This window comes from Nicotiana sylvestris, chromosome 1 (assembly GCF_000393655.2).
Source record: "Nicotiana sylvestris chromosome 1, ASM39365v2, whole genome shotgun sequence".
Classification (NCBI taxonomy): domain Eukaryota; kingdom Viridiplantae; phylum Streptophyta; class Magnoliopsida; order Solanales; family Solanaceae; genus Nicotiana; species Nicotiana sylvestris.
Window position 1 is genome coordinate 136,078,453 of NC_091057.1, and position 72,089 is coordinate 136,150,541.

The 72,089-nt window shown below is 38.1% G+C and overlaps 4 protein-coding genes across 4 annotated transcripts; 2 read left to right on the plus strand and 2 right to left on the minus strand.

Moving 5' to 3' along the window:
* Window positions 1–15,022: 15,022 nt before the first annotated feature.
* Window positions 15,023–18,982, minus strand: LOC104242233 (uncharacterized). The gene is made up of 6 exons (XM_070153636.1): window positions 18,118–18,982; window positions 17,654–17,745; window positions 16,813–17,199; window positions 16,115–16,728; window positions 15,814–16,006; window positions 15,023–15,445 (listed from the first exon to the last, which is right to left on the minus strand). The coding sequence occupies exons 1-6, from the start codon at window positions 18,980–18,982 to the stop codon at window positions 15,023–15,025; spliced, it is 2,574 nt and encodes an 857-aa protein (XP_070009737.1).
* A 23,560-nt stretch (window positions 18,983–42,542) lies between these two features.
* LOC104214359 (pectinesterase-like) lies at window positions 42,543–46,632 on the plus strand. Its single transcript, XM_009764014.2, has 3 exons — window positions 42,543–43,046; window positions 43,601–43,960; window positions 45,834–46,632. Exons 1-3 carry the CDS (start codon window positions 42,551–42,553, stop codon window positions 46,535–46,537), a joined length of 1,560 nt encoding a protein of 519 aa, XP_009762316.1. The 5' UTR covers window positions 42,543–42,550; the 3' UTR covers window positions 46,538–46,632.
* Window positions 46,633–47,086: 454 nt separating this feature from the next.
* On the plus strand, window positions 47,087–50,602 carry LOC104214360 (pectinesterase-like). The gene is made up of 3 exons (XM_009764015.2): window positions 47,087–48,319; window positions 48,652–49,416; window positions 49,862–50,602. Exons 1-3 carry the CDS (start codon window positions 47,314–47,316, stop codon window positions 50,131–50,133), a joined length of 2,043 nt encoding a protein of 680 aa, XP_009762317.1. The 5' UTR covers window positions 47,087–47,313; the 3' UTR covers window positions 50,134–50,602.
* A 9,537-nt stretch (window positions 50,603–60,139) lies between these two features.
* Window positions 60,140–61,206, minus strand: LOC138874853 (uncharacterized). Its single transcript, XM_070153641.1, has 2 exons — window positions 60,756–61,206; window positions 60,140–60,294 (listed from the first exon to the last, which is right to left on the minus strand). Exons 1-2 carry the CDS (start codon window positions 61,204–61,206, stop codon window positions 60,140–60,142), a joined length of 606 nt encoding a protein of 201 aa, XP_070009742.1.
* Window positions 61,207–72,089: the final 10,883 nt, after the last annotated feature.

A 72,089-nucleotide genomic window follows, 5' to 3' on the forward strand; every position in this document is an offset into this window, starting at 1 on the left:
TCACTCCATACAATCTTCATAACCTCCTCTTTACATATCTCCAAACCAAATCCTTCAAAAACCCCTCAAACTCATTGAATCTTAGATCTAGGAAATTTTAACCGTCACTTTTTTGCCCAAATTCTTGGAGTTTCGGCCACTACCACCGCACAATACCTACATCAATGGATAGATCTCCTCAATACCTACCTATTGATGTCAATTCTACCCCAAAATACGGCCAAATTCCGACGACCTCCTCAAACACCCTCTTTTGGCATACCACTATTTTTTCGGCCACTTGAATTGTAAAATGGTAAAAATCCTATTCTTTTTCATGGCTGATTTTTTATTTTATTTTTATTTTTCAGATTTTATTTTGTCTATTATTAATTATTTTATCATTAGTTTTTGAAGTTTGAAATGTTAAATTTTCTGTTTTTGCACTTGTTGAAGTAGTAAAATAGTTTTGTATTGATAAAAGTGAGGTAGTGAAGAATACTTGAGAGTATAGGGTACCTGTTTATTTGTTTATTTACTACTTCAAGACCTTTTGAGTACAACACTCAAAAGTTAAATTGTCTGGTAAGAAAATATAGACTTTTGGATAGTTTTTGAACAAAAGTCTATCTTTGAATAGTGAAGAGCAGATTTTGGTTGAAATACTCTCTCTTGGACAAGATTGAACCAAAAAAGTCTTGCTTTTGAATTTAAAAGCAGATTTTGTGGAATAATTGGTCCAAACAAGAGTGACTTTATTTTCCTATTTGAGAGGTTGCACTTTCCACACTTAAGGGTCCATCTGACATACAGAAGCTCTACACACAAAAAAGAGGAAAAAATGGTAGCTATAGCATCCCTTAGCGGCTGAAAATTGTGAACTTTTGTGATTTAATTCTTAAGTGCAAAACTTGTTCAAGGAAAATAGAGTAGTTTTGAAAGATTCTTTTGGAGTTACATAATTACCGGTTTCAACTCTTTTGCCGGGTATTTCTGGTTTATTTTCTTTGGTTTGAAATCTGCCGGTTGTCGATGTCTTTTGCTATTGTTGTTGTCCGTTTAATTGTTTTGTTGTCCACTTATTGATTTTGGAAAGAGCCGACTCTGTTGTATTTGTTCTTTTTTCTGCTGTCCAGGTAATTTTCGGACCATGTAAACTCATAAAATCGAGTTTTGAATGAAATTTAATGATGCTGGAAAATATTAGTAGCTTCATCCTTCTATTGTAATTCATTTTTATATGCTTTTGAATGTTTGATAATGTTATAACGATATGTTAGTTAATTATATTGTGTTAAGCATCTTTAATTATTTTTATTTTTATTTTTGCTAAAGCTTTAGATATAATTCCACTGGGCATTTGATTGTGTGAAAGGAGCATATATATTAAAATTTGAACACTTGTAGTTATGTTTGTCCATTCGTTGTCACCAATGTAAGTTTATTATTATTATTATTATTATTATTAATAGTAGTAGTAGTAGTATTAGCATTATTATGTTTTAGAGTCCCAATAGTCTTTCTTATTTCTTAAAAAATATTTATTTTAGTAAGGTAGTAAAGTTGTAGATTAGAAAGACAATCTCTGTAAACTTATTTTTCTAAATAGTTAGCTATGGATTGAAAATAGAAAGATAGAGCCAGATCTTTAACATAGCTTTAAAAGGATACATCTGTAGATTTAAAGTCCAAAAGCATATGGGCCTCTTGGATTTTGTCTTGGACATGAGCCCATTTGACTCCATCAACCCAACAGTGGGCTGTCTCATTCAATATCATGACAAGCCCACATCTTACTAGTTTTAAGCAATGTCAGTTAATAATTTTCTCGCATTAGTCTCATCTTTTAAATTAGTAATCATAACAATGATTCTTGTCATGACTGCGAATTCGCTTATGTAGTGTTGTTATGACAAAATTAATAAAATTCATCTCAGTTGGGCATTCGCTTGTGTGGTGCGGTTAGGACAATTTAATATTATTCAAATTTTTTCTTTAATTTTTTTAATAAGTAAAAGCAGATATAGAAAGAGCATGAAAATCAAATAAATTACAGTTTATCCAAAATTAATTTAAGCCAAAGTCAATAAAGCAACCGTGCTAGAACCATGGGACTCGGGGAATGCCTTACACCTTCTCCCCGGTCAACAGAATTCTTTACCCGGACCTGTTTTCACAGACCAATAATAATAGAGTCAAACCTTCCTTTGAGTAGGGATTCAAATAAAAGGTGACTTGGAACACCGACAAAAATCAATTCCAAGTGGCGACTCTCTAAATGAAATAATCCCTATTTCAAATTTGTCACTTCAAATGGAAAAACTCTTTAACCCACAATCCATAACACATTACATTTTGTACATATCTTTTGGAGGGGTAAAAAGGAGTGTGACAGTTAGGAACTCACACCCTTTCTGCCGATCAGAGACATGTTAACTGATATGATGGCACCCACATTGATTGGGTACCCAACCAATATGGAGGCAACTAAGTCTGCCCGAGGGATTAGAAGAATATTTTCATTCCGTCTTGGGTCTATCCAACTACTTACAAAGATCTGCCAACCTTTAGCTTCAAAATAGAGGGTTTTCCACTGAATGGGAACCCCTGTTGTGATCCATGATGGTAGCGATCCTGGAGCTGCTAATATCTCGGCTAGCTAAGGGCGAGCCGCATCACCCATTCGAAACTTCTCCAGATATTGTACCGGATCCACATCCTCGAGCCCAAGTATGTGTTCATGGAGGTTTGATCAAAGCAAACTTTCAAGTTCCTCACCTTCGTCACCTTAGTCCCCTTTTTGATATGCGCCACATTGGCGTAGAATTCCCGGACTAAGTGCTCCTTGGCATCAACCACACTTTGAGTGAACCATGTCCACCCTTTTCTCTCTCGAAACCATCTTGCCACATTGGGGTAGTATCTATCCAAATCTTTCAAATCAAATTTATGCTCAAGAGTGAGCGATCTTTGAATCCACCATTCTCGTAACCTGTTGAAAGTAGTCAGGCTCACAAATTATTCTTTCCAGACTTCTTTCTTCTTCGACCTCTCAAGGCTGGCAACTCGGGTATCACCCCCTCGACCGTCATCAGGTATATCATCATCATATTCAACTAGAATTGGTGTGGCGAGGGGCTTGTGATGAAGAGGGCTCTGAACCCTGGTTGTCATCTTCTGAACCCTTTGAGGAGATAGCTGAGGAGGAGGGATCATCTTCGAGGTGGAGTCTCCCCGAGAACTACCTTGGTTGTGACTGTGCATTGGGCTATTCTTGCATTGAATTACCTTCTGATGCGTCCCTAGAAGGGACATATGAGCTCGACTCAGTAGGCTCCAGGGCTCTCCCAGCAGTAGCTTTCTTTTCTATTGCTCTTTGCACTGATAGAGTGGCATGTTACCCCTGCCTCGTCCTCGGGAGGGTTCACCCCTCTCTTTGGATGTATCACCTCGTCCCCTTGATCTAACTATTGTCTGCAATACGTAGCAAAAGGAATCAGTTATAACTTAAACTTAGATAGTTGCAGATGAACCAGATACAAAGTACAAAAGTGCGGTCCACACATTTTTGGGTGCGGCCGTAGATGGGAATTTGCGGTCTGCACAATTTTGGAGTGCGGACACATGGTGTTTCTGCAGTCTGTACAATTTTAAGTGCGACCTCACAATAGAAGTGCGGATCGCATAATTTCTAGTGTGACCGCACATTTGGACCTCAAACTTGACAACTCTCCGAAGATAGAGAATTGCTCGATCTGCGGTGCACACACTTTTCTGTGGCTGCAGTTCAATTTCTATGGACCGCACAAAAGTGAGTACGGTCCAAACAATCAATTCACATCATATAGCCCTAAACTAAGGATCTGCGGACCGCACAATTTCTTGTGCGGCCACATAATTCAAAATTAAACGACAGTAAACTTAGGGTTCTAACTTCTAAGCAAAAGTTTGACAAGGTAATACCAATTAAATTTCATAACTAGTTTACCTATCCCCTATTTAGCAAGTAAGAAGTGAACTACACAAAATTAAGCTCAAGTGATGTTGAAATTTACATTAGGTCTAAGAAATACTTGATAGGTTTCTCAATGTCTTTGACTTATGTTTTAATAATCTAACAAATTTTGTCAAGAACCAGATAGGGAACCTGACATACTTGGGTTGCACTGCAAGTTAATAGATTCTAGCTCAATGTGAACTGATATGGCTTCAAGGGATAGAGAACCAAATAAGGACTTGATACCCTTGCTATTCTCTCATAGCAGCACGAGGTCAATGGGACATAGCTGGAAGACGTGATTGCCTACACTATTTTTGCCTGCACTACACTGCCAGTGCCCACTTATTCCTTGACCAACTAAAGTGCTTACATCATTTCAAGTGATGTCATCAAGGTGTATCAACAATGAGTTTATATCAAAACATCACTTGAACACTTCTGTTTCTTATTCAAGCCTTTTGCAAAAACAGAGAAATCAATTCTCACGAGCTTGAAGAACAAAGTTGAACACTACTACAGACCAGTTCCTAAAGTTAGTATCTTGTTGTCCTTAGTTGAGTTGTAACTTTGTGATTATTCTTATTGTATCTCCTAAACTGCTTAGCCAGAAGCGTTGATTAGGAAACCTCCAGTAAAATCTGTAAACTCTCTGAGTTTATGTTGTGACTAGGTTTAATCATAAGTTAAAGTCTTTGTCACTAGAGAGTGACAAAGTGGCTTGTGGTGAGAGTATCACAAGTTAGTCAAAGTCTTTGTAACTAGAGAGTCACAAAGTGGCTTGTGGTGAGAGTGCCACGAGTTAGTTGAGTTGAATCCTTTGTAATAGAGTTATTACAAAGTGGCTTGTAATAGGTCTTTACAAGTTAGTGAAGTTGAAAGCCTACAGGTGTAGGTCATGGTTTTTTGTCCCCTTGAGTTGGGATTTTTCCACGTAAAAATCTTGTGTCTCTCTCTCACTTACAGTTTTACTAGCATTCTCAGCATAACCTCATAGAGGACCAGGTACTCTACTGTTTGGTGGACTCATACAAACTAATAATTGGTATCAAAGCGGGTTCATCCTATCAGGCTAACACCTAGGAAGGATCCTTATGGCTGCTCCACCAAATTTTGAAGAAGGTCAATCTACATACCGACCACCTAGATTCAATGGACAATACTATGGGTGGTAGAAAACAAGAATGCATGATTTTATCATGACTGAGGATTTTGAGTTATGGGATATCATATGTGATGGTCTTTATGTTCCAAAAAAAGTACTGGAAGAACTTCCATTTTCAATATAAAAAACTAGTAAAGAATATACCGACGCAGACAGGAAAGATATGGAGAAGAATTTTCGTGCCAAGAAGATTCTGGTATGTGGAATAGAACCTGAAGAATATAATAAAATCTCTGCATGCGACACTGCTAAGGAGATATTAGATGCTTTGCAAACAGCTAATGAGGGAACTACCCAAGTAAAACAGTCTAAGATCAATATGCTCACTATCGAGTATGAACTCTTCAGGATGAAGGACAATGAATCTATTCAAGATTCACTTCTGTCATAAATGAGTTACACTCACTTGGTGAAACCATTCCTAGAAACAAGCTAGTGAGGAAAATCCTCAGCATTCTGCCTAGCCCTTGGGAAAGCAAGGTGAATGCTATTACTGAATCAAAGGACTTGCAGGAGCTGACCATAGAAGAGCTGGTTGGAAATCTGAAAACCTACGAGATGAAGAAGAAGATAGACAGTGAAAGAAGATAACCAAAGAAAGAAAAGAACCTGGTACTCAAAGCTGATAGCAATGACTCAAGTGAGGAAGACAGTGACATGGCTTACTTAACCAAAATATTTCAGAAGATGGTCAGAAGAAATGGAGAAATGTTAAAAAGGGGCAGCTCTAGCAAACCAAAAAAGTATGATCTCTGTCACAAGTGTGGAAAGTATGGACATTTCATCAAAGACTATCCTCTCTTGAAGTAAGAATTCTCAAAGAACAACCCTGAAAAAGCAGCTAAGAGGAACCCGGTTCCTTTCAAGGACTTCAAAAGAAATAGATCTACTGACAATGTGATGAAACAGGCTCTTGCAGCATGGGGAGATTCCTATGGTGATTCTGAATATGAAACTGATACTGGTGATAGTTCCACGATGGCAGTTGAAGGCAAGGAAAATGAATATGACTCAACCCTTGATTTGATGGCCAAATCAGATGATGATGAAGACGATGACAACAAGGAGGTAAATTTCAGGGATGTTCAGAGAAATCTGAAATCCTACTCTCCTAAGAAACTCATGTCTTTAGCAAGTGTATTAATTGATGCCTATCATAGTCTTGTGGAGGATAGGGATTCCTTGACCTTAAAACTAGGAGAAGCTGAACAAACTAGAGATGACTTAGTGCATGTAATTATTGACCATAAGGAAACCATTGAAAGCTTCAAAGAAGAAAGAAATGATCTCTTGGCAGTAATTCCAGACCTAAGGGAAACAATACAGAGACTAGAGACTATTTCAAAAGTTGGAAATTCTGGAAAAGGAAAAGAGATAGCCAATGAGGAACACATTAGGCTTGAAAATGAGTTGAAAGCTGTGAGAACTAGGATGTTTGTTGAAACTGAGAAAAAAAAACACCTCCAAACTGATCTGGAAAGAGTAAAAAAATGATATTGAAAAGTTCCTAAAGTGGACCTGGTCCCCAGAAGTTATCACTACTATGTACACTAATAATGGTAAAAACAGGCATGGAAAAGGGTTCCAAAGGGAGAAAACTCCTTACAACCCTCATAGAAAATGCATCACTATTCCTGATAACTAGCTTTGTGCCCACTGTGGGAACAATGGGCACTTCAAAGAAAATTGCCAGGCTAGGGTTCAATGTGTTCAGAAAAACAAAGAATTTGCTGAAAAAGTGACTACAAAAAAGGGACCGGGTTCCACTCACAAAAAGCGCACATTACTTGCATGGACTAAGAGAGCTCTTATTCATCCTCTTGCCTGCATGGACAAAGAGAGCTCTTATTCATCCTCTTGCCTACTACAAGGGATCAAAAATTGCTTGGGTTTCTAAAACTAACTCTTGATCTTCTTATGCAGGGAAAAGTGAAAGGAAGCGGTCAACAATGGTTCATGGATAGTGTGTGTTCAAAGCACATGACTGCGAACACCATGGACTTTCTTTTACTAAAATTCCTGCAAGGAGGGAGTGTATCCTTTGGAAATGGGAAAAAAGGGTACATTCTTGGAGTTGGAAAAGTCGGAAAGTCACTCACTCATTCTATTGAAAATCTGTACTATGTCAAAGGCCTTAAGTACAGTCTCTTGAGTGTCTCTTAGATTTGTGATAAAGGAAACAAGGTGAAATTCTTGTCCAAGATATGTACAGTTACTGATCTGGTAGTTGGTGAAGTGTTACTTGTAGCCAAAAGATACCAAAACATCTATGTTGCTGATTTCGAGTCCTTACAAAGTGGTTATCTGAGTTGTTTGAAAGTTATCGATGATGATGCTGAACTGTGGCATAGAAGACTGAGGCACGTAAACTTTTTTCTTCTGAATAAACTAATTTAGAAGGACCTGGTCCATAGTCTACCCATGTCAAAGTTCAAGGTGGAAAAAATCTGTGATGCCTGTGCTAGAGGAAAACATGTGAAGTCCTCTTTTATGCCAAAAGGGGATGTGAGCACCTCAAAGCCACTAGAGCTCTTGCATATGGACCTATGTGGTCCTATGAGAGTGCAAAGTAGAGGAGGAAAAAGATACATCTTTGTGATAGTGGATGACTATTTCAGATTCACATGGACTCTATTTCTTAGAACTAAAGATGAAACCTTTGAGGTGTTTGTGGCCTTTGTGAAGAAAATCCAGGTGAAGATGGAGTCTAGAGTCGCATGCATTAGGTCAGATCATGGAACAGAATTTGATAATGCCAAATTTGATGAGTTTTGCAATGAAAATGGCATCACCCACAACTTCTCAGCTCCTAGAACTCCTCAGCAAAATGGAGTAGTGGAAAGGAAGAACAAAACTCTAGAAGAGATGTCAAGAACAATGCTAATCGACAGTGGAATTGCAAAGAACTTCTGGGCTGTAGCCATCAACACTGTTTGCTACTTGGTGAACAGGTGCATGATCAGATCCCTCCTGAACAAAACCCCATATGAGATGCTGAATGGAAGGAAACCCAAGCTGACTCACCTAAGAACCTTTGGGTGCAAATGCTATGTTCTCAATAATGGAAAGGATCAGCTTGTAAAATTCGATGCCAAGAATGATGAAGGAATATTTCTGGGCTACTCTTCTCAAAGCAAAGCATAAAAGATATATAATAAGCGGACTCAATATGTTGAGGAAAGTGTTCATGTTATCTTTGATGAGTCTTATCCATCTTGTGAGAAGAATGCTGAAGAAGATCAAGATGGAGAACCCTTACTAGTCCCTGGTGAAGTCACTGACATGGCAAATGGAAAGGCAGATATGATGAGTCAAGTAAAAGAGTTGAGTGAAGACAATACTATATCATCTTCAATGGAACTAGGTACTTCAATTACAACCACTGAAGCTGAAGAAACAGTGGTTGATTCAGTTTAGGGTACTCCACTAGCACCTGAGAGAAGAATTCAGGAAAACTAGTCAAATGTACCCACACTCTCTCTAAATGAACCTCAGACGTCTAACTGGAGACATAAAATCTCTCATCCTCTTGAAAACATAATTACCCCTCTAGATTCCAGAGTACAAACCAGGTCAAAAGCCAGAAATTTACTTCTTCTCTGCCTTTATCTCCCAAATAGAACCCAAGAATATCAAGGAAGCCTTGAAAGATGCAGATTGGATTACAGCCATGCAAGACGAGTTACATCAGTTTGAAAAGAACAATGTCTAGCACCTGGTGCCCAGACCCTCAGATCGAACCATTATAGGAACCAGGTGGGTATTCAGGAACAAGCTTGATGAACATGGGAATACCACAAGGAACAAGCCCAGGCTAGTGGTTCAAGGCTACAATTAGGAGGAAGGGATTGACTATGATGAAATGTTTTCTCCGAACGCTCGCATGGAAGATATTAGAATTCTAATTGCTTTTGCATCTTATATGGAATTCACCTTGTTCCAAATGGATGTCAAAAGTGCATTTCTGAATGGACTTCTTAAGGTTGAAGTCTATGTGAAGCAACCTCCAGGGTTTGAATGTCATGAACACCCTGAATATGTGTTTAAACTGGATAAAGCATTGTATGGGCTGAAGCAAGCTCCTCGAGCTTGGTATGAAAGGCTATCAAATTTTCTCTTGGAAAATGTCTTTAAAAGAGGGAAAATTGACAACACCTTGTTCCTAAAGAAATGGGGAAGGAACCTGCTCATTGTTCATTTCTATGTTGATGACATCATTTTTGGGGCAACAGCTGATTCTCTGTGTGAAGAATTTGCAAAACTCATGGGAAGTGAGTTTGAAATGAGTATGATGGGGGAACTAAACTTCTTCTTGGGTCTTCAAGTAAAACAGTCCCCGAAGGGTACATTTATTTGTCAGCAAAAATACATCAGGGAGCTCTTGAAGAGGTTTGACATGGAAGCATCAAAGGTGATAGACACTCCCATTACTACGGCCACTCGACTAGACATGAATGAAGTTGGGTCTCCTATGAATCAAACCATGTATAGAGGCATTATTGGGTCTCTTCTCTATCTTACTACAAGTAGACCTGATATTATCTTCAGTGTGGGGCTATGTGCAAGATTTCAATCAAATCCCAAGGAATATCATTTGAAGGCAGCCAAAAGATTCTGAGATATCTTAAAGGAACACAGGACCTGGTCCTTTATTATCCCTCAGGTGACAGTTTTAATCTCATTGGATATGCTGATGCAGACTATGCAGGTTATCTTATGGACAGTAAAAGTACTTCTGGAATGGCTCACTTCCTAGGTTCATGTCTTATCTCTTGGGGCACAAGAAGCAAAACTCAATGGCTCTTTCAACAGCTGAAGCAGAATATGTAGCCGCAGCATCCTGTTGTGCACAACTTTTGTGGATCAAGTAGCAACTGGAGGACTTTGGGGTACTCACTGAGGGTGTGCCCCTTCTATGTGATAACACAAGTGCACTCAGCATGGCCAAGAATCCAGTTCAACACAAAAGGACGAAGCATATTGATGTGAGGCATCACTTTCTGAGGGACAATATGGAGAAATGGTTGATATGTATGAAGTTCTGTAGCACAGAAGATCAAATTGCAGACATCTTTACCAAGACATTAAGTAGGGAACACTTTGAAAGAAACAGAGTGAATTTGGGGCTTTCAAAGCCCAATTGAGAACCTGATTCCTCATTATTTGGCTATGGAAATTATCTTCAAGAAAAGTTGGCTAAAAGTGTTTTCTGGCCCCGTCTAACTCACTTCAATACCATTGTAGGTAAACACACATGATGATTATAGAAGCTAGATGCAGTGCATGGATGATAAACAAGGATTAATATTTTCAAATAATAGGTCAAGAACATTCTGCGCATTCTTTAATACACGTCTTTAAAAAGGTAATAAACACAACTACCATGTCATCCAACTTTTTAGATCCTGCTGTCACGTCTCTTCACTTCAAATCATTCCATCTTCCTCTGAAACGTTGCACTTCTCCACGCTCAACCGTCATTTCAGAATTGGTGCATATCTCTCTCTCTCTTCATAATTATCCATTCTTAATAAAACCCCTATTTTTGTTCTCCACAAACCATAAGTCTTCTATTCGAACTTCCCAAAGCACATTCGCTCCATCTTTCCAATGGTTGATACAAACTCCGATCTCACTGCCTCGGTCATACCTATTACTGAAATACCTGTGGAGTCCTCTACCTCTATTGAGCCCTCTTTAATCACTCTTACCCTTCCTGCTAAAATCACACCTCACCCAGATTCCCTGTATATCTCTATTTCAGAAACCTCTAAAATTGTTGATCCTTCCTCTCCACCTTCTAAGGTTCCCACTAATCAAAGACCAAGTGGTGAACAAGGTAAAAAACCCTAATGTAACAGAGGGTTCAGCCATTGTTGCTACCGATTCCATGGTGGCAGTAGTGCCGATTGAGGAAGAAAATGTTGTAACTGTCTTTGTGGTATTTGCTGATGGTGTACTGCATGAGATCATCTCCCAGAAAAATAAGGTTTAAGGTATGGGGGACGAAGGGGCAATTGTCACTATTGAAGGCGCTGCACTAGCAGATACTACTGGGCCCTCACATGGGGAACCTAACCCCTCTCCGGAGGACCCAGGTTAGGGTTCTCATTCCCAGGACAGTTCTGCCTGCTTTCGATGTTGTGCCCTTGGAAATATAGGCACCTGAGATGAGGTCAATTGATGAGGAGGATTTAGACAACCTAGCTCTGGATGCGTTCATAGTAAAGTGAAGGGTGGTGTCCACCCTTGAGTCTTCCACCAAGCGACCCACTACCAGGTTGCAAGCTAAGGTGGCATACGACTCTGCCCTTCAAAAAAGCAAAAAGGGTAGTAAGAAGCAAATGAGGAAGCTGGTGAATGATGGTATGCCCGTAAGTGATAAGGTGATCCCTGTGGTAGAGGTGGAAGAGGAAACACCAGATGAACCTGGTTCACTGGTTAGACAGTCTCAAAAAAAGAAGCACTTTCTTCAATCGAGAAAGCTTCACCCTCTAGTTCCAAGTTGAAGGATGTTGTGAGTGATCTCTCGATGTCTGACGAAGATGTATTAGTCAAATCCAAAGGAAAGGAGAAATCCAGTGGTGGGAAATCCGGCAAACGAAAGTCTAAAATTTTTCAAGAACCTAGTTCTGTGAGAGGATAAGAAGTGAAGTCAGCCTTGGGTCAGAATGCCTGAGGCACCAAAAGGTTCTACTGGGTCGTACCTTTGACCCAGCAATCTCTGAGATGGCTGTTATGCGACAAATTCTTGAAATGGTTGAGTTTCAACGATGGGCGCATCTATTCCAAATAGATGCACCTAAGGCATATAAGGATGAGGTAAAAAAATTCTTTGCTAGCCTCTTTCCCGTTGAGACAGACCACATTTGTGCTTTGGTGAATGGAGTAGTTATCGTGTTTGATGTAAAGTTGCTTGGAGAAATTCTTAAAGTTCCTACATCTGGTGTGTCCAGTGTAAAGAATGTGTGTCAGTTTAACATCAGAAATACTGTGGTCAAAGACAATGCAAACCAGAATGGGGACCAGATCCATAAGAAAGCGTTACTCCCTGTCTAGCAGTTGTTGTTCGAATTGGTAAATAAAGTTCTATTACCTCGAGCTGAAAGGAGGTTAGTGACTTCTAAGTCTGACTTTTTCTTGATGGAGCAACTGGATAGCTTTACTCATGTGAGCCTGCCTGCTATTATAATTGAACATATGCGAAAGGTCGCCACCTTCAAATATGGTAATCATGGCCTTCCCTATGGGTTCAGCTTACGCGAGTGTTTAAATTCTTTGAGGTGCCACTAGGGCCAGGCAAGGTGGGGACTAAGAAGTAGACCTTCTCACAGACAACATTGGAAGAATGCGAGTGCATAGAAAAGAATGAGGGGGGTAGGAAGTACATCAACTCTCTCACAACTTATTAATGCTCAGAACAGTACAGCAGAGGAGATTCGTCGGTTGAAGGCCAGGAATGCTATCCTGGAAGGTCAGCAAGCCCGATGGGTTCCGGCGTCAAATGATGAAATAGCTCGTTTGACAAAAGAGAATGTTGATCTCAGGGCGCAAGTAGAGAACTTGAAAGCAGAACTGCTTAATGAGCAAAAGTTGGCCAATACCTAAATAGACCTTGTTCTCCAAACACTTGCTGCAACTTCCAAGCCCTCTACTCCTAGTGCCCCCTAAGTACCCCTTCAGTGATCAGTTTCTGGAAATGTCCTTTAATTTTTTTTTTTTTTGGCAGATATTTTGTTTTTTCTGATGTGGTCGGGATGAAACAATATTGCTCCCGTCTTAACAGTCCAATGTTGCCTTTGCTTTTTAAGCAAAGGCATATTAAATTTTATTTATATTAAATCTATCCTCTTTTATTATCTCATTGCTTCAATTCTATATTTCTATTCTCTATCATGTTGTGTGCATATATGTGGCATGAGTTAGCTCGGCTAGACTTCTTTGTAATGTTTATCTGTTTGTGCCTTTTTAATGATGCCAAAAGGGGGAATAAATAAGTCATAAAGTCAGGGGGAACTAATGTGAAATAAGGAAGGCATAAAGTTAGGGGAACTTGTGAAATTTGTGTTGTCCTGTTACTTAATCTGGTTCATCTTGCTCTAAATAACAACGTTATTTGTTTAAGTTTGTCATCATCAAAAAGGGGAAAATTGATAGGTTTCTCAATGTCTTTGACTTATGTTTTGATGATCTAACAAACTTTATCAAGAACCAGATAGGGAACCTGACATACTTGGGTTGCACTACAAGTTAATAGATTCCAGCTCAATGTGAACTGCTATGGCTTCAGAGGATAGAGAACCAAACAAGGACCTGATACATTTGATGTTCCCTTATAGCAGCATGAGGTCAATGAGACACAGCTGAAAGACGTGACTGCCTATACTGTTTCTGCCTACACTGCACTGCCAGTGCCCACTTATTCCTTGACCAACTAAAGTGCTTACATCATTTCAAGTGATGTCATCAAGGTCTATCAACACTGAGTTTATATCAAAACATCACTTGAATACTTCTGTTTCTTATTCAAGCCTTTTGCAAAAACAGAGAAATCAATTCTCATGAGCTTAAAGAACAAAGTTGAACGCTACTACGGACCAGTTCCTAAAGTTAGTATCTTGTTGTCCTTAGTTGAGTTGTAACTTTGTGATTGTTCTTATTGTATCTCCTAAACTGCTTAGCCAGAAGCGTTGATTAGGAATCCTCTTGTAAAATCTGTAAACTCTCTGAGTTTATGTTGTGACTAGGTTTAGTCATAAGTTAAATTCTTTGTCACTAGAGAGTGACAAAGTGGCTTGTGGTGAGAGTATCACAAATTAGTCAAAGTCTTTGTAACTAGAGAGTCACAAAGTGGCTTGTGGTGAGAGTGCCACAAGTTAGTTGAGTTGAATCCTTTGTAATAGAGTTATTACAAAGTGGCTTGTAATAAGTGTTTACAAGTTAGTGAAGTTGAAAGCCTACAGGTGTAGGTCGTGATTTTTTGTCCCCTTGAGTTGGGATTTTTCCACGTAAAAATCTTATGTCTCTCTCTCACTTACAGTTTTACTAGCATTCTCAGCATAACCTCATAGAGGACCAGGTACTCTACTGTTTGGTGGACTCATACAAACTAACAATACTTAACTAATTAAGAACATATTTATGAAAATTGAAAAAATTTAAAGATGAATTGAACATATCGGCAATGAGATGATGCTAAGGAAGAATAAAGATGATGAAATTTAGTGACAGTGCGTGAAATAGATGAGTGCACTGTGCTTTTCCTAGTGTTAGGTTTTCAGAGTTCGTAAAGTTTGAACAGGAGAATGAATCCTTCAATTTATACCTGACACAATTTGGCAATGGTTCAAGAGATGAGTGCGGTCTGCACAATTTCATATGTGGCTGCACTCCTTTACCTGATACCATTTTACCCTTAGATGATTCTACGGTCCACACATTTTTAAGTACGGCCGCAGAATTCTATGCAGATCGCACAATTCCTTATACGGCCGCAATTTGGCCTTTTGTTTGACAGACAAACTTCAGAGAGTGTGCAATTTTAGCTTCCTAGTTGTGCAGTCCGCACAAGAATTGTGTGGCCACAGAGTCCATTCTGCTGTGGCTGTCAATTTTGTGATGTCCACACATTTTCCACACTTAGCCAATTTTTCTGAGCATGGTCTCTACAAAGCATACTCATTCCTGCAACACACTTCAAAACCAATTAGCACAAAACAAGACCTATCTAATGAAGAAGGAAAAGAAAAAGAAAAATACACATGGGTTGCCTCCCAAGAAGCGCCTGATTTAACGTTGCGGCACGACTCCGATTACCAATCACTTGAAATGAAGAACCACCACAATATGGCTATCATCAACTTTTCTCAAATAGTGCTTCACTAGGTGACCATTGACTCTAAACACTTCATCATTTTATTTTTCAAGTCCAATGAACCAAAGGGTGTCATACTAACAACCTCAAACGGGCCACTCCATTTAGACTTCAACTTTCCCGGAAACATCCATAATCGAGAATCGAACAACAATACAAGATCACCTTCTTTAAACTCCTTGTTCCGAATGTACTTGTCATGTAGGTACTTCATCTTCTCCTTGTATAAGGATGAATTTGTATATGCATGGTACCGGAACTCATCTAGCTCATTTAATTGTGCCACCCTTAAGTTGGCGGCGACATCCCACGCAAGGTTCAACTTCTTCAAATCCCACATGTCTTTATGATCAAGTTCCACCGGAAGATGACAATCTTCCCAAACACCAACCGGTATGGGGACATTCCAATCGGTGTTTTGTAAGCCGTCCTATAAGTCCATAAAGCATCATCAAGTTTCTTTGACCAATCCGTCCAATTGGCATTTACTGTCTTTGAAAAAATACTCTTTATCTTCCAATTGGAGACCTCCACTTAACCACTTGCTTGAGGATGATAGGGGATCGTAACTTTGTGAGTGACACCATACTTGGTGAGTAAGGTGTCGAAAGTCTTGTTGCAAAAATGTGAACCCCCATCACTTATGATAGCCCTTGGAGTACCAAATCTTGTAAAGATGTTCTTCTTCAAAAATGCCACCACGCTTCTCGCTTCATTGTTGGGCAAAGCAACAGCTTCAACCCATTTGGACACATAATCAACTGCGACCAAGATGTAGGTGTTTCCACAAGAACTCACAAACGGACCCTTGAAGTCAATACTCCATACATCAAAAATGTCAATCTCCAAGATAGTGGTGAGAGGCATTTCATTTTTCTTTGAGATTCCACTGTCCCTTTGGCATTCATCACAACACTTGACAAGCTTACTTGCATCCTTGTAGAGATGGGCCAATAGAAACCGCAAATTAAGACTTTGGCCGTCGTTCTTGCTCCACCATGGTGACCACCATAAAGTGAAGAATGACAAGCCCCAAGAATTTTTACTTGTTCCTCATCCGGTACACATCTCCTAATCAGTACAAATCCAGAAAAGGTACAGTTCATCCAAATAGTAGTCTTGATAATCCCGCGTGAGCTTCTTCCTTTGGTTTGAAGAGAACTCAATCGGAATGATACCACTCACAAGATAATTTTCCAAATCCACGAAACAAGGCCCATCCTTCATAGAAATATCCAAAATCTGCTCATCAGGGAAGGAGTCATTGATTTCAAGGCCATCATGCAGCCTCTTCTCCTTCTCCAAATGGGACAAGTGGTCTGCCACTTGGTTTTCACTCCCTTTCTGATCTTGGATATCAATATCAAACTCTAGCAATAATAGTACCCATATCATCAAACGGGCTTTGGAATCTTTCTTGCTAATGATATAATGAAGTGCCACATTATCCATACGAATAATCACTTTTGCATCCATCAAGTATGGGTGTAACTTCTCCATAGCAAACACAATGGAAAGGAGCTCTTTTTCCGTAACGGTGTAGTTGACTTGGGTACTATTCATTGTCTTGCTTGCATAATAAACCGGATGAATAATTTTGTTGATGCGTTGCCCCAAAATGGCACCCAGCGTTACATCACTTGCATCACACATAAGCTCAAAAGGAACACTCCAATTTGGAGCGGTAATGATAGGATTAGTAGTCAACTTGAGCTTTAGCAACTCAAAAGCTCTCATGCAATCATCATTGAAATGGAACTTGGCATCCTTCTACAAAATCTTGTACAATGGATTTACCACTTTAGAGAAGTCCTTGATGAACCGACGGTAAAATCCCGTGTGGCCTAAGAAACTCCACACGCCTTTGACTGAAGTTGGAGGTGGAAGTTTAGAAATCATCTCAACCATTGCCTTGTCGACTTCAATGCCATTCTTTGAGATCTCTTGGCCAAGGACAATGCTTTCGTAAACCATGAAATGACATTTCTCCCAATTGAGCACCAAGTTTGTTTCTTCACATCTTGCCAACATTTTGTCCAAATGTGCTAGACAATCATCAAATGAATCCCTGACCATGAAAAAATCATCCACGATGACTTCAAGAAAATCCTCCACCATGTCCGTGAAGATAGCCATCATACACCTTTGAAAAATCGCCGGTACATTACACAACCCAAATGACATCTGCGAGAATTAGAAAGTACCATAATAGCATGTGAAAGTAATTTTCTCTTGATCATTCGGAACAATAAGAATTTGATTGTAGACAAAATACTCAACAAGAAAATAATAGAAAGCACGGTTGGCCAATCTATCAAGCATTTGATCTAGGAAGGGAAGTGGGAAATGATACTTCCTTGTGACTTTGTTGAGCTTGCGATAGTCCATACACACTCTCCACCCGGTTACCTTTCTTATAGGAATCGACTCATTCTTATCATTGGTGACCACCGTCATGCCCCCTTTCTTTGGGACACATTGAACCGAAGAAGCTCACAGACTATCGGAAATGGGGTACACAACCCCAGCCTTTAACCACTTGATGACCTTCTTTTTGACAACCTCTTGCATGGCCTCATTGAGTCTCCTTTGATGTTTAATAGATGGTTTGGCACCTTCCTCCAAATTAATCTTATACATGCAAAATGCCGGACTTATCCCCCAAATATCCGCCAAATTCCATCAAATAGACCTCTTCCTCTTTTGTAGCACCGCCAATGTGGAGTCTACCTGCACATTAGTCAAACAAGAGGAAAGAATAACCGGTAGAGTAGAATAAGGGCCAAGAAATTCATACCGAAGATGTGGGGGAAATGGCTTCAACTCCCAAATGGGAGGCTCCTCAATTGAAGTCTTTGTTGGAGGAGTGTTGCTATTCTCATGATCCAAGGACAATTTGCGGGGCTCATAAGTTTATGACCCCATTCCTTGCAAACGTTCACACATTCCACATAACCCTCCATTTTTTTATCATCACAATTGAGCAATACGGTCTCCAAAGTATCATCAACTTGCATCACGACACTTGTTTCATCAATAATCACATCAGTCACTAAGCCCACGAATGAGCACACCTTATTTCTATTAGGTTGTCTCATAGACTTGCATACATAGAAACCACTTTATCATCACCAAACCGGAAGGTAAGCTCTCCCGCTTCAAGATCAACTAAAGCCTTCCTCGTAGTAAGGAAAGGTCTCCCAAGAATGATCGGCACCTTGTAATCAACCTCACAATCAAGAAAAACAAAATCCGCCGGAAAGATGAATTTATCAACAAGAACCAATATATCATCAATGATACCCAACGGTCTCTTCATGGTACGATCCGACATTTGTAATCTTATGGATTTGGGTCTTGGTTTCCCAACTCCCAAAGTCTTAAAAACTGAATAGGGCATCAAGTTGATACTTTCCCCAAGATCACAAAGAGCTTTAGCAAAGTCGGCACTCCAAATTGTACAAGGGATTGTGAAAGCACCCGAATCTTCCAATTTAGGAGCCAGTGAGTGCACTTGATGAGTCATCTTTATAGTTTCACAATTCATTGACCTCTTTTTTGTCACTAAGTCCTTCATCAACTTTGCATAACTGGGCATTTGCTCCAAAGCCTCAACCAATGGCACGTTGATGGATAGACTCTTCATTATGTCAATGAACTTTTTGAATTGGTTCTCGCCATTTTTCTTGGCAAGCCTTTTAGGGTGTGGATGAGGAGGCCTTGGCATTGGTGCCTTAGCCTTTAGCATTACCGGTTCTGATATGTCAATAATGTGCTCCCTGGATGGGTTCACTTCCACTTTAGTCTCCTCCACATTGTCATAAATATCAGTTCTCACCTCATCATTTACTTGCAATTTATTGCTTGACATCTCATCTTCTTGTACCAATTGCTCATCATCCACAATTTTCTTTTGACTTGAGGTGGTTACATCCCTACCTTTTCCAATCCTTGTAGTAACGGCCATGGCATGGCCCGTGTTGTTCCCATCCTTTGGGTTCACCAATGTATCACTTGGTAGTTCCCATTTAGTACGAGTGTTTAAAGCTTAGATTTGCCCCCATTTGAACTTCCAAATTGCGAATTGAAGTATTGTGAGAGGCTAGTTGAGCATAGGAGTTGACATTCTTCTCCTTCATTTGTTTGAACATGTTCTCAATTCGGCCCATCTCATTGTTAGAAGAACTCAGACGTTGGGAAGGATAGGGAGGTGGGTTGATTAGTTGTTGATACATCTGGGGCCTTTGAAAACCCGATCCCCGATTTCCTTGGTTATTGTTCCACCCTCATTGGTTGTTGCCTCCCCAATATCCTTGACTATTGCAACTCCAATTGCCTTGGTTATTTTGACCATTCCAATTCTCTTGATTGTTTTGATTGTTCCAATTCCCTTGGTTATTACCACCATTCCAATTACCTTAGTTGTTTGAATTTCAATTCTCTTGATTTTCTTGAGGTCGCCATTGTTGTTGATTCGGGCCTTGAGAGTTGTTTCTTTGCCCTGGAAGTTGTTCATATATTGTACTTCCTCCTCTTGTTCATTGTATGGTTCATCTTGATCAAACCCACTATCATTTTGCACAAAATTTTCCACATGGTTTTGCACTTGAGGACCCTTTTGCCTTCTCTTGTTTACCATCATACTAAATCCCTCTATTGCATTGACTTGCTTAGGACCTTGCACTTTTTGAAGTTGAGCCTTGGCTAGTTGATTCATTGTGGTGGTCAACTCGGCAATTGCTTGCCCATGATCATATAATTCTTTATGCAATTTAATCATATTTGAATCACCTTGAGGAGCATTTGCTCTACTTTGCCATGCCGATGAAGTATCCTCCATTTCATCTAGAATCTCACAAGCTTCTGCATACGGTGTTGTCATGAAATTTCCACCGGCAAGTTGGTTAACCACGCATTGATTGTTAGTATTGATCCCCCAATAGAAAGTTTTTTGAATCATAGCCTCCGTCATGTCATTGTTTGGGCACTCTTTCACCATAGTTCAGTACCTCTCCCATATCTCATGCAAAGGCTCATTGGGTTCTTGTTTGAAAGCTAGAATCTCATCCCTAAGAGTAGCCATATGCCCGGGAGAAAAGAACTTGGAAATAAATTTCTCGGCTAGTTCATCCAATGTATGGATAGAATGATTTGGCAACCTCTCTAACCAATCCAAGGCCTTCCCCCTTAGAGAAAAAGGAAATCGCCTCAACTGTAAAGCATCCTCTGAGACGTTTGTCTGTTTACTCCCCAAAGTCCACAAACCCTTTCAAGTGCTTGTACACATTTTGATTCGGAGCCCCGGTGAAGAATCCTTGTTGCTCTAACAATGTAAGCATAACATTTGTGATTTAAAAGTTGTCCGCCCTAATATGGGGCGGGACTATGGCACTTGCATATCCTTCATTTGGCAACACCCAGTGCGGAGCCGCTCTTTGTAGAGGTGGGGGTGGAACGGAAACGTTGTCTTGAGTAGTCGGCCTCGTCTATTTGCTTGAGATTAAAGAGGAACCTCTTCAACTTGATCATCTTCCACGTCTACATCCCACATAGGCATGTTTTCAAGAGGATCATTGTTGTTGAGAGCCATTGTTCACCTACAATTGTTTCACAAAAAGATTAGTAACTCGGAAGAAAAAGATGACTATTCACACACAAAACTATATATATAGCTAAATCCATTTTTAGCTCCCCGGCAACGGAGCCAAAAAATTGATCTCGTCCAAGTCAAACCTGTATTCGAGGATATGAAACGGTCGATGCAATAGTAATACCCAACAGAGTCGGGGTAAAATTCCATAGGGAGCTATGAGATTGGGATTTAGGAGTATATATTACGGTATATGAGTTTGAACTATCTTTGATTACACTTCCAAAAATTTGGTTGGTTATATAGCTAAATTAAACTAAGATTGAAAATAAGTAATTGAAACTAAGAAATAGTATTTTTGTAGTTGTTTTCAAATATTGTAAAAGGCCTAGGGCTATGACCTTCACCTAGGTGTTTGCCTAACGGGTTGTAAACCTTAAAGCTTGTTTTATTGGTCGGAGTGTATTATAGATATCAACACTCAAGTACCCACCCAATACCGCTTAGTAAGAGAGTGATTTTGCCCAATTTGGCTTTATCAAGTCCAAATGGGTATTGAACCAAACAGTTGATAATATGCTCAAGTTGGGTTTTACTGTCCCTAGGTTCTACCCTTTAATTGGGAATATCAATCTCTTGATTTCGTCCCAAATTCTTGTTAGCCAAGTTTTCCTAGACTAAGTCTTTCTTTCTCAAATAGAGACCAAGTCAAATAGGCATGAACTAATGTTTGGAACCATTAATTCTATAATAAAAAACAAGAACAAGGCTAAATAATCAACACCCAACCATAAACAAGCTATAAATTAAACACCCATTAGGTTTATACACTAGGATTGGGTCACAACCCTAGCTAGAAATTTAGCTACTCCTACTTAAATAAAAGAAATAGAAGAAGAAAAGATAATTAAACTCATATTGAAAGATTAAAAGACAAAAATACAATGTTAAATCACTAAAGTAAGCTAAATTTGTCTAAAGCAATTAAGAAAAAAGTCTACAGGAGTTTTGATACTCAAAACTTGACCTAATTTCGTGAAAGAAGTCTATTTATACAAAGCTAGAATTTTCGGACAAAAATGCCCTTTCGGAGGTTCTGCGACCGCACAATTCCATGTGCGGTCTGCACTTCGCTTGGATCTTGACAGGAGCTGGATCTGCGGCCGCACAATTTTGGAATGCGGTCATATGTCAAGTTCTACGGTCCGCAAAAATCTGAGCGCGACCACGTAGTGTCCTTCTATGGACCACACAATTCTGAGTACGGCCGCATGGCTGATTTCTGCGGCCACACAATAAATGTGTGGTCCACATATCTTTTAGGCTTGAAATGAGACTTCTCTGAACTTGAGCTCTAGCATAGCTTCTACAGCCGCACAATAATTATGCGGTCCGCACTTTGTACTAAGTCTTTGTTGGATTTCCTTTGCATTCTGCGGCCGTAGATTGATCCGCACTTGAGCTTTTGTGCCTGGTTTTTTCCTTGTTCAAAATCACTCCTTCTTGAGTTGGGTTTCATCTTTGTGGCTCATTTTCCAATACTTCTGCAATTAAGCATATTTTATCGGTTTTCGGGAATACAATTAAACACTTTGGGACTAAAACAAAAGTGAAAAAATGCTAATAAGTAGTCAAAATCTCCACTTATCAAGGAGATCAACTAGCGGCAAGGAAAAGGAATGCGGCCTCAATTTCCAGCAGTAAAGGGAAGGAACACGCAACATAGCAATTACATGAACCGGCACCTACTCCCGAATAACGAAGACGACAAAAGGGAGGAGGAGTCGAAATCCCATCAGGTACCAAGATATTTCTAGATAACAAATGAATTGGACGTGACCAAATCCATGGTAGAAGAACTCGAACAAGTGTCAATGTTCGAAAAGTTTCTAAAGAGGAAGTTCCACTTGGGGACAGGACTAAACCCCGAGCTCAGGTTAGAATATATAGAATTTCTTAAAACTAAGTTACTGTTTTGCATGGTCGCACGCGGATATGATAGGTATCCCGCTAGAGGTGGTTGTGCACAACTAAGCCTAGACACCAACATCTCGTCGGTAAAGCAAAAGAAGTGTCCAATTCCCGAGGTCAAAAACAAGTTTGTCAAAGAAGAGGTAACTCGATTGCTCGATATCTGTTCAATCAGGAGGTAAAGTATCTCGGCTCGCTAGCTAACGTGGTAGTAGTTCTAAAAAAGAATAATAAACTTCGTATGTGCGTAGATTATAAGGATTTGAATAAGGCATGTCCGAAAGACTCATTCCTATTGCCAAACATTGATCAAATGATTGCTGCAATGGCCGAACACGAGTTGATGAGTTTCCTCGATGCCTATTCTGGGTACAATCAAATTAAGATGAACCCGGAGGATCAAGAAAAAACTTTGTTTATAACAAACTTAGCACATATTGCTACAATGTGATGCCCTTCGGGCTTAAAAACGTCGGAGCCACTTATCAGAGGGTCGTGAACAAAATGTTCGAAAAGCAAATAGGGAAAATAATGAAAGATTACATAGATGATATGTTGGTTAAGTCTTTGAATGCAGGTGACCATTTGAAACACCTCCAAGAAACCTTTGATATCCTAAGGAAGCATAACATGAAGCTTAACCCCTAAATGTGTTTGGAGTCAGCTCCGGTAAATTTTTAGGTTTTCTGGTGTCACAAAGGGGGGTTCGAAGTCAATTCCAACAAGATTAACGCAATCAAAGACATCCCAGACCACCTGACAAACGTGAAAGAAGTCCAAAGACTAACCGAAAGACTGGCCACTCTAAAAAGGTTCATTCCTCGGTCTTCGAAAAGATTCCATCACTTATTCTCACTTCTGAAGAAGAAGAACAACTTCAAGTAGACTCTATAATGCTAACAGGCTCTAAAAATCCTAAAACGGTATCTATCGAGCCCTCATTTGCTATCAAAACCGAAGGAAGGCGAATAGTTGCTAATATACTTAGCTGTCTCAGAGGTGACGGTAAGTGCCGTTATGGTCTAGGAAGATGAAGTTATGCAATCTCCTATCTAGTACATTAGTAATAATTTATCGGGAGCGAAAAATCGTTATCCGCACCTCAAAAATACTGGCCTTATCTCTCGTAGTCGGCGCTTGAAAGCTTAGGCCTTATTTTCAATGCCACCCGAGAGTCGTGGTGACAACCTTTCCCCTACGAAATGTTCGTCACAAACCTAAAAAGTCAGGTCGATTGGCCAAATGGGCAGTCGAGATTAGTGAATTTGATATCGAATATAAACCCAAAACTACGATCAAATCACAAGTTTTGGCTGACTTTGTGGTCGATTTCAGTCCCGGATTGCTTCCTCTGACCACAAAGGAAGCAGTGATGGTGTTATAAATGACATCAAGAGTTTGGATCTTGTTCACAGACGAAGCTTCCAACGTGAAAGGGTCCGGGCTCAGGGTAGTCTTAATCACGCCCTTGAGAGAAGTCCTGAGGCGGGCCATAAAAATTGTTCCCTTGACTAATAATGAAGCCAAATATGAGGCTTTGATTGCAGGTCTTGAACTGGACCAGGTATTAGACTTTGAGGTCATTGAAATCAAAATCGATTCCTAACTTGTGGTAAATGTTCAAACTCTACTCGCATAATTCGGGGAATGGTTGATTAATCATATCCTAAGAGAGGAAAATGCAGAAGTAGATGTATTGGCCAATCTGGGCTCGTCCATGGAAATGAATGGATTAGATTTCGGTATGTACATACATCTCATGCACTCGATACTAGATGTGGATGGTTATTATGAAGTAAATACAACCAACCTGGTCTGGGACTGGAGAAATGAGATCATCGATTACCTCGAGCACGACAAGATTCTCGAAGACCCAAAGGCATCCTAGACACTCTGCACCAAAGCAGCTCGTTATAGCTTCTAGGGAGGATAGTTATACAGAAGGTCGTTCCAAGACTCGTTGGTCCGACGCTTAAGAGCCTCCGAGGGTAATTACGTCATGAGAGAGGTTCACGAAGGAATTAGTGGAAATCATTTAGGTGCAGATTCATTGGTGTTAAAATAAGTTAGGGCAGAATACTACTGGCCCTGGATGGAACAAGATGTTAAAGTGTTCATTTAGAAATGCAACAAGTGCCAACTCTAGGCACCGTTAGTGCACCAACCGACCAAACTACTATATTCGATATTATCCCCATGTCCATTCATGAAATGGGGGATGGATATAGTCGGATCGCTGCCACTAGCTCCCGGGAAGGTAAGATTTCTTTTAATTTTAATTGATTATTTTACGAAGTGGGTTGAAGCAGGTCCTTACTAGAAAATCGACGAGCGTGAAGTGGTCGATTTCCCGTGGGAAAACATAATTTTCCAGTTCGAAATACCAAAGGAGATTGGTTGCAATAACAGGTCACAGCTCATAGGCTCAAAGGTCACAAGATTCCTTGAAGACGTGAAAATCAAAAGAATCACCACTTCGCCTTACCATGCAAGCAGAAATGGGCAAGCGGAATCAACAAATAAGGTGATTACTCAAAATCTCAAAAAGAGATTGGAAGCATCCAAAGGTAGGTGGTCCGAAGAGTTACCGGGAGTGTTATGGGCATACCGGATGACGACCAAGTAAAGCATGGGAGAGACACATTTCTCTCTCGTAATACATAGTAGAAGCTCTGATTCCAGTGAAAGTAGGAGAATCGGCCTTAAGGTACTTCCAGGCGGATGAAGAAACAAACAACGAAGCATTGCCAGTCAAATTGGAGCTGCTTGACGAATGCATGGAATTAGCGCACGTAATTATGATGGCCTAGAAATAAATAATGGAAAGGTACTATAATCTAAGGGTCATCGTCTGCTATTTCAAAGTGGGAGACTTGGTTTTAAGAAAGGTGACTCAAAACACCCAGGAGCTCAATGCAGGAAAGCTAGGTCCGACACGGAAAGGCCCCTATCAGACTAAGACAGAGTCAAATTGCCGAGCAATTGGAATGTAACTCACCTCAAAAGGTATTATTGTTGATGAGCACAACAATGTGTTGCACTCTTTTTCCCTTCGTCCAATTTTTGTCCCAATTGGATTTTTCTGGCAAGGTTTTTAACGAGGAAGTAATGGAAAGCATACTACGAAGAAAACACCATCAGCAGAAATAAGACCTTTAAACGATAAGGCATCGAAACAATAAATCACTGCGATATGGTTAAATAGTCTTTGGCTCAGTGAAAAATTCCTAATGGGAAGCAAAACTTACCACCGGACCGAAGGCTATTCAACCATTTACAGGTATTTTCCTTATAAGCCATTGGGGTGGTTAGATAATCTTTGGCTTGATAGAAAAGTTCTTAACGATAAACGAAGCTTGCTATCGGACCAAAGATTATCCAATCATTCACTAGTGGAATCCTCAAAGGAGCAAAACTTCTAGTGTTCCAATTCGCATTCTTCGCACTCAAACACTGGGGGGGAATGATATGAGAATACGATAACCTGATTGCCACAGAAATTGGGACTACAAAATTCGGGAACAAAAATGTCTCATCGAGACCAGGGACTGCACAACCAGCCCCGTAGAAATAAGTTGTACAAATTAGCCACATGTAATGGCATTTTCTTTTCCTTCAGCAAAACGAATGCTTATATACTTTTTAAGATAGAAGGAATAAAATAAAGTCCTTTTATTTCTACCTTGTTTCTTGTCCAAACGATAAATTAATTTTATCATTTGAAAGTTAATCAAGTACTTCAAATGCTAGTGCCGGAATGAACATGAGACGCCCTCTTCAAGAGCACCATAAACATAAATTTATGAAAACCTCATAGTAAAGGGTTGGTTCCAGAAGAGTTTATGACCGGAACCCAAATGCTATCGGGGAAAAATACACCAGAATCCTTGTATAATTCGACGCAAAAAATTAAATTTTAGTGCAATGCTTAAAAAATACTTTTATTTATCAAATGTTCCAAGTAGCACAAGTACAAAAATACAAAAAGAAAACAACAAAGGAAAAGAAAGAAAAAAGCTAAACTCTATAGCCCCCAGAACTCGGGGGAAGGGAAGCATCAGCACCCCCAGGAGAAGTAGGTGGATCTATCGTCGGCTCAAGATCGTGGATCATAAGAATCAGTTGCATCGGGCTAAGTCGGGAGGCATCTTCTAGCGATTGATTCCAGTTCGTGGGCCTTAGCGATTTTATCATCAATATCAACGATGCCCGCTTTGGCCTCTTCTAAGGGTTTTCTCTTCACGCTATACATAGAATATGTCTTTCAATGATGAGGAAATATGCTCGGCACTGAAATTCTAATTTGAGCCTATCAACCTCGGTCAGAAGGCCATCCCACTCAGATCTCGTGGCACTAAGGCTAAGATCAAGATCAACCATATTGCGATCCATGATCCTCTTATACATGTGAACACCTAATTTTTGACAACATTTAATTTTTTATCACTTCTTTTATGTAAATATTTTAGGGGGTTTAACCTACTATTATTTTAGCTTTATTACACTTTTTATTATAGGATAAAAATACAAAAAAAGTTTAAAAGGTGAATTATCACTATTAATATTTTTATTATTATTTTTTGTTTTTTTTTTATAAAAAGAAACAATCCGAAAATATTATTTTTTTTAAAAACAAATATTTCGGGAATGATTTAAAAAATAAGAAAAGGGGAAGTATTGAATAAAAAAATAAAAGTAAAAATAGGTGGAATTCTCTTTTAAAAAAAGGTAAAAGAATGTAGAAAATTAAAAAATATAAAAAGTTTTGTGGAAATTTTAAAAAATTAAAAAGTAAAAAAAGGTTGGAATTAAAAAATAAATATAAAGGTATCTGAAAATTTAAAAAATTTAAAGTAAATGAAAGTAGCATTTTTAAAAGAAAAAGGAAAAGAAAGTGGTTTGTTTTTCTAAAGAAAAGTTAAATAAAGTGAGATTCTCTTTTAAAAAAATAAAAAGTGAGATTTTAAATAAGATAAAAGTAATTAAAGTTGGAATTTTAAAAATAAAAGTAAATAAAGGTGGGATTTCTTTTTCTAAAAAAATAAAAGCAATTTGTAAGTGGGATTTCTTTTAATTAAAAAAATAATAAAAAAAAAAATAAATAAATCTGAAAAATTTTGAAAATTTTGCTATAAATAGAACAAAAAATTTAGGAAGAAGGGGGTTCAAAAAAAGAGGAAAAAAAGAAAGGGGCGGAGAGAGCGGTATACACTCGATATACACTCTGGATACACTGGATATACAGGGACAGAATTCATTCTAGAGAGAGTAAAAAAGATAGAACCAAATTTTCTGAAATATTGAGAGCGGAGGAACACCAGAGAGAGTTCAAAGCTAGAAAGAGAAAACAAAGATAGATTTCCGGACTATTTTTCTTCTCCATTTTTACTAGTTTTCTCCGTGTTGCTGGGATTTCTGGATTGAGGTGTTGAAGCTACTGTGTTGGGCTTTCTGCTGCTGTATTTTGCTGTGTTACTATTGTTGCTCCATTTTTCTGTTCTACACACCAGGTACACACATGAACTCACTGATGATGTAACTCTGAGATTAAGCATGAAATAAAGTATTTGGGCAGTTGCTCGCTGGATGAGGCGTCTGTTGTTATTCCATTATAAATGATAGTTGAAATATGTTTTGAGATGATTAACACTCGATGAAATTTGAAGCTGTGGAATGTTTACTTAACGAGGACTATATGGGATCAGTAATCTCACCTTATTCGATTATAGATTTGGTAGTTAAACACTGAATTTAGTGGCATAGACTTTCAGGTTAACTCTACACTCTAAATAGTCCAGTATGTTGTAATGTGGTAGCGAATAATGTTAGTTTCCTATCGTTAATTGTTAGTGTTAATTTAAATGAGTATTGTTAAGCATGAATTTGTTTCCAGTGATCGTAAAAAAGAAAGACAAGTTTAAAAGAGGTCTGTGTCTCGTTGATTCAACTCCGTAGTCCAGCTGGTTCGAAGTATTAATGTATTTGAGTGTTAATCTAGTAGTAGTGATTTGAATAATACCTTATTTTGAATTGGGCCTTTAGCTGGCTTGTATGAATTTGTTATTTTGTTGTGAACTATTTGGGCATATGTGAAGTAATTTGAAATAAGTGTAACAGATCTGGGCCTGCTGTTGGGCCTTACGTGACTGGGTTGCCGATAGCCCAGTTTCCAGAGATGTTTGGTTATAGTTTAGGAAAAGCACGGGTTGCCCAGCTCAGGGAATCGATCTCCCGATCTGTCCTCCAAAGCCTGGTCAGTTGAGGCGTCTTGGGTCACACAGCTTGGGCCATTTGGGTCTGAGATTAAATGGAAGATGGACTGATAATACCCAAGGGATAGGTGGTGGATCTCATTATCTCACAATAATTAATTAGGATTATATTTTATTTTAGAGACAAATAGAAAATCGTAGTCACTTTTAGGTTGGCTTTTTAATAAAATAAAATGAGACGAGCCTCGCCAAATAAAACGTACAAACGACGGGGCCCTCAATAAATGGTTATTTTAAATACTTAGACTTCGAGATGGGCCGTTTAGCAAAATTCCACGACCTTCCCCAAAATAATGATACGCTAGTCGCTTTAGGCGCGCCTTTAATAATTTACTTTCTTAAACTCGGGTGCACATTTATGTGACCCAAATCCAAATCTCGACAGAGTTGAAATGTGTCAATAACCACGGGTACATTGATGTGACGTGGTTCGAGATGTATTTTCACGACGTCGCAATTTTCGTTAAAAATAATAATAATAAAAGCGGTAAACAGTTAAAATTTGCACATAGTTTCAACATGTATTAAAATCAGATAAATAAGCCGAATATGACAGTTGAGCGACCGTATTAGAACTACGAAACTCGGGAATGCCTAACACCTTCTCCCGGGTTAACAGAATTCCTTACTTAGATTTTTGGTTCGCGGACTGTAACACAGAGTCAATCCTTTCCTTGATTCGGGATTCAACCGGTGATTTGGGACACCATAAATCTCCCAAGTTGCGACTCTGAAATAAATAAATAAATTTTGTTTCGATTGTCCTTTAATTGGAAAAACTCCCTCTGCGTCCCTTTGTGGTGGCGCGGGTAAAAAGGAGGTGTGACAGCTCTGGCGACTCTGCTGGGGAACGAACCCAGAATCTCTGGTTCAGGGTTCAGAATTCGAGCTTGGAATAATTGTTATAATTGGATTTGTTTATTATCTGATCTTTACATATTTGGGCCTAATGTGCTAAATGCTGCTTTTACCGCTTTGATATTATCTGAACTATATGTAAACTGGTACGAAACCCTTCTCTTCTCACCTTCGGGGATGTGCTCGCTGGTCGAGACTCCCTATTCTGTTAGTGTCATACCTTGAAATAAGAAAGAGGCTCGGACAAGTTACTAAGTCGGATGGCGTTTTGGTTCCCGGTACGTAGCCCCCTCCTCGACTCGAGCTGTCCGCTCGGGTACACAGTCTAGAACAAATACCCAGGTTATAAACCTAGAATAACTCAGTTTCATATCGGATCCCTAGTAGGAACGTTCGTTTGCATTACGTGCATGTGACTTTGGAGGCTCAACACAGGGGTTGGGTCTGTCTAGGACAGGTGTACCAAAAATGAAAAAGACCATCCTGATGCATCTTACTTGCTACTTGTGCATTTATTTGCTTCGGACTTGCATGCTGACCGACTTTTGAATATTTTTACGAGGGTTAAAGAGAGTTAATCGCCTATTATGAAAAAAACCAATATCCAAATAGTGTCGAAACTCTGCCGAACTTTTGAGAAAATGAAAAAAGAAGGGGAAAAAAACAAAAATATAGTTTTATCTGCCAATGAAAAGAGTCTGGTTTTCAAAAAGAAGTTTGTTTTATCGGCCCGAACTACGCCGGTTTGATTCTCACAGGGTGTGAGATACGTGGACAACCCTCATCGGGTCTAACCTCCCCTTTTTGCAAAAATAGCCAAAAATGTCAAAATTTTAATTTTCGTCATAAATATGTCGGGTGATGTCGTTCTTGTCAAAAATAGCCGAATGTTCCCAAAAAGGGACACCGAAAGGCTGACTTTGCATAACACCACCTTTGGTCATTTTTAAGGTTTTGACTGGTTAGCAAACACAACTTTTAAATCTTCTTCGAAGTGCTGAAAAGCCGTATTGACAAGACCGGATATTTTATGAAAATTATTTTTGAAAAAAAAAGATAAGAAAAAAGGGAGTACTTGTCAGTCAGAGTTGTCAGTCAGAGTCTGTTAGTCTATTTTTAAGTTGTATTGCCATTTTGATGACAATGTCTTTTAGAGTCCGTTAATATTGTAATGGGTCGTTTCAATAAACACATTTTTCTTTAATGGAAAATTTGAAAAAAAAGAAAATCAAAAATTTTATCAGTCATTTTGGCACTTATCTATCAGAACTACGCACGGTCTGTTTCATGCGGGGATATGATACGTAGGCAATCCACATAAGATTCGACCACTATCAAAAAGAAAAATATATATATATAGAAAAGAGAAAAAATGAGAAAACAAAGAAAATAAAGGAAGGATTGGGAGGCATTCAAAAGGAGCACAATTATAAGAAATCGGAATGACGCACATAACTGAAGCAAATGCATGATAGAAAGGGTTAACTGTCTAGTTGCATTGCATCCTCAATGTGTGTTTTCCTATCTGTTGAAAACCCTAACGCTACCGGGTTGCTCCCATTTTGTTCTCTTTCAATCTCCAGAAAGGTGGTTGGTTGTGGTACTAAAGTAACGCTTCCCTGCAACACAAAGGCAAAAGACAATGGCAGAGAACAACAGAACTAAGTGGGTTGGTACCAATGCCCGAAAACAGCTGGTTGAACAGGACTACGGGTTGGTAGAAGAGGTAAAAATGTTGAGACAGCATGTGGCAGACATGTATCGGGCATGGATGACTGGGAAAGCACCACCCCCGCCACCGCCTAGCTTCCTGAACTCTATCCTTACCCAAACACCTAACACAATAACGGACGATCCTCCATACTCTCCATATCTACCCACTTATGACAGTTTTCCCAGCCACCTGAGAAGCTCCATCACTCGTCGTCCAGCTATATTTTTCCAACGCTACTTCTCTCCACGGGACTCCCAAAAACATGCTTCACTCTCCAAGTACCCAGCTCTACAAAATGCCTATCCACCCGAATGACACTTTATTTTTCGAAGTTGTTGATTGAAGTCAGGAGCCCGCCTGAAGAAAGGAATGGTGTTTTATTTTTCGAAGTTGTTGATTGAAGTCAGATCCCGCCTGAAGAAAGGAATGACGTTTTTATTTTCGAAGTTGTTGTTGAGGTCAGGAGCCCGCCTGAAGAAAGGAATGGCGCTTTATTTTTCAAAGTTGTTGATTGAAGTCAGGAGCCTGCCTGAAGAAAGGAATGGCGTTTTATTTTTTGAAGTTGTTGATTGAAGTCAGGAGCCCGCCTAAAGAAAGGAATGATGCTTTATTTTTCGAAGTTGTTGTTGAAGTCAGGAGCCCGCCTGAAGAAAGGAATGGCATTTTTATTTTCGAAGTTGTTGTTGAGGTCAGGAGCCCAGCCCGCCTGAAGAAAGGAATGGCGTTTTTATTTTCAAAGTTGTTGTTGAGGTCAGGAGCCCGCCTGAAGAAAGGAATGGCGTTTTTATTTTTTCAAAGATGTTGTTGAAGTCAGGAGCCCGCCTGAAGAAAGGAATGGCACTTTATTTTTCGAAGTTGTTGTTGAAGTCAGGAGCCCGCCTAGGGAATGGAGGTTGTTATATTTTCAAGTTGTAGTCGAAGTCAGGAGCCCGCCTGGAGAATGGAAGTGTTATATTTTTTAATTTATAGTCGAAGTCAGGAGCCCGCCTGGAGAATGGAGGTGTTATATCTTTAAGTTGTAGTTGAAGTCAGGAGCCCGCCTGGAGAATGGAGGTGTTATATTTTTTAATTTATAGTCGAAGTCAGGAGCCTGCTGGAGAATGGAGGTGTTATATTTTTTAATTTATAGTCGAAGTCAGGAGCCCGCCTGGAGAATGGAGGTTGTTATATTTTCAAGTTGTAGTCGCAGTCAGGAACCCGCCTGGAGAATGGAGGTGTTATATATTTTAATTTATAGTTGAGGTCAGGAGCCCGCCTAAAGAGAGGAATGGCGTTTTATTTTTAAGTTGTTGTTGAAGTCAGGAGCCGGAGGCAAGGGGGAACAATGGCAATATGAATGCAGTTCTAAGTTGTTGTTGAAGTCAGGAGCCCGCCTGGAGATCGGAATGGCGTTATATTTTTAAGTTGTTGTTGGAGTCAGGAGCCCGCCTGAAGAGAGGAATGACGTTTTATTTGCTAAGTTGTTGGTTGAAGTCAGGAGCCCGCCTGAAGAGAGGAATGACGTTTTATTTTCTAAGTTGTTGTTGAAATCAGGAGCCCGCCTGAAGAGAGGAATGGCGTTTTATTTTTAAGTTGTTGTTGAAGTCAGGAGCCCGCCTGAAAAGAGGAATGGTGTTTTATTTTCCAGTCTTGAAGTTGGGAGCCCGCCCATATAACAGAGAAATACATTTCAGTCTTTACATTTCAAGTTTTGAAGTTGGGAGCCCGCCCATATAATAGAGGAATACATTTCAGTCTTTACATTTCAAGATTTTCATCAATACCTGGCGATGCTCATCTGAATGGATCAACAAGGATAACAATGAGATCTGTGTCGGGGTCTTCCTCAACTGCTCCACAATGGAGTAATCTTGCGCCTTCATTTTCTTTAAAAATTCTTCCGCCTCTTCCTCCGTAACTGGATTCTTTGTTGCCACAGGATTGGCCCTTCTTAACTCTGAGGGAGCAAAACACCTTCCCGAACGAGTTAGACTTTGGGTTTCACACACTTCTCCTTTGACTTCTTTCCCTTTGTTGTTTTGTTGTTTCTGTTGTTTTCTTTTCCTTTTTCTTTTTCTTTTTCTTTATCTTCCATGCTTGTGTTTTTCAATCTTTGCTAATGATTCTGAACGAGGGGTATGAAAGAAAACCAATAAGGCTCAAAGGGTTAACGAAGGATAAAGTGTTTAGATAGAAGAATAAAATGCCTTCGTCATTCCACTCTTCAAAACATGCCAAGCATAAACAACACAATTAAACATTCGCCACATCTTCTAATTGTGCCGGACTTGATAACCATATCCACACATTTGCCTTTTCATTTGCCATTTTTAAAGCACCGTTGGGCAATACTCTCACTTTCGTTACCATGAACGGCCCCCTTGTCAATATGGCTAACTTGCTTTTATGGTTTTTCCTTATGTTTTACTTGCCCCAGTTTCACGTGGCTCGGGCTTCAAATGATCTCAAGCTGTTCTTATTTCCCTTAAGTGTCTCGATCATCTCCCAATGGCTTTATAATTAACTCTTAATATTAGGCCCAAACTGTGCGCGCATGTCATGTCACTAGAATCGGCGTTGAACAAAGACAAAACAAAAGGATAAAAAGAACTAAACAAAGAAGATGACTGGAGGTAACAAAAGACCGGAATTTGCATTAGACAAGCGGTGAAATGGTTCGTATAACGAAATAAGCAAAACAACTGGGGTACAATCTTGGAACAAACCTAAAATAATCATAGACAACACTAAACAAACCACTATGACAAAATGGAAGGATAAGAGGGTTTGACACAAGACAATGTCCCGATTACAACCCTGCAAATAACACGGACAACAGAAATGATAACAAAATGAACCATCAAAGCTCCGCTCCGGCTGACCAAGAAAGGGGGTGTCTTCCCAATTACTAAACACGGCATCTTAGCCACTGAGCTTCGCATCAAGACCACCATCTGCTTCAACATCTTCAACTTTAGTCAATATCCTAAGAAGGTTCACATGCTTTTTATTACTGTCGTCGATCGCAATCACTCCTTCGTGAATCATTCTTTCTATTTTCCTTTTTAACGAATGACAACTCTCAATGCTATGCCCTGGTACATTGGAATGGTATGCCCATCGTGTAGTAGGATCAAAGCTTCTTGCATGTGGATCTAGAGTATATCCGGGGAGCGGCTCAATCAGCCCAGCATGCTTTAGTCTTTCAAATAGACTTGCATAAGATTCTCCGATAGGGGTGAGAGCCTTTCCTCGTTTCAGCAACCTCTCGTTCCTAAATGCCTGATTTGGCCTAAAACCTGATCCAGGAGGTTTCTTGTGTGCTCATGGGGGTGGATAGGCATTTTGTGAAGCTGGGTACTTGGAGAGTGAAGCATGTTTTTGGGAGTCCCGTGGAGAGAAGTAGTGTTGGAAAAATATAGCTGGACGACGAGTGATGGAGCTTCTCGGGTGGCTGGGAAAACTGTCATAAGTGGGTAGATATGGAGAGTATGGAGGATCTTCCATTATTGTGTTAGGTGTTTGGGTAAGGATAGAGTTCAGGAAGCTAGGCGGTGGCGGGGGTGGTGCTTTCCCAGTCATCCATGCCCGATACATGTCTGCCACATGCTGTCTCAACATTTTTACCTCTTCTACCAACCCGTAGTCCTGTTCAACCAGCTGTTTTCGGGCATTGGTACCAACCCACTCAGTTCTGTTGTTCTCTGCCATTGTCTTTTGCCTTTGTGTTGCAGGGAAGTGTTACTTTAGTACCACAACCAACACCTTTCTGGAGATTGAAAGAGAACAAAATGGGAGCAACCCGGTAGCGTTAGGGTTTTCAACAGATAGGAAAACACACATTGAGGATGCAATGCAACTAGACAGTTAACCCTTTCTATTATACATTTGCTTCAGTTACGTGCGTCATTCCGACTTCTTATAATTGTGCTCCTTTTGAACGCCTCCCAATCCTTCCTTTATTTTCTTTGTTTTCTCATTTTTTCTCTTTTCTATATATATATTTTTTTTCTTTTTGATAGTGGTCAAATCTTATATGGATTGCCTACGTATCATGTCCCCGCATGAATCAGACCGTGCGTAGTTCTGATAGATAAGTGCCAAAATGACTGATAAAATTTTTGATTTTCTTTTTTTTCAAATTTTCCATTAAAGAAAAATGTGTTTATTGAAACGACCCATTACAATATTAACGGACTCTAAAAGACATTGTCATCAAAATGGCAATACAACTTAAAAATAGACTAACAGATTCTGACTGACAAGTACTCCCTTTTTTCTTTTCTTTTTTTTTTTAAAAAAAAAATCATAAAATATCCGGTCTTGTCAATACGGCTTTTCAGCACTTCGAAGAAGATTTAAAGGTTGTGTTTGCTAACCAGTCAAAACCTTAAAAATGACCAAAGGTGGTGTTTATGCAAAGTCAGCCTTTCGGTGTCCCTTTTTGGGAACATTCGGCTATTTTTGACAAGAATGGTATCACCCGACTTATTTATGACGAAAATTAAAATTTTGACATTTTTGGCTATTTTTACAAAAAAAGGAGTACTTGTCAGTCATAGTCTGTTAGTCTATTTTCTAATCGCCTCTGTCAGTCAGAGCTGTCACACCTCCTTTTACCCGCGCCACCGCAAAGGGGCGCAGAGGGAGTTTTTCCAATTAAAGGACAATTGAAACGGGATTTATTTATTTATTTCAGAGTCGCCACTTGGGAGATTTATGGTGTCCCAAGTCACCGGTTGAATCCCGAATCGAGAAAAGGATTGACTCTATGTTACAGTCCGCGAACCAGAAATCTAAGTAAGGAATTATGTTAACCCGGGAGAAAGTGTTAGGCATTCCCGAGTTCCGTGGTTCTAGCACGGTCGCTCAACTGTCATATTCGGCTTATTTATCTGATTTTAATACATGTTGAACCTATGTGCAAGTTTTAACTCTTTACCGCTTTTATTATTATTATTTTTAACGAGAATTGCGACGTCGTGAAAATACATCTCGAACCACGTCACATCAATGCACCCGTGGTTATTGACACATTTCAACTCTATCGAGATTTGGATTTGGGTCACATAAATGTGCACCCGAGTTTAAGAAAGTAAATTATTAAAGGCGCGCCTAAAGCGACTAGCGGATCATTATTTTGGGAAAGGCCCTGGAATTTTGCTAAACGGCTCATCCCGAAGTCTAAGTATTTAAAATAACCATTTATTGAGGGCCCCGCCGTTTGTACGTTTTATTTGGCGAGGCTCGTATCATTTTATTTTATTAAAAAGCCAACCTAAAAGTGACTACGATTTTCTATTTGTCTCTAAAATAAAATAAAATCCTAATTAATTATTGTGAGATAATGAGATCCACCACCTATCCCTTGGGTATTATCAGTCCATCTTCCATTTAATCTTAGACCCAAATAGCCCAAGCTGTGTGACCTAAGACGCCTCAACTGACCAGGCTTTGGAGGACAGATCGGGAGATCGATTCCCTGAGCTGGGCAACCCGTGTTTTTCCTAAACTATAACCAAACATCTCTGGAAACTGGGTCATCGGCAGCCCAGTCATGTAAGGCCCAACAGCAGGCCCAGATCTGTTACACTTATTTCAAATTACTTCATATATGCTCAAATAGTTCACAACAAAATAACCAATTCATACAAGCCAGCTAAAGGTCCAATTCAAAATAAGGTATTATTCAAATCACTACTACTAGATTAACACTCAAACACATTAATACTTCGAACCAGCTGGACTACGGAATTGAATCAACGAGACACAGACCTCTTTTAAACTTGTCTTTCTTCTTTACGATCACTGGAAACAAATTCATGCTTAACAATACTCATTTAAACTAACACTAACAATTAACAATTGGAAACTAACATTATTCGCTACCACATTACAACATACTGGACTATTTAGAGTATACAGTTAACCTGAAAGTCTATGCCACTGAATTCAGTGTTTAACTACCAAATCTATAATCGAATAAGGTGAGATTACTGATCCCATATAGTCCTCGTTAAGTACACATTCCACAGCTTCAAATTTCATCGAGTGTTAATCATCTCAAAACATATTTCAACTATCATTTATAATGGAATAACAACAGACGCCTCATCCAGCGAGCAACTGCCCAAATACTTTATTTCATGCTTAATCTCAGAGTTACATCATCAGTGAGTTCATGTGTGTACCTGGTATGTAGAACAGAAAAATGGGGTAAGCAATCAGCAACAGCAAACAGCAAAATACAGCAGCAGAAAGTCCAACACAGTAGCTTCAACACCTCAATCCAGAAATCCCAGCAACACGGAGAAAACTAGTAAAAATGGAGAAGAAAAATAGTCCGAAAATCTCTTTTTGTTTTCTCTTTCTAGCTTTGAACTCTCTCTGGTGTTCTTCCACTCTCAATATTTCAGAAAATTTGGTTCTATCTTTTTTACTCTCTCCAGAATGAATTTTGTCCCTGTATATCTACTGTATCCAGAATGTATATCGAGTGTATACCTCTCTCTCCGCCCCCTTCTTTTTTTCTTCCCCTCTATTTTTTCCTCTTTTTTTGAACCCCCTTCTTCCTAAATTTTATTTTCTATTTATAGCAAAATTTTCGAATTTTTCAGATTTGTTTTTTTATTATTTTATTATTTTTTTAATTAAAAGAAATCCACTTACAAATTGCTTTTATTTTTTTAGAAAACGAAATCCCACCTTTATTTACTTTTATTTTTAAAATTCCAACTTTAATTACTTTTATCTTATTTAAAATCCCACTTTTTATTTTTTTTAAAAGAGAATCTCACTTTATTTAACTTTTCTTTAAAAAAACAAACCACTTTCTTTTCCTTTTTCTTTTAAAAATGCTACATTCATTTACTTTAAATTTTTTAAATTTTCAGATACCTTTATATTTAGTTTTTAATTCCAACCTTCTTTTACTTTTTAATTTTTTAAAATTTCCACAAAACTTTTTATTTTTTTTAATTTTCTACATTCTTTTACCTTTTTTTAAAAAAAAAAAAAGAGAATTCCACCTATTTTTACTTTTATTTTTTTTATTCAATACTTCCCTTTTTCTTATTTTTTAAATCATTCCCGAAATATTTTTTTTTAAAAAAAATAATATTTTCGGATTGTTTTTTTTTTATAAAAAAAAACAAAAAAAAAATATTAATAGTGATAATTCACCTTTTAAACTTTTTTTATATTTTTATCCTATAATAAAAAGTATAATAAAGCTAAAATAATAGTAGGTTAAAACCCCCTAAAATATTTACATAAAAGAAGTGATAAAAAATTAAATGTTGTCAAAAATTAGGTGTTCACAATACCTATCCTCTATTTGGGCACGCTTCTCCTCGGAAGCAGCAACCTCTGAAGTCTTGGAATTCAAGGCTGCCTCCAAGTTATTCACTCACTCAAGGGAGGCAGTCTCGCGCTCGGCAACAGCAAACACGACATACTGGACTTCAGACCGTTTATCCTTAGCTTCTTGGAATTGAAATTTTAATTGAGAAGCTTCTTGGCTAAGGGATAACACCTCCTGCTCGTTAAGCCGTAATTGGTCCTCGAGATCACTTGATTCGGCAGCCTTCGCTTCTAAAACTGGGAGGCGCGCGATGATTATATCCCTCTCGGCCAGCAGTCGATCCCTCTCGAAATTAAGCTTTTCTTTATTGAGGGTCAATTTCCAAAGGTCCTCGAAATCAAGGAAGTTGGCATGCAAAGCAAAAACCCAAATTAGATACTCTGTCATAGCAAGTCGAGAAGAAATAAGCAATAAAGAGAATAAGTATGTTACAGTTGTTGCTTGTGCATTGCATTGTTTAACAAACACTCTCCCGAGAGAGAGTGCATCTTCTTCTTATCCTTTTCTGAAGCCAACGGCTTCAGATAATTAGCAAGTTCCACCGGTCGGGACAACAGATGGCAGTTAGTAGATACCGAGAGGTTGGAACTCCTCCTCCTGGGGGATCTGCAGAAGGGGAAGAATAGTTGTGCCCCAAATTCCCATGGTCTGGGGACTAGGGAGGAGGGGTATCCTCCTCCCGGGTTCTGCAGCTGGTGGGGGTGATGTAGCAGTTGCTGGTGATGAAGGTATGACAGGCACGGAAGGAGATGAAACTGATGGTATTGTGGGATGAGAAGCAACTACGGCGGAGGCAGCTCTGGTTGGTGGTTGCTCGCCAACTAAAAATAGAAGAGGCCCGCTACTCAGCCTCATAGTATCGGGAGCAGCAACTGGGACCGAAAAGGGAGAATTGGCATTCTCTACTAAGTCAAACTCTCCCCAAAGCGCTTGGGCATCGTCCTCGGTTGGGGTTATAAGCTCTTCAGATTGAGCATTATGTTGAGCTGATGAAGGTCGTTGTCTCCTTTGTAGGGAATCCCCTTCATCACTGGCTTCCCAATCATCATTGATAACCACAGTGGTTGCGGCTGGCTCGGGTGTGGCCTTCTTCACTTTCTTATTCTTCTTCTCGGCCGAAGAAGAATGCCGCCCTTTTGGTTGCTTGTTCTCCGACCGGGAACTCCGAGAGGAGGCGCTTGCACCGGATACAGATCCGATGGCGCATGTTTGGGTAAGAGCCTCCTTCAGCAACCTCGCAACCTCTATGACAATCAATCAAAACATCCTCCTCAGGGATGGTAACACAGCCATGTGGGAGACATGAATCCAACAAAAAGTGAGGTTAACCAGTTTTCTTATGCACAAAGATGATATGAGGGCAGAATCGATTTTATGAGTTAACTTACCATGATACTTGGCCCTCCATCCGTATTTGAGGGCCAACTCTTTCCACCGGCTGGTCTTAGGCGTGGTGATGTCCATAATCTTCTAAACCCAACGGTCCAAGCCTTCAACCCTTGGAGGTGTCCACTGAGCTACTGAAATAATGAAAAGAGAAGGATCATAAACGACATGAAACAGCCTTTTTAGAATAAAAACAGACTTTGAACTTACGTGTACGAGTCCAGGACTCAGGGAAAGATAGAGTTATGGATGGGATGATATCCCTGGTGGCAACAACGACAAACCACTCCATCCATCCACGGTCGTTTTCGTCTTCCATGCTGGTGAACAAAGTATGGTGGTCTCATTTGCTAAAATTTATTACTCCTCCACGGAAAATCTTGGGGGAGTAAAGATTCATCAGGCGAGCCAAGATGAGCAGATTCATCATGCGAGCCAAGATGAGCTCCTCCTTCGTCACCTAGCACAACCGCCATAGACATGCCACCGTTCGCCATACCGAAGAGCCTACATGTGCCAAACAAATCTGGTATTTATGGCACAACTCCAAAATCATGAGGTCAAGTCCCCCGCTCATATAAAACGCACCCAAAGTGAACGTATACGTATAAATATACCTGAAGCCCTTATTAGTGAAGATTACTCGCTCCACCAGTTCGGGAGCAATGATGTTCAGGTCATGGCAATCACATTCCTCCTTCATTGCACGAATGCTGGAAGGGCGGATAGAATAAGGATATATGCCAACAGCCTCAGTGCGAGAACTTGAAGAAGGGAACTTCTCTTCGAAGTCTTTGGCTGTGTTGAGTTGTTTAGAGATGATGGTGCTCACCGTGGGAGGATCAATATCAACATCAATTTCTTTATCTTTGTTCTTCTTCGGGCCCCCACTGAAGAGAAGACTGGAGTTCTAGGGAGAGTTATTAACAGAAACCATGATCGACAAAAGATGATGAGAGTTCTTTGAAGAAGATTAAAGAAAGACGAAAGCATCGAAGAGTAGAATGCAAAGAAATTGAGAGAGTTTGTAAAACTGTTAAGTGTAAAAGAAGAAGAATGAGGCGCATAAGTAAAGGAATATGCGGCTAAAATCGTGGTCATGATTACCTCGAGAACCGGCAAAAATATTATTAAATCATGGAGTAACACATGTTCCGGGTATTAAATGCAAAGAGACGTGCATCTTATAAAGCATCAGAAACTTTTCAGAAGGGTTCAAAAAAATTTCCGCCAATAAAGGAATCTTCACCAACTTCCCGGTGGCACAAAGATGTGCCACCAGAAAGTAGAGGGACTATCTGTGTAGGACAAAATCGGTTTACATTAAATAATCGAATGACATAATGACACGTGGAACCGGGAATAGACGAAAGACGAAGCAAGTGGAAACCAAGGCCGAGGACAATAGCTTTGGTTGACATCGGGTTGGCCCCGAAGGAAACATTATCAACGAGAGCAAACAAATATTTGCGACCAGATGACATTCAATGAAGAATATTCCTTAATATTAAATACACATCTGTTACAGAGAATTGTGGCATTCATGACATGCTGTTATATATTCATCAATGGCTATTGTCATTTAAGTGGGGCTTGATCCTAGGACCTTGTTCCCTATGTATAGCTATAAATAGTGGCTTCAACAACCATAGTAAGGAACGAAAATTCTGACAAACTTATGCTACACATTATTCCAAGCTAAATAATATTTTTTTTCCTGTTTAACGATATTCTTATTGCTGTCTTCGGAAGCTTTGTTCCCGGTTTCAAGTTGTCTGCTATTTTATCTTGATTTGAATGCTAAGTTTTGCATTTTGTTTAATTTATTTATTATTTTGAGATCAAATCGATTTGTTTGTCTATAAACCACGTTATCAATCCAACTGTACCGTTTTTACAGGTAAACATTATCTCAACCAGATCTAATTATCCAATGGTCAGTGAAGCAGGCCAGCTATTATGGAAGAATTCTAGTATTAGTATGAGTTACGTACTTGAGTGGTACTATACATTTTCAGAATCGTTCTCCTCCCATTTACAGAATGCACCTTTCTTTTTTCCCTTTTAATCTTGATGGAGAACCCTTCCTAATTGCAAATGGAATTTAAATATTAAGGTTGAAAGTTTCAAAGTTCACTAGGTACAGCTTGACTTTGCTTGCAGATCGATGTTTATATTTTGCATAATAAGAAATAAATTGCAACCACCGAGAATCAATATTAAGAAGATATTACCGTAATAAAATAGCACCTCTTTTCAACAGCATGGCATGCAAGTTGCCATGATCAACACAACTATATTGTTTACGAAATGAACAATTGTTTTATGAAACTCATTGCTATATAAATGCATGTTTCAGATAAGTAGTATTCATACCCAATAAACCTAATCGTTTATTTGCCATGGCATTCACACATTCTCTCCTTGTATGCTTCTTACTTCAATTCTTCTTCTCTGCTTCTCATGCATCTCTCTCTTCTGATGAAATTTGCAGCAACACCCCTTTTCCTAACTTATGCAAATCTTTACTCCCTCAGAATAATTCTATTGATATTTATGACTCAGGAAGGCTCTCCATCCAGATTTCCCTTTCAACAACTAGTCAGATTCTTAAATCAATCAATGATTTTCTCAATCCGATTAATCTATTACTGCCTAAAAGCACCAGTTCTGCTCTCCAAGATTGCAAGTTCCTCCTTGGCCTAAACGTTGATTTATTATCTAATGCTGCTGCCCTTACTAAGAAACCAAAAGATTTCCTTGAGAATACAGAAGCAGATGATGTAGTAACTTGGCTTAGTGCAACCATAACCAATAAACAAACTTGTTTGGATGGTCTTCTAGTTGCACCTTCAATTTTACAGGTTTCTAAGTTGATTACACCCTTAATTTCTAAAGGTACGCCGTAGTGTTGAAATCTTTGACAATCATGTTAAGAGTGCAAACTTTTTGTTTACTCCCTCTTGTCCAATTTAATTGATTTTTGGCCCTTTTTTTTTTTGTCCACAATATTTGATTTTCTCAGCTATCAAAAAGGAATTAACTTCTTTTTCCCAAAGTTGTCCTTGGAGTGTCTTAGAATATCTGCTATATTTTCAATAAAAATATAGAATAAAGGTTAATATGGTTAATTTCATTATTAATTAATGTTAAAAGTTAAATTCTTTAATATACATAAAAACAACCAAAAAATCAATTAACGTGTACCGAAATGAGTACTTAATTATATTACTATGTCTCAGCACGCCCCCTTATATGTGAGTGATTTTTTTTATTAACCAGATACGTGAAAATATATGTTGTTTTTGCTTTTTGGGCGACGGTCTGATTTGAACCTAGGACCTCTTGTCTCCTTTGATACCATGTTACATTGTATGACTACCTTATCTCAAAGTTTAAACCGTTAAAAGAAACGTATTTTTAATTTACTCAATTACATTATGTCTCAACAGGAAGCATGACGTGTAGCGTGTCACTCGCGCTCTTTAAGAATGGGTGGAATCCTGATTCTATTTTAGGGAAGGTAATAAGTTGGAGTATGCTGAAAATTAGCCAAAAGGTAGTAGTAAATCCTGATGGAACTGGGGATTATACTACTATCAATGATGCAATCGCAGCTGCCCCGGACAATTGCCCAGCAAATGAAGGCTATTACCAGATATATGTGGTTGCTGGTGTATACCATGAGTATGTTTCTATTGCTAACAACAAGAAGTATTTGATGATGGTTGGTGATGGCATAGACAAGGCTATAATCACTGGGAATAGAAATGTACCTAATGGATGGACAACTTTCAATTCTGCCACTTTTGGTAAGTTCTTACCATCGAAATATGGAGTATTAAATTATTAATCCATCTTTTATCAATATGTAGAACTGAAAAACCAAATCTTTTATGGTTTATTAAATATCAGACTGCGGAACATATTACGTTTTTCGGTGCATATCTAAACACATCATATGGGGTTGACATATAATATTATAGTTTTAAGGAAGACAAAATTAATGCCATGCATGCAGTTCCCCATGTTCTTCAATTCGCTAATGGATTATATATTTTATTAAAGTCTTATCTTGTTTAAACTTCTTAAATAACAACATGCTTGTCATCTAAATCTCCAAGGATTCTTTACTATATAAAGCCAGTTGTATATATAGAATTACTATACTATTATATTATCACCGAGACACCGACGAAAATTTAGGAGTTAAGGATTTGAAGTTAGTTGGGGGAAGGGAGATAGAGGAAGCGAATAAGTATTCTCGAATCAATTACTGAAATGGTCACTCAACTTTCCCAAATTATCTCCTAAAGTCATTTTTCTTTCGTTTGTAACAACAAAGTCACTGAACTATGCTAATTGCACTCAGAAGGTCACTCAACTAGATTTTCCAAATTTTGAATTGTCAAATACCTATTTTACCCTCTAAATTATAAACATTTATATTCTTTTTATTTTATTTTAAACTTTTTAGTATTAACAAAAAAAATTCAAAAATTTATTTACACAATTCAGAGTGAAAGAAAATAAAGGTTGTAAAATATATATTCCATACACGTAATATAAAAATAATTATTTAAATAAAGCATTTTTATAATATACATTATATATTCTTGAAAATTATGCTCAATTATATTATTATGTTTCTACCAACTTTCCGACGACACAAAGTTATGTCACCGGAAAGCATGGGGACTTTATGTATAGGGTAAATTATGCTATGTTAAGTCGTGCATGGAATATATATAATATAATTGAGCATAATTTAAATACCTTCATTTAAATAATTAATTATTACGTGCATGGAATATATATTTTAAAACTTTTATTTTCTTTCATTCTGAATTGTGTAAATAAATTTTTGTTGTTAAACTAAAATTATTATTACTAACAAATTATTCTAATTATTTTTTTTATTATGCTCATTATTTTGTTATTCCAGCATTATATATGCTTAAATACTTTTTATTTTTTTAATTTATATATAATATTTATTTATTTTATAGGTAAGTCCATAATGTAAACTAAAAGGGAAAAATCATAATATTAAAAGTTAAAAATAAAATAAAAAGAAGATAAATATTTATAATTTAGAGGGTAAAATAGGTATTTGGCAATCCAAAATTTGAAAAATTTAGTTGAATGACCTTTTGAGTGCAATAGGCATAGCTCAGTGATTTTGTTGTTACAAACGAAAGAAAAATGACTTTAGGAGATAGTTTGGGATAATTGAGTGACCATTTGAGTAATGGACTCAAGTATTGTGCAATTATTTGGAAGGAAGTAGGAACTAGGCACCACTTTTCTTTTTAAGATTTAGCATAAACTTGATTTAACATGTTACATTAGATTACTTACAATTAAATATTTTATCAGAAAATCTATAATTATTCTTTCTATGGCATCTATCGAATTTCAAAAGTCAAACTTCTTAATTTTAACTATGAATTCTGACATAGAACTTTTAATTTTTTTGAAATAAAATTTACATATTTGAAATCTATATAAAAGTTACTATAAGTCATAATAATTAACAATTTAAAATATTTAAAAGGTATATGAAAAAGTTGCGAGGAAAATTTTGTTTGACTCTCAAATCCGAACAGTGCCACATAAATTGTCATGCACACACGAGATAAACTATTTTTTTATGGTTCTAAGTAGCGTTTGATACACATGCAGCTGTAGATGGACAAGGATTTGTGGCAGTAAACATTACCTTTAAGAATACAGCAGGAGCAGCAAAATTCCAAGCAGTAGCCGTTAGGAATAGTGCTGATCTATCCGCATTCTACCACTGCAGCTTTGAAGGGTATCAAGACACTCTGTACACACATTCCCTGAGACAATTCTACAAAGACTGTAATATCTATGGGACTATAGATTTCATATTCGGAAATGCAGCAGTTGTTTTCCAAAACTGTAACATATATCCACGCCTTCCATTGCGCGGCCAGTTTAATGCAATTACAGCACAGGGCAGAACAGACATTAACCAGAACACAGGCATATCCATTCACAAATGTACCATTACTCCCGCTTCTGACTTAGCTTCGTATAATGGCAGTAATCCAGTACGGACATACTTAGGCAGGCCATGGAAAGAGTATTCGCGAACTGTTTGTATGCAATCATTTATGGACAGTTTTATTCATCCTGATGGTTGGTCGATTTGGACAGGAGATTTTGCGTTAAGTACATTGTGTTATGCTGAATATAAGAACACGGGCCCAGGATCGGATACCAGTAACAGGGTTACTTGGCCTGGTTATCGTGGTGAGATTAACTTCCTGGATGCATCTTATTTCACTGTCTCCAATTTTATAGTGGGGAATTATTGGCTGCCTTGGACTGGAGTCCCTTACACTGGTGGTTTATATTTATAAGCAAGATTTTTTTATTGACTTTTTCTTTAATTTGGTTGTGTTCTTAATTCAGTTAATTCCAAGTATCACTGTATCTTCTTTATTTGTTAGTTTGCCAGTTTGGTTCTTTGAATTTATATAAAAAGTTCATTAATTCAAGAAAAGATGTCAAGTCAATAAAATACTGGAATTAACTGTGTTATTGTCATTACATGAACAATTTATTACCTTCCATGTGTTAATTATTGAAAGTAGGAAATTTGTTTGGACTGAAGTTAACATTTTTTGGTCATTTACCCTGTAAACGTGTAAATAAACGTGTTCGTATCATTTGTATGCTTAAGGTTAAGTATTACTGTGTTTAAGCCGTGTAAAAAGTATGGTTAAAATGTACCCAAGGGACTACGGTTAAACATCAATGTTTTATCCCCCGTAACTTTAGGATTTGAAATTGATCAGTCAAAAAAAATAGGAGTCGGTGGACGGTGGTAAAAATCTCCTAGCTTTTTGGAAACTATAATAAGACACAAATTACCAACTTTCACTTTTATCCTCCGTCAATATGCTTGTTTCCCTCTAAGCTTCTGATCTAGAACAGAACAAAATTTGGGAAAATGCTATAACTTCTTTTCTCTTATTCGTTCCTTTTTTCAGCCATTTTGAGGAGAGGGTCAAGAGCAATTCTCCAGGCCCTTCTCCGTTACAATTTGGTAAAAGAACGCTAAGCAACAATATTTCCATTTATTTGTTTTACTATCTAATTCAACCAGAGTTAAAATTCCCATTAGAGATCAAACATGGCGGGAAATAATCGTAAGAGGAATGTCACGATTATCAGTGTATGTTCCTTAATCTTGGTGGCTATGGTAGTTGCAGTAGCCATAACCATGAAGGGAAAGGACTCAGATAATAATGGTCAAGATGTCACGACTTCGCAAAAAGCTATTGAATCCATTTGCCAAACAACACGTTATCAACATACATGTGTTGAGAGCCTGGAGTCCTCAGCTGAAGGCTCCTCAGATCCCAAAGAACTTATCCAAAAGTCATTTCAGGTGACAATGGAGAAAATTAAAGAAGCAATTGAGAATTCAACAATGTTGCAAAAACTCGAGAAGGATCCAAGAGCGAAACTTGCCCTGGAGAATTGTCAGAAGTTGGCATGGCAAGCCGTTAATGATCTAAATAGAACACACATCAAATTTGAGAGTTTTGAGTTCAATGATCTAAGTCATTGGATTGCTGATTTGAAGATTTGGTTAAGTGGTGCCATTACATATCAAGAAACTTGTTTGGATGGCTTTGAGAAAACCACTGGAGAGACAGAGGAGAAAATGAAAAGGGCATTGAATTCTTCGATGGAACTAACTAGCAATGCTCTTTACATGATCACTGAGATTTCATCTGTCTTCACAAGCCTCAATGCTGGCAGCTCTAGTCGTCGTCGTCGTCTCCTTTTCGACGAGGCCCCTGTCTTAGGTCATGGAAATGAGTTGTTGCCTGATTGGGTTGATATGAGAAGGCGCAGACTTCTTGCTGCTAAGGAAATCAAACCTGATATTGTTGTTGCCAAGGATGGATCAGGCAAATATAAGACTATTAACGAGGCTCTCAAAAACATCCCCAATAATAGAAACCAGACTTATGTTCTGTACATCAAACAGGGTATTTATAATGAGAAAGTAGAGTTTACTAGCTCTATGACTAATTTGATGGTCATTGGAGATGGTCCAACAAAGACAAGAATCACCGGGAACCAAAACTTCAAAGATGGCACTCCCACCTATCTCACCGCAACTGCAGGTAAGTTTTGGCACAATAAATATACAATATTATTATAAAATACCATTTAGTTTCATAACACGTACTCCCTCTGTTTCACTTTAATGACATTCTTAATTTCAAAATGAGTGATAACTTTTTATATTTACAAACTCTTCAATTTTAAACTTAAGCAATATAAATATAATGGGAGTTTTAAGGGCATTTTTGGTATGTGCGAAAAGCTTTTCACTGTTTCCTTAACTTAGTGGCAGTCAAACACTGATATTGTCTGATTCATTCAATAATATTGCAATTATTTTATTCTCTTCTTTGTTTGTTATTTTAATAGAAGATAAATGTGACTATTGTAGCTGTAATGGGAGATTATTTCATTGCTAAGGACATCGGGTTCGAGAACTCTGCTGGTCCAGAAAAACACCAAGCCGTAGCTTTGAGGGTGGCAGCAGATAAATCAATTTTTTACAACTGCCATATCGATGGCTACCAAGACACGCTCTGTGTCCACACCTATCGACAATTTTATCGAGATTGTGTGATCAGAGGCACCATAGACTTTGTTTTCGGCGATGGTGCTGCTGTGTTCCAAAACTGCACTCTCGCAGTAAGAAAACCTCTGAAAGAGCAGCATTGCATTGTCACAGCACAAGGAAGGACAGATGCACGCCAGCCGACAGGTCTTGTCTTTCAAAACTGCAGCATTGTGGCTGATTCTTCTTACAATGAGGTCAAGGGGGAAGTGAAAACATATCTTGGTCGTCCATGGAAAGAGTACTCAAGAACTATTATAATGGAATCTTCCATTGATGATTTGATTCAGCCAGAAGGATGGGTGGAATGGAATAAAACATTCGCTCTGAACACACTATTCTATACTGAATTCAACAATAGAGGGTCTGGTTCATCCAAAAAAGAACGTGTAAAATGGCAAGGCGTTAAGGAACTACAGATAAATCGTGTTCAACGATTCACGGCATCACAATTCCTAGATGGAGATGCATGGATACCATCTACTGGTATCCCTTATACACCTGGATTCTTCTTATCACCACCACAACAAGACACTTCTGTCGAATACTCACCTGTGGATGATGAAGAATACAAAGATTTGGGAAGCGGTAAAGACAAATCTTCTTATGAACCTAAGATTTAGACGGTTTTAGAAAAAAATTCAAAACAACTTCTTAAAAGATTTCTAAAAGAACTTTTTAAAAAATTCAATATTTAGATTTTCTTGAAAAAAAAATGTTTGGGTGGATATATATCTATATGTGTGCATGCATACATACACACACATGTACACAAAACTAGAAACTATTGATCATTAATAAAAATATGTGACTCCAACTTGTTTGGATTGAGGCGTAATTGTTGCAATTATTGTTGTTGTTATTAGTGTATGTTAGTCAGAAATATCCTTCAAAAACATAATTAAACTATTAATTGAAACCTTAAATAAGAATAGTGTAAGAATAGTACAAGATGTAAATACTAATTTTACGTTTTGAATAATTTTTTTTAAAAAAAAAAAAGAGCATAACTTTGTGAATATTACTCCAACAGTGGATCCAGTTGCAGCTCCAGTGGCAGCTCCGGTGGCAGCTCCCGCAGAATCTCCGAGAGAATCTTCTGCAGAAGCTCCGACGACAGAACTAGTAGTGGTAGAAGCTCCACAGTCAGAATCGCCAGTAAATTCTCCGGCAGAATCCCCAGAGGAATCTCCGGCAGCAGATTCAGAAGAATATCAGACAGACACACAAGCACCAAGCCCAGCGGAATCTCCGGCCGGAGAAGTATGGCTTAACACTAGTGATGAGAGTGACGGCAGCTCCTAATAACAAGAAAGCTATTGGGGCCTTGTTTATAAGCTTATTTTTTCTGAGGAGCTTGAGAAAAATCATATGGTTCTCTTCTTCTTGATTGGGAAATTCGTTCATTATGTGCATGATTCAATATGCTTGCTTCACCACCCAATCAACAATTGTTGCTACTATTTGGAGATATACAAGCCAATTGTTGCTAACAGCTCGAACATTTAAAAAAACTGTGTATAGGGAAGAAAAAAAAAAGAAAAAAAAACGAAGAAAAAAACAGTTCTTTTGTCGAAAAAAATGAATTTTGCAATTTTTCACATGCCATAATCTGACTTGTAATTATACCTTTTCTTTTTATTCTGTCTTCTAAGTTTTTATTTTTCTTTGAAGAGTTTTGCTTACTTCTTTAGGTAAATTAATCCAGGATTACTATGACAAATGGCTGAATATTTTAATTAGATGAAAATAGAAAAATACTTTTTGAGTTTTCTATTGTGTGTATTTTTTTCTAAATCTTGTTGATATTTTGCTACGTTAAATTAGTTCGTTTTTCTCAAGTTGGTTTTTCATATATAAAGGTTATAATTTATTTTATACTAGCAAGAGGATGATCGTGCTAAGCACGGACCCAACACTAAAACAGTTCAACACATTTAATCGAAAACTAATATATTATTGGCCCAAATTATGCCAGAAAGTTTGGTAGTTCACCTATTTGGCCGAAACACTCGTTGAGTTGCAGTTAACATAGCTTCATTCAACTAAAAAAAGATAGAACTACATTGCCATGATAGTTTACACACAAAATTTAAAGTCGAAAGATAACAAAATATTTTTAGTTCATCACTCATACAAAGGGACAAACTATCCAGAGCAGCAGTTGTACAGAGTTGCTATTTTCCTTCCACTACAAAGGTTTAAGTTTGACCTTCCGCTGAATAGAAGTCCAATACAAAACACATAACCTCTAATACCACCGACTAGCCTCAAATCAACCTTTCTCCATGACTCTACCACGATCACAAAAACTAGGCGATCAATTTAATCCTCACAAGCTCGTACTCACCACCCAGATACTAAAACCCGCTGCATCCCACACGTGGGCAACTGAAAGATCTACCAACACATCCGCATCCTCAGTCTGAACAACACATTGAGACAATGATCGAGCATTCATAGCCCCCTTGTAGCCCATCCGCAGCATCACAAACCGTCGGTGCATAGCTGATACTGAGCGTGCAACATCATATACGAGTGGATGTAAAGGAATGTAAGAACACGCTTCAAGCTGAATCAATGTCGCATGAAAAGGGAGGAAAGAAGTGGAATTTCCTAATAGTTTTGTAGCCTCTCGAAGTAAGTACAGACATCTCTGTACCGATTCACAAACCTCTACTAAACTTATGACTTGTAGAACCTATGAATCTATATCTCTAATACCAACTTGTCATGACCCCAATTCCCCCTTAGAAATCGTGATGGCACCTAATCTCTTGAGATGTAACAGAATTAACCAACTTAACTGTATAAGCATTAAACTGATAAATAAAATAACGTAGCTAAATCGAACAATTATATACAACTCTAAAACCACTAGTATAGAGTCATAAGATCTACTAAGAGTAACTAAGATTATCAAGTACATCACTGTTTGGAATGAAAGTAAACAATAATAAAGTAAAGCTTCAGAAGGTGATTCCGAGGCCTGCGAGCGTAATGGCAAGTATACATTGAAATCTCCGTAGCAAATCTCCAATAGCTAGTTAACGACCTGTAGGTACTAAGTTAGATACTTCAGGTGGTCATATGAGCGCGCATACGCACTATCCGAAGGCTTAGTGACGAGTTGTTCTCCATGCTCCGATCTGTAGCACCCAGAGCCTCCTTCCTGTAATATTTCATTTCCGTCTATTTTATTTCAACCAATAGCTGTAATGGTTTGTATATTCTACTAGAATGTTCGTGCACTTGTGATACCGAATTTTGAAAAGTTTCTAGTAGATGATTATGGTTGTACCTGATATTATCATTATTTTACTTCATGTTTCATTAATACTTTACTTAACGAAACCCATGATTTCAAAAGCATAAAAATAGATAATTAAGTTGATGGTTTGCCGTTGGCTTGCCTAACGGCGATGTTAGGCATCATCACCTATGGTGAAAATTGGGTCGTGACAAAGCCCCTCCAAAATCGGCTCCAATGTTTCATCTCGATATATGTAAAGACTACATTGACTTTTGAGCAGCATAATAATAATGGCAAGAAACTGAAGAGTTCATGTATCCTCACCGCACACGTTACCGCTGCAAATTTGACCAAAAAATATTATTTTTAAATAGAAAAGTTAAAAATTTAAAATGTACTAAAAATCATTACTTCACTTGACTGTTCTCCGTTGTTATTCTTAAGGTTCATATTTTTATGGATTCTCTCGTTCTAGGGGGTCTGAAAGTAGATTTTAGTCATATCAGCAATGGAGTTTTCCGAATTTCACCCCGGTCTACTTCTCTCTTAATTTTATTTTGCTTTATATTTCTTTCTCATGTTTTTTTTAAACAACTGTGAATTGTTTAACCAAAAATCTGAGTGTTTGGTTAAAGCTAAAAAAGAAATTCGGGTAACTGATAATCAGGAGACGAAAATAAAATGTTTTTGAGAATGATGGTAAAACAGTAAATAGTTTTTTATTTTAGTAAGATCCCAATAGTATTTCGTATCCTTACAGATGGTGAGTTCTTCTCCTTTTATAGTTAATTCTAGGAGAAGATGTAATGTTTTTGTCTTAATGAGGCAATTATGAGCAATAAATAACACTAAAAGAAACGTTACACAATCATTTCTTTTTAATTCAAATGTTCTAACGTATTTGATATTTAATGCTGTATTTAGACTCTTTTACGTCATCAGATTCGTATCTTCAACTTCTTCCGATCTTCGGTCTTTAAATGACTTGGATAGGTACGAGACTCGTACCTATTTTAGTAAGGGCCCACACCTATGTTGCTTTCTTTTTCCCTTATATGTTGTCGCCCGTGCCTCTTGGCTATTTATTGTGTTTTGACCGTTTGACCAGTCCACGTGTCATGCCACGTCACCTACAATGTAAATTCAGTTTTTTCCCAATACAGATAGTCCCCCCACTTTCCATTTATTTATCAAGTAAATAATTGGGAAGTGGATCTTCATAAAAAGGGAATTTTCGCCGTAATTAATATTATGACAAATACTGACGCTTCAATTGTCCCTTCCATTTAATGCCTTACATACGTGTCACCTTCTGATTGGTTCTGCAATTCTACACCCTTTTTTCGAGACTTCTTCATTCACATTATTCACGAAATGATAGTTGCCTTTATTATAGGCTTTCCTTCATTGCACTTCTAAGTTTGACGGTTGTCATTATAAGCATTTTTAACCCTCTTTCGTTTACCTTCTTCTTCATAGATCTTCAACAAGCGATTTCTTACTTACTTGTATTTTCTCTCCCCTTTAGTACATCCTTCTTCAACAATGTCATCTCCAAACCCTAACCCTAGAAAAGTTCCAATTCTCGATCACTTCCCCAATGCCCCCATAAGACATAGGAGAGGCAGAGGAGGTAGGCTTCGGAGCTTGGGTCTAGGGTCCGCTCGTGGTGGTTTATCTGGTCCTACTTCTTCTTCTTCTAATATCGGGAGTTCTATTCCGAAGACCCCTTCTTCTAAAAGTAAAAAAATCTTTGATTCTTCTCAAGAACCTTTAGTCGATGAAATTGTTCCCAGTGATTGTCTTTTGGGAGTGATAGAACGTCTCTTCAAAAGCAAATTGTAAATTTAGGAAAAGCTGATACTTATCCTTCATTAGTGACCGAGCTTACAATTCCTACCATCAGAAGGGATTGTAACTGGAGCAATAGTCTTCGAATGTCAATTCCTTCCCCAAATCAAAGAATTTCTTCCTTTAGAAGTGGTTACTCTTCTGTTTATACTTACCCATTTACTTTGGGTTTTAATCCTCCGGTTGACCCAGTCATTATTGACTTTTGCCGTTTCTTTAAAATCTGTTTGGCCCAAGTCGGTCCCCTAGTGTGGAGAGCAGTGGCTTGTCTAAGATACTTATCTGCCAAAGCCAATGTCAACTTCACTCTTTCTCACCTTATTCATTTATACCATCCCAATTTAATGCGCCATGGGGTTTTTACCTTAACTGTAAGAAGCAAAAAGGTTTTGGTAAGCCCTGAAGATGACAGAGATCGTGGATGGTACACCAGTTACGTTGTTGTACGTACGGTGGACTTGCTTGGTGAAATAAATATTCCCTTCCCTGAGAAGTAGAATTTTGCACGTAAGTTTCTTTTTATTTACCGCACCTATTTTTGAGAATTCTTATTCTTTTTCTAACTTCGTCTCTTTTTTGGTTTTTTGTAGCAACCATGGGAGATGTGGAACTTATTCCTGACTTCCATGGTTGGATAGATTCAATTTTGAAGATTGCTCCTAAGGATCAAAGAACTTGGAAATCAATTTCTTCTTTACACGGCTGGAAGGTGAAAACACATGGTATATCCCTTTTTACATGTTTTTTTCTTTTTACATGTTAAACACCTTTTTCTCAATGTTGATTATGTATCCTTCTTTTAATCAGGATTTGGTGCTAGAGGAATGGCAGCTGAAGTAGCTATGGCCATTCGCATGTCTGCTAATGCTGCACTTGATTTGAACAAGGCTCGAGCTTCGCTTCCCAAAAGGAAAGCTATAGGAGAAAGTTCTGAGAATGAGGAAGAGGAAGATACCTCTTTAATTGCCAGGACAAGAGTTAGAGACGAGTCATTAATAGTGATGAAATTGAAGATACCCCTGCTCAAACCTCATCCACCGAGCCTGTTTTGATTTATTCTGACGAGGACACCGTGCCAAGAGATACTAATGAATTAACTCAGCGTCTTTTTGATAGTGGTTTTGAGAGTGGCGAGCTCGGCCCTGTTTTTGATGAAGTTCCTCTTTCCTCATTCGTTCCTATTTCCTCCATTCCTTTGCCAACCGACAGTATTTCTTTACCAGCTTTGAGGGCTTCCGTTCCTTTACCAGTTTCAACTGCACCTGCTTCCGCTCCTGTGTTGGTTTCTACATCTTCTCCTTCCATTCCTACTTTGACTCCTATGACTTCTGCTGCTGTGTTTACCTTTTCTACTACTCCTCCTTCCATTGCTCCTTCTCCCTTTGTTCAGCATACAAAAGCGGGTTCTAGCAGTGGAACCATGGCTATGAGAAGTGTTACTCTTGAAGTTCCTGCCAACCATAGCCTTTTGAGAAAGACTAGTAGAGCTGATGTTTGGCTCGAGCCTCTAATCGGAGATATTGCGAAGAAGAAGATGGAGAGCCACAGCTGCCTGACTCTGATGAATGACATAGTTCATTCTACTTTGAAGGTATTTTTCCTTTACCAACAAGTTTTTTGTTTTTAATCTACAAATCCTCATTTCTATGAGTTGTCTCTGTAGGCTAACCTCATTGGTACAGAATTGATGGGAAGAATTTTCCTTCTGGAAAGAAAAACCCATGAGTCTGAAAAATCTATCCATGAGGCCGAGGAAATAGCCAGGGGAGCCCAGCTTGAAGCAGCTAATTGGAAAGAACAGTTTGAGAATGCTCAGGGGACCATAGAGGAGTTGCAAGAAAGTAGAAATCTCCTGGAGCAGCAAAAGCGTAGTTTGACTTCTGAACTAGCAACTGCCAAGGCTTCTTCAAGCCAGTTTAAAAGAGATAAAGAGCTTTTGGAATGCTCATTGTCAGAACAATTATCAAAGGCTAGTGAAGAAGTCAGGGAGCTTAAGGCACTTTTAGCCAAGAAAGAAGAGTATGCAGGAGAATTAGTGCAAAGCTTGACTCAAACTCAAGCTGACTTACAAACCTTCTCTGACGAGATTCGAGCTTTGAAGAGTTCTCATGCCTCCCTTGAAGCTTCCCTTGATTCCCATTTAGCTGAACATCAAATATTAAAGAATGATTTTGCTATGTGGGAAAGGGAGTATCGACTTCTGGAGGAAAACTTCAACATAGAGGTAAGTTGGGCTTTCCTTAAATCTCGCCGTGATGTTTTGATGGAAGCTGCTTAGGAAAGCTTTGATTGCAATCTGAATTAGCCATAGTCTTAGACACTATCGAGAAAAGTCAACAACTTGTTGATACTCCTTCTCCTGCACTTGAAGCTCCTGGAACGGAAGAGCTTTTAAATGAAGAAGTGGCTACTGCGGCAATTGGAGTTGCAATTCAGGCTCCCGAGGGTGAAACTTCTATGACACAGTCCATGGAAGCTGAAGCTCCTGTGACTCTTGCTTCCCTCGGTGATTTAAACATTCCAAGCCCAATTGAAATTGCTCCTGAAAATGAAATTGCAACTTCTGATGTTCCAACCCCTTCAGTGACTAGTTGAATGTATTTCAAACTTTACTGTTGTTTTTGTTTTTGTTTTTATTAATTGGTGGTGTTATCCCTTGGCAACTTTAAGGGATCTTTTGACGAAGTCCCCAGTTATCATAATGGGGCATTTGTAAAAAACAAATATTTTGCTGACTAAGTTTGTACTTAGTCTTTTATATTAAGAAGTTTTTATTGGTACTTCTGTATATTTTATTCTTGCCTATTTATATAGGACTTATAGAATAGCTTAGCATTTTTATCCTTTTAAAATGCTTTATGATTCTTCTCATGGATTATCAACATGAGGCTTATAAAAGAGGGCCCTTTTATTTTATCGACACTTAATGAAGAAGACGTCTCAACTTCATAATGGTGTTATAATACGATGAAAGAAATAGGAATACACATGTTTTGTATGAAACAACTTTGGCAAGTTTTTATTCATGAACTTTAACAAGTGTTTGACTATTACATGTATTACAATACATCTACAACTTTCTCGTAACTGTTTTTCTTGTAACAGATTTGTACATAACATAGAATAAACAAGGTTTTTCTTCATAACCTGTTTCAGTACATAGTCATGACCCTATCTTTATATATTAAGAAGGGTTTGAGAGGTAACTTTGTTTATGAGTTTGAGAGATGACTCTGTTGTTCTCATGAATGCTGAAAACTTCGTAACTTTTTCTCAACACTTGTCTCTTTGTGGCCGACTTTAGTTCGATATTCGTATCTGTTTTTCTACATAAATCTGTGTATAATATGTAGTCCCCCAAGTGTTTGAGCGGTGAAGTATGAAGCCTCGAGCACTTGTTTATTTCTTTTACTTTGGCCCTTTTCCTGAAATAGAAAAATATACGGGACTCGGAGGTGCGATTATAGATGAAGACTACCTAACTCGTGTGTATTTCCATCAGATTAATTGTAACCCTGGGCTGGGAAATTAAGAATACTCCATTTTGCCTTGCAGGTTGTGACTCATCATTTGGCACGAGTTAGGGTTTTTTGCCTAGCATCTAAAATCGTTAGTAAAACATTAATAATTCAAGAGAGAAATTTTAACATGGTGATACCTGACCGCGGGTACTTTTTCAGAAGTAATACCTCTTTAAATGGACGGCATTCCAATGTGAGGGTAAAACTTTGCCGTCCATTGTCTCCAACTCGTATGCTCCTTTTCCCGCAATGTCACGAACTTTGTATGGTCCTTCCCACGTTGGACATAGCTTTCCTGAATTAGCAGCCTTTGCATATTGGAACACCTTTTTAAGTATGAAGTCCCCAATTTTGAAAAATCTGAGGCGTGCTTTCCTATTGTAATATCGTTCAATTACTTGCTTTTGTGCTGTCATTCTTATCAATGCAGCTTCTCTTCTTCCTTCAAACAAATCAAGGTTGACCCGCATCTCTTCATCATTAGATTCCTCCGTTGCCCGATCGTACCGTGTGCTTGGTTCACCTATTTCAACTGGAATTAAGACTTCCGCACCATAAACCATTGAAAATAGTGTTTCTCCAGTGCTTGTTTTTGTCGTTATACGATAAGCCCATAATACTCCATGTAACACCTCAGACCAAGTACCTTTTGAATTCTGTAACCTTTTCTTCAAGTTGTTGATAATGACTTTGTTAGTGGATTCCGCTTGTCCATTACCCACTGGATGGTATGGCTTAGACGTTATCCTTTGAATCTGCCAACTTCGAAGAAATTCTGTGATTTGAGCTCCTATAAATTGTGGTCCATTGTCACACATGATCTCCTTTGGTGCTCCAAAGCGGCATATTATATTTCGCCATATGAAGTCTTTAACTTCCTTCTCTCGTACCTGTTTAAATGCTCCTGCTTCTACCCATTTAGTGAAATAATCTGTGAGTACAAGTAGAAACTTTACCTGACCTTTTGCTTGTGGAAGTGGACCTACGATATCCATTCCCCATTTCATAAAGGACCACGGGGCTATAACAGGGTGTAGTAACTCAGCTGGTCTGTGCATATTATTGTCGTATCTTTGACATTTATCAAATTTGGACACGAAACTGTTTGCCTCTTCTTCCATCTTAGGCCAATAATATCCTGCGCGAATTAATGTTCTTACCAGTGACCTCCCCCTGCGTGATTTCCACAATGTCCTTCGTGCACTTCTCTCATCACATATTCTGTTTGAGAGGGTCCGAGACACCTTACTAGTGGTCCACCGAACATCTTTCGATAAAGATTTCCTTGATATAAACAATATCGAGCAGCTTTTTTGCGAAGCGCGTGAGCCTTTCCTTTGTCATTAGGCACGGTACCGTGCTGTAAAAAGGCAACAATTTCGTTTCTCCAATCCCATGTTAAATGATTAAAATTTACCTCGTTTTTATCAGGTTCGAGAACGGAATGAAATAAATGTATGACTGAAGCATTTGTATCGTTTGCTACGTCTGCTGCAGATGCGAGATTAGCTAAAGCATCTTCCTCTACATTCTCATCTCTTGGGATCTGCTCTACTTTCCAAGTTTGGAATTGCTTTATTAACTCCCGTACCTTTGCGAGGTATTCTTGCATTCGCGTCTCCCTGGCTGTATAAGTCCTCAGCATTTGATTGACCACGAGTTGAGAATCACTCTTGATTATAATCTGTGTTATGCCGAGTTCTCGTGCCAATTCTAGACCTGCAATTACAGCCTCATACTTTGCTTCATTGTTAGTTATAGAGTGACATTTTATAGCCTGTCTAATAGTCTCACCCGTAGGTGGTACGAGGACTATCCCTAGGCCTGCCCCTTTTACATTAGATGAATCATAAGTGAATAAAACCCAAGTCCCCGGGTTTGCACTATTAAAACTAGTAATTCTTTTTCTGCTTCTAAATGCATCCCCTGACTAAAATCGGCCACGAAATCAGCTAGTACTTGAGATTTTATAGCGGTCCTGGGTTGATAAATGATTTCGTATTCACTTAGTTCTATAGCCCATTTTGCTAATCTTCCTGACAGTTCGTGTTTATGCAAAATATTTCGAAGCGGAAAAGCAGTAACTACAATAATGGGATGACATTGAAAATAAGGTCTTAATTTTCTAGATGTCATGATCAAAGCTAATGCTAACTTTTCTAGTTGTGGGTATCGTGTCTCGGCATCTAATAAGGATTTACTTACATAATAAATAGGAGATTGTTTACCTTGGTCCTCTCGGACTAAAACAGCACTGACCGCAACTTCAGATACAACCAGATAGATGAGAAGCTTTTCCCCCACCTTTGGTTTTGCCAATAACGGTGGTTTTGACAAATAAGCTTTCAAATTTCTAAGGGCTTGTTGACAATCTTCATTCCATTCGAAATAATCTTGCTTTTTGAGTGCAGAGAAAAACTTGAAACACATTTCTGAGGATTTGGAAATAAATCTCCCCAAAGCTGCAATTCTTCTCGTTAATCTTTAGACTTCCTTCTTATTAGTAAGTATATCAGGGATTTCTTCTATTGCTTTGATCTGAGAAGGATTTACCTCAATACCACGATTAGAAACAAGAAAACCCAAAAACTTACCTGATGCAACTCCAAATGCACATTTTTCTGGGTTGAGTTTCATATTAAATTTTCGCAAAATATCAAATGTAACAGATAGATGAGAAATATGATCATGAGACTGCTGGGTTTTGACGAGCATATCGTCTATATACTTCCATTGTCTTCCCTAAATGTTCTTGGAACATTTTGGTGACCAACCTTTGATAGGTTGCCCCAGCATTTTTGAGACCAAAGGGCATTACTTTATAACAGTAAGTCCCCTTGTCTGTAATGAAAGAAGTTTTTTCTTCATCATAGGATCCATTTTAATTTGATTATATCCCGAATATGCATCTAAAAAGCTTAAAAGTTCATGACCTGCGCTTGCATCAATTAGTTGGTCTATATGCGGTAAAGGAAAAGAATCTTTTGGACGGGCTTTGTTTAGATCGGTATAATCCACACAAACGCGTCACTTACCATTTTTCTTGGGTACGACCACCGTGTTAGCTAGCCAATTAGGATACTTTACCTCGCGGATCGATCCGATTTTTAATAATTTTTGGACCTCATCCTGAATCACCTGGTTCTTGAAAGCACCTTGCTTTCTTTTCTTTTGCTTTATTGGTGTGAAAGAGGGGTCCTCATTGAGTTTGTGAGTCATCACATCCGGTGGTATCCCTGTCATATCAGCGTGGGACCAAGCAAAGCAGTCTACTTTAGCTTTTAAAAATTCAATTATCATACCTCGCATGTCTGAGCTTAAATTGGCTCCGACATAAACCTTTCGTTCAGGCCATTGCTCAAATAATATTACTGTCTCGAGCTCTTCAATTGTTGTTTTGATGCTTTCATTTTCTTCAAGTTCCTGAATTATATCAGGCCTCGAGTCCAAATCTGTTACAGCATTGACACTTCTAGCCGTCTGCTGATCCCCACGAATTTGGCAAATTTCCCATAGTGATGGGAATTTAATAACTTGATGTAGAGTTGATAGGACATCATCCATATCATGTATCCATGGTATCCCCATGATCATATTGTAGGCCATTTCCATATCAACTACCTGAAATTTAGTTTCTTTAACAACACCCGTAGCAAAAGCTGTTAGAATTACCTCTCCTTTTGTTACCACACTTGAATTGTCGAAGCCTGACAAGGTGTGCGCCTTGGGTATTACTTTGTCCTCAGCTTGCATTTCACGTAATACCCTTAGTAGTATAATATTTATGGAACTCCCTGGATCAATCAAAACTCGTTTTACATTAGTATCATGTACAAGTAAAGATATTACCAGAGCGTCATTATGTGGAGTTATCGCTCCTTCGGTATCTGCGTCATCGAACGAAATACTTTCATTTTCTAAAACCTGCCGCACCCGTTTCCCGTGTGTAATTGTTACCTTAGAAACCTTGTTGGAGGCTGTGTAGGTTATGCCGTGAATATCTTCTCCCCCACTTATCACATTCACTGTTCTCTTGGGTGAAGGAGGCTTTGGTGGCTCTTGCCTATTTTTCATATAGGCTTGTTTTCCTTTTTCACTAAATAACTCAGTGAGGTACCCTTGCTTCAATAGATGATCCACTTCACTCTGCAAGAATCTACATTCTGAAGTTTTGTGCCCGTGATCATTGTGGAATTCGCACCAATGATCTGGATTGCGTCTATTTGGATTTGACCGCATCTCTTTTGGCCACCGTACCTTATCTCCCATGCTTCTCAAAATAGCCACGAGCTCGGAGGTAGAAACATTAAAATTATATCCTTCGAATCGTGCCTTTAAACTTCTGTCATCATCGCGTGACTCTTGTCTGTTCCGATCATTCCTGAATTTCGAAGACGAACCAGAGTCCCTGTTCCTCGATTTTTGATCATATTGATGGCTATCTTGTTTTGACCGTGGGTCTTTTCCTGCAGGTCCCATATATGGATCGTACCTGTTTTTACCTGATCTTTTTTCGGTTTCTGATCTTCTAGGACCACCCCTTTCTTCATGATGAAACTTAGGTACGGTATCTTCTTCAATTCGCAGATTCGTACTATACCTGTTGTAAACATCATTCCACATGGTTGCAGGAAATTCTCGAAGGCTTTCTTTGAGTTGTCTCGTGGCTTTAGAACTTTTGTCATTTAAATTACTTGCAAAGGCTATTGCAGCCCAGTTGTCAGGAACACGGGGTAGAGTCATTCTTTCACGCTGGAATCTATCAACAAAATCTCTAAGCAACTCTGAATCCCCTTGTTTGATTTTGAAAATATCTTCCATTCTTTTCTCAACCTTTTGTGCTCCCGAATGTGCTTTAATAAAAGAATCTGCAAGCTCAGCAAAAGAATTTATAGAATTTTCAGATAAAAGAGAATACCAAGTTAATGCACCCTTGGTGAGTGTTTCTCCAAATTTCTTGACCAGTACTGATTCAATTTCTTGTTTGGTCAAGTCGTTGCCTTTCACACCTGTTGTAAATGCAGTCACGTGGTCACGTGGGTCTGTAGTACCACCATATTTCGGGATGTCAGGCATTTTGAACTTTTTCGGAATTGGAAGGGGAGCAGCACTTGGCTTCCAAGGTTATTGTGAGTATTTGTCTATGTCTACTCCTTTTATTACAGGCGGAACTCCAGGGATTTGCTCAATACGCTCATTTTGTTCCTTAATCTGTTTCTGCAAGGTTAGTACTAAATTTTGCAAATAGGAATTATTTAAATTACCTGGTCCCCCTTCTCGTGGTTCGCTGGTGGTTCCTCCATTCCCAGAATTAACAAGACCAGAACGGGGATTCTCCAATATATTATTATTAGGAGTTGGTGTGGGTGGTGCAGCAGGCAATCGACTAACTAGAGCCTGAAGAGCTTTGCCGACCTGTGCATCAATTAGCTTTTGTAAAGCTTCATTTGTGCCTCCTTCAAAGTGTTCAGATTGTTCTTGTTGATCGGCACGGGATTCAGTAACAGGAGTGCCTTCACGAGATTGACGTGGGGAATTTGGAGGGGAGGGGACCACGTCACCTTGATTTTGATGAATTTGATTTTCATGGTTTCCCAATGGGTTATTACTGTTATTGTCGGTGTTGTTTGACATGGTGATAACAATGGACAAGATATAGCATAAAAAGAAAAGATTATCAGATTCCCGGTAACGGAACCAATTTGTTTAACCAAAAATTTGAGTCTTTGGTCAAAGCTAAAAAAAATTCGGGTTACTGATAATCAGGAGACGAAAATAAAATGTTTTTGAGAATGATGGTAAAGCAGTAAATAGTTTTTTATTTTAGTAAGATCCCAATAGTATTTCGTATCCTTACAGATGGTGAGTTCTTCTCCTTTTATAGTTAATTCTAGGAGAAGATGTAATGCCTTTGTCTTAATGAGGCAATTATGAGCAATAAATGACATTAAAAGAAACGTTACACAATCATTTTTTTTAATTCAAATGTTCTAACGTATTTGATATTTAATGCTGTATTTAGACTCTTTTACGTCATCAGATTCGTATCTTCAACTTCTTCCGATCTTCGGTCTTTAAATGACTTGGATAGGTACGAGATTCGTACCTATTTTAGTAACGGTCCACACCTATGTTGCTTTCTTTTTCCCTTATCTGTTGTCGCCCGTGCCTCTTGACTATTTATTGTGTTTTGACCGTTTGACCAGTTCATGTGTCATGCCACGTCACCTACAATGTAAATTCAGTTTTTTCCCAATACATGAATATTACTATTAATAAGAAAATTAAATTAATACACCTAAAGAGAACCTAGTTTTATTTGATCATATTTTAAGATCTTGGTATTACTTTCCCTATTCTAAATGAAGACTTCGATTGCTATCAAATAGTAATGAAGGAATGGGGGAAAGTATTCCGGTCCTCTTGGTATTAAAGCTGTGGTATCAAATAATATTAGAACCTTGGTATCAAAGTCATGGGGTAAGTAGGGATTATTATTCTAGTTTTTGGCTTGCTCTTATGTTGTATTGATAAATTAATAAACTTAGATCTATAAATATATGGCTTCTTTTATATATCATTCTTAAATCATATAATTTTTATTCTTATAATTATTATTTATCATTGATAAATAATGAAAAATGAAATACTTACTAGACTGATAAATCCATATCTGACATCAAGACTAAAGACACATCATAACAGGGGATAAAGACAATGTTTCCATCTCGGTATATGTAAATGCTACATTAACTTTAGAACAACATAATAATAATAATGACGAGAAATTGAAGAGGCCATGTACCCTTCGCACATGTTACTGCTGCAAAATTGACCATAAAATATTCTTTTTAAATAGAAAAGCTAAAACTTTAAAATATACTAAAAATTATTACCTCAGTGTTTCCATGTAGAGTGGGTGTTGTGCGAAGCTATTGATTGTTCTTGGTGTTTGGCTATAATTATATATTTTAAGTGCATTACTTATCTTACTTTTTGGTGCTTTAATGCTTAATTATATTATATTTGTGCTTAATTGAGTTTATTTTATGTTTAGGTACTATAAAGATGAAATTGTAAGCAAAATAGAGATTTTATATGTATTTTACGCACTACAAGAATGACTCGTGATTATTTGATGATGGGAAATATTATGATGTCATGATTTGATGATTGAAGACATAATTATGGGGTGATTATTAAAATAAGAAAAGAGAATTAAGAGTTGAAAAGCAAAAAATAAAAAAGAAACAATACAAAGTCAATTGAAAAAGAAGACAAATATGTGACTTTCAAAGTTAGGCAAAGCAAAGCAAATTGCAACGAAACAAAACAAAGAAGCACGCGATGCAAGCAAACTTTCTCGCGTTTCAGCTTGCGTCGCCAGAGCTGCAGCGAGATGGAGCTCGCGTTTGAGCTCGCTGGCAGTCTGTCGCGAGGGTGTTTTGGGTTTCAGGCCTATTTTGTCTCCATTTAGTTTTGTATTTGGTTATTTCGCCTAAGCTTTTATCCTACACCTATAAATAGTCCTTAAACATAATTTTTACAGAGGAAACCTGATCTTAGATCGAGAGAGTGCACAGAGCCATCGTGGAGCCCGGAATTCATCAGATTCCATCTTTCTTCCATCAAACTTGGTAATCTTTACTTTTTCTTGATGAATTGTTGTTTTACTACCATGTCTATGTGAAGCTAAACTTCACGTTCTAGGGTTGTGGTTGTCATGAATATTGAATTTTATTAATGACATCACCGTTAACTCGAGTTATTATTGTTGGTTATTTCTCTAATTCTGTTCATAATTGCTTAATTGTTTGGCCAGCAGTTGAGTTCTATTTACTATCTATGCTATTCTTGGGAAAGCCGTGTTTAGATTAGAGTAGAATTAGAGAGTACTTGTTTCTAAACCCGTGTCTCGGGGAAAGATTTCGCGGTTAGGATAGGAATATACCTAAGGGTCTTGCTTAGTTGAATACCGTATTATACTCGTTCATGATAGATTCAAGAACATAGGAATATAGGGTTGATATTATATTTAGACATAGGGTCTCCACTCCCCAGTCATTTTTACAACACAGGGTCTCCACTCCCCAGTTGTTTTTACAACACAGGGTCTCCACTCCCTAGTTGATGATTTTTAGATATAGGGTCTCCACTCCCTAGTCGTTTTTCCAACATAAGGTCTCCACTCCTTAGTTGATGATTTTAGACATAGGGTCCCCACTCCCTAGTCGATTTTTCAACACAGGGTCTCTACTCCTTAGTTGATCATTTTAGACATAGGGTCTCCACTCCCTAGTCGCTTTTCCAACATAGGGTCTCCACTCCCTAGTTGATGGTTTTTAAACATAGGGTCTTCACTCCCTAGTTGATGATTTTTTAGACATAGGATTTCCATTCCCTAGTCGCTTCTTCCAACATAGGGTCTCAACTCCCTAGTTGATGATTTTTAGACATAGGGTCTCCACTCCCTAGTCGTTTTTCCAGCATAGGGTCTCCACTCCCACAATTGATTTTATTTTAGACATAGGGTCTCCACTCCCTAGTTGTTTTTCCAGCATAGGGTCTCCACTCCCTAGTCGTTTTTCCAGCATAGGGTCTCCACTCCCTAGTTGCTTTCATTTTAGATATAGGGTCTCCACTCCCTAGTCTCTGATTTCTCAAGGTAAACCAATCTCGACCTTTTATTGCTTTCAATAATGAATTAGTATAGAGTTTTGTTACCAATAACTCACAAAATTTTTCCTAGTGAAAATTGGGACAGAAAAGTTTCGTTTATTTGTTTGTTTTGGTGCCCGAGCAAGTTATACCTCAAGGCACAGGGTTCGAGACGACCAAAAGAAGAAGTCTCAATCCAAAATAAAAGAAAAAGAAGAAAAAGAAAAAGAAGTGGACTCAAAGTGTAGAAGCGGAGAAAATATATGGACTGCTCAAGATATGATTGAAGTCACAAGCTTTGCATATCTCCCCTTGATCCGAGAATCTGAAGAAGAATGACCCAGCACATGTAGCTAACAAGCATCAAAATTCAGATCAGAGTCTGTATGAAGAACCAGCCAAAACTCAAGATCAAGCTTCAGAAGATTTATAGATAGGAATATTGTAACATCGTAGCTGATAGGCTTAGTTAGTTTAGTTTTTCATTTTGATTTTGGTGTAATAAGGAGTTCAGCAAGCAATAAACAACAACAACAACAACAACAACAGTGAAATCACAGCTTTTCCTGTAGTTCCAGCTACCAAAATTCCCAGAACTACACTGACCTAATTTCTTTATAGCCAAGGATATGTAGGCAACCTCCGAAGCAAGGTTCAGTTAAACTTTTTCAAAATGCTTCATGTGGAGTATCCAAACGGGCAAAAATCGCTCATAATTGCTCACTTTATATTTGCCCGAAAATTCTTCATGTTCTCGAGCAAAGAGGGACAGCTGTGAGCACGTGATTTTTGCCTGACTAAAATACTCCTACAAAATTCACAAATAGATTTTTCCTTAATTGTTTTTAATTTTCATAGAATTTGTAGGAATTTTTGTTAATTAATTGTTTGCATTTAGTTGCATTTTTCGTGCATTTTTAACTTTTTAAAATCATAGAAAAATAACAAAAAATATCCAAATCATAATTACATAACATTTTTAGGTCTTAATTGCATTTAGAGTTTAATTGCATAAGTTAATTGCATTATTAAACAAAAATCATAAAAATAATGTCAGTTCACATTTTTTTTAGCTTTTAGCTTTAAATTAGTAATTTTCTTTCATTAGTTTTGAATTAATCAAGTGTTCATATGATAAAAATAGGTAATTAGGTTTAATTCCAGGTTAGATTTGATTTAGGAATTAATTTAGGTGCTTAATTAATTTGATTAAGATTTTTTTTAATTAAAAAAAAGAAGAGGAGAAAAACAAAGAAAAGGAATTAAAGAAATGTTGGTCTTGTTTGTAACTGGCCAAAAGCTCCAATGGCCCAATTTCCCTAGACGCCTGTCCTAGCCCAGATCTAAAAATCTGGTCCAGCTCCCACTTAAACCAAACGACGCCGTTTGGGTGTCAAGTGATCCCAGCCGTTGATCATTTTGATCTAACGGCTCATAACTGAGCTTCCTATTATAATTAAACTGTCCTAAGCTCCCGTTAACCCCCAAGACCCTTCACAGAGTTTCCCATTCTCATGTCTCTCACCCTCGTCGTCTCCGCCTCTGGAAATCGCCCCACGGCAGTGGACACACCCCAAAACACCCCAAATTGACATCACACACTCCCCACACCCTCCTAAACCTTAATCCCATACCAATTTCCCCAAACTCGGCCAATTTTCCCAAAATCCCCACCAAACTCGGCCAATTTCAAATCTAAGAAAATCAGAAAACCTAAATATGGTTTTTTTCAGAAAATTTCAAGTACGTTTTGGTTCAAACTTACATGAGTCAATTGTTCTTGACACGAGCAATCGATTCATGTTAGTTTAGTTCATTTCGAAGCTCATCGGATTTCGGCCAATTCACTACTGACCGGCCAAGTTTCATCGTCATCGTTCGTTGATTCACCTCAATCATCGACTCATCTTCTGGCCCAAAATCAATATAACTCTCCTCTCTTGTTCTTTTGCTTCTTTTTTATCAGTAGGTTTTAAAAATTTTGTTTGATTGATAGGATCACCTAGTTAATTATATGTTAATTAGTTTTAATTATATAAGTTGTTAGTTTAATATTTTAAGTTAGTTAGGTATAAAACAAGTTAGTAGATAATTGGTTTGGTCTGACATGGTTGCTTCTGTTTTAGCAATGTTTTGTTTATCAGTAACTAGAAATTTAAAAGGGACATTTAGGATTGGAAATAGATAGTTGAGTCTATTGTTGGAACTTGTTTGCTCTTCTGGGGTAACTGTTTGTAATTAACAAAAGATAAAGGGGGTCAAAGGGATTTGGAAAATTAAGGAATCTAATTTGTTTGTTTGGGAAAGTCTCTAGAAGGGACTAAAAGTGCATTAAAAATCAGAATTTAAATCAGATTAGAGTTAAAAGAAATAATTTTCAGAAGCTAAAGGGTAGGAAATAAAAAGAACTATCTAGTAGGGACAGTTGTCCATTTCTGTTGAAAATAGACTCTTATCTCCTGATTTTCAGCCGACAGAATTCCCAGAGATTCCCTCACACCTCTCTGATTTTTTCCTCGTTCTGTTGAGCACATGATAGATTTCATTCTCTATATAAGACATCATCTCCTCCCATTTTGACGGACTCGAGAATCCGATACACACACGGTAGAAATCACACATAGACTCCCTCATCTTCACTGCTATTTCTCAAAGAAAACACTCTGAAAATTCCAACTTAAATACAGAAAACACAAAAAAAAAAAAAGTAGATTCAAAGTGTGTTCTTAATCTCTGCTCAGTTGCTGCATATTTCCCTAATTTTTCATGGCTATTTGAGTTGAATAGTCACTGTTTCTAGCCCACTAGCCCACTAGTCACTGTTTAAGTTCCTATACCCGCTTTTTGTGTCACATTTTAACTTGTACCCGCTTTGCAAAAAAAATTTGCATGCGTATCCGCTTTTTCGCATAATTTCAGCATATGGGGCTGAAGTAGCAAAGACAATCATGCAAAGCTTCAGCATTCTAGTTGCCGGGATTGAAGTTTAGCTCTAGAGCTGAAGTTTTTGCTTTGTAACTGGTTTTGTTTTGTAACTGACAAACTTTTTTTGTTTTGTAATGGGGAACTTCGGTTCTAGAGCTGAAGTTTTGTTTTATATTTGATTAATTTTCAGCATGTTTTATGCTATCTGACCCAATCATACTAAATATATTCAGAGGCCCAAACTAAATTACCGGACAAGATGGCACACTGGTGGTCCCAAAAGAAGTCATGAGGCATAATGATTCAAAAGCAACCCAAGTGGGAGACATTGAAATTTCAAAGAACTTTTATTGTCTCTTGGTTTGGAATTTTTAATATTATAATAATTCAAGTGGAAGTCAAAGTATATTAGCTTTAGCTTCATTAATCAAAGAGAGCAATGTTGAAGTCATCGTTGTAGAAGAAGAAAGAAGAAAACGAAGGAGGAGAAGGAAGAGGAGAAAGAGGGCTGAATTTGTTTAAAAAGTGGGTACAAGTTAAAAAGTTTTTTAAAAAATGGGTATAGGTTAAATGGACCTACCAAATAAGGCGCCTCGTGCAATTTTTACATTTTTTTGTTTCTTTTCTCGAATTTAAATCAAAATAATTTACTGTGAATGTATTTGGGCTAGTGGGTGTCTTTACCAAGCCCAACTATTAAAAGCCTTGATAACCTGAAAGGCTGGCTGTTTGTAAGAATGTTTGATTGGGCTTTTCACTCAAGCCCACTTTGCATGAATCTGTCGATATTAGCAAGTCAATAAGGCATTGATGCCATTCTAAGATTTGTCAGTACCTTAATTAATTTATCTACCAAAAATAATGCCTTTTAGAGTTTAATGATATTCGAATCTTATCACATATTTGGATAAATAAAACTTAAGACTTCCAACACTTTGGATTTGATCGATAGAGCATGGAAACCATTCTAACGTGTTTGTGCTCATTGACAGTATCAAGACGTAAGAACCTCTAGTTCAACAATGTTTTTCCATAATCCGTGACTTTGCAACAATCTCAAAAGTAGTTTAGAAAAATAATTTATATATTCTCGTAGTTTGTTTTAGGCGCGATTAATAATTATATCCTCGTGACTATGGGTATGGTTCCCGCGGCATAATTGCGATACATAATCCAAAATCGGGTATGCATTTCATGTGACCCGACTATAACTTCAGGTAATAATAAAACAAACATGTTGTAGATCGTGGGTACATCATGACACAATTCGCAATGTGTACAAGAACAAACGAGTGCGCGACATCGCGACTTGTTCAAACAAATTTCATAAATCCTAAAAGCGCTTAAATAATTAATTAAAAGCGGTAAAAGGAATAAAATGCACATAGGTTTAAATATGTAATAAATCAGATAATTAGGTTAATTATTAATAGTTGAGCGACCGCGCTGAAACCACGGAACTCGGGAGTGCCTCACACCTTCTCCCGGGTTAACAGAATTCCTTACCGGGTCTTCTGTGTTCGCGGACCATAAATGAGAGTCAATTTCCTCGATTTGGGATGTAAAATAAACTGGTGACTTGGGACACCATAAATTATTCCAAATGGCGACTCTGAAATTAAATAAATAATCTCATTTCGATTAATATCACTTTAGTTAAAAAAATTCCCTATCCCCTGTCCCCTCAGGAAAAAATAGGTGTGACAATACAAATCCTATCAAGCTGGAACAAAGAATTTATGGTACAACACAGAAGTAGATGCAAGGTATGTTCATTACCGGCTAATGTTTGTTGTCATGCTTCATACAAACAACATCGTAAAACTTTCATACAACTCATTATACAACTTTCATATAATTTTGATATATCTTTCAACATGAGTTCATCGCAGTTAAAGTCATGTCTTGCTTCATACAACATCACACAACTTTCATATAATTTGGGGATAACGCATAAAATCCACCCCATCCTATGACCCATTTACCAACTACACACCTTTCCTTTTCGGGGGTCCTATTACCCCCCTGAACTTCTTTTTACCGTAATTTATTTGTCATTATTTGATCAATTAAACCCGACCCCATCTATTAGACTATTCGTGTATACACGTGCTAATGGGTCCCACCCAATTCCCTTTTAATTTATCAAATCCCTTTTATTTCAGTAATTAAACCGACCCTATTTCATTATTTCCTTTCCTACTCCCATTTCTACGGTCCAAAATCACAATCCCCTCTTCAATTCCTTCCATAAAATCACCCCAATCATAATTTTCTCTTTAATCTATTGCAAAATCGGCTCTAACATAATGTAAAGAAGTATGTAATCTTTGTTTTTAGGTTCGTTTTGTTCAATTTCAGTAGGGAGTTACAATCTAGGATTTAATTTGATATTGTGGTGTTACAATCAAGGTCAGCGCAGAAGTATTATCTATTTATTCGTCACAAACCAAGTCTAAAGGTTAGTTTTTTACTGTCTTCAATTGATTTTTGGTAGTTTATAGTTTTGTAAAAAAATCGATCACTGTACAAAATTGTGAGATTGTGATTTTGAAACTGAGGGGTTTGCATGTTGATTATGATACTTATACTTTGATTTTTCGTGTTTTTTCACTGATGTGTTCTTGGTGGTAAGTTTTTTAGTGTTGCCCTATTTTCGGCAGAATAATTACTTTGATTGGGGATTTGTCTGAAATTATTTGTTCCCTTTTACTTGTATTCAGGTATGGGTGTGTTTATATTTGTTACTTTGAGATTGTTTCATGGTGGGGTCTTAGAGGTTGTATGTGGGGAACCAAGATATGTGGGTGGGGTAATGACAGAATATGTGAATGTTGATGTGGATACTTTATCTTATTTTGAGTTGGTGGACTATATTAAAGAATTGGGGTACAACAGCAGCTGTACATTTAGTGTTAGGACACCTAACTGTGGCATTATAAAAAATATAAACAATGATAGGGAGGTTTCAAGAATTGCACAGTTTTTGCAAAATGAAGCCATTTTGGAAGTATATGTCCAGCACATGGGTGTAGAGGAATCTGGTTCAGCTT

Bases quoted from the DNA above. Each gene is read 5' to 3' on its own strand.
- LOC104214360 (XM_009764015.2), top strand. From the start codon at position 47,314: ATGGCGGGAAATAATCGTAAGAGGAATGTCACGATTATCAGTGTATGT. The intron at 48,320-48,651 runs GTAAGTTTTGGC...TGACTATTGTAG, and splicing joins CTATCTCACCGCAACTGCAG to CTGTAATGGGAGATTATTTC. The intron at 49,417-49,861 runs GTAAAGACAAAT...TTACTCCAACAG, and splicing joins ATACAAAGATTTGGGAAGCG to TGGATCCAGTTGCAGCTCCA.
- LOC104242233 (XM_070153636.1), bottom strand. From the start codon at position 18,982: ATGGCCGTTACTACAAGGATTGGAAAAGGTAGGGATGTAACCACCTCA. The intron at 17,200-17,653 runs GTATAAGATTAA...TAATTCTCGCAG, and splicing joins ATAAGTCCGGCATTTTGCAT to ATGTCATTTGGGTTGTGTAA. The intron at 16,729-16,812 runs GTAAATCCATTG...GAGTTGCTAAAG, and splicing joins TCAAGGACTTCTCTAAAGTG to CTCAAGTTGACTACTAATCC.
- LOC104214359 (XM_009764014.2), top strand. From the start codon at position 42,551: ATGGCATTCACACATTCTCTCCTTGTATGCTTCTTACTTCAATTCTTC. The intron at 43,047-43,600 runs GTACGCCGTAGT...ATGTCTCAACAG, and splicing joins TACACCCTTAATTTCTAAAG to GAAGCATGACGTGTAGCGTG. The intron at 43,961-45,833 runs GTAAGTTCTTAC...ATACACATGCAG, and splicing joins TTTCAATTCTGCCACTTTTG to CTGTAGATGGACAAGGATTT.
- LOC138874853 (XM_070153641.1), bottom strand. From the start codon at position 61,206: ATGCAAGCTGAGGACAAAGTAATACCCAAGGCGCACACCTTGTCAGGC. The intron at 60,295-60,755 runs GTATGATAATTG...CTTTCATTACAG, and splicing joins TTTAAGCTCAGACATGCGAG to ACAAGGGGACTTACTGTTAT.